The following is a 72,089-nucleotide window of genomic DNA, read 5'->3' on the forward strand; positions in this document are numbered from 1 at the left end:
CACTGAGTTCCACAAGAATAATATTAATTCTGCAGGAAAGACTCTAGTGCTAAAAAGGACCAGAAAGAAGTATAGTAACAGGGCACTTGGGTAAAAGGGAAGTGGGGAGAGAGAGAGAGAGTGAATGAGTGAATAAATGAATAAATGAGCTGAAAGACTGCAACAGACTGTATGGGGAGGGAAAAACAACATTTGCCAATAAAATAAACTACTGTGAGTCAATTCAGAAGCAAAGTTTGGGGCTTTAGAATAAAAGCAGGGCTTGAGACTGAAAGCAAGACGTGACTCTTCCAACATAGAATAAAATGATATGGAATCCCTAAAGATTATTTAAAGCAGACCAGATCATTCTCTTAGTCACACTGAGGAAGACTCCTTGTCACTTCCTTAGCAAAGAAGAACTGGAGGCTGAAATCAAGTTGGGGTGATGGCTTAATCCTTGCGACCTCTGGAAGTGTCCACCTGCCTAGCAGCACTACTGTGCTGCATGAGCTACTCTTGTGGCCCAGCTGATTGGACCAGTGGGAGTCCATTGGATTCAGTCCAGTCTGGGTTGAGCCAATCAGATTTGTTTTTTCAAGACTCTAAAGTAAAATACATAGAGAAAGTATATAGGTCACTTCATCTGCAATTTATATAGAGTTCATTCGTTTATTCAACTAATTCTTACTGAAAGCCCACTGGGAGGCACAGGGCCTCCAGATCTCAACTTCACAGTTTCCACTCCCATTTGGCCTGACTGTCCTTGAGTCTCTATCTCTGGTTGTTCATGAGATTGACAGGACTATGCCTCACCCAGTTTGACGGCTCTCATTCCATAGTCACACTCTATTATTCATTATCTTGCCATTTTAGTAAAATTAAAAATTTTAAATTAAAAAATGTCTCCAGGTTGGTACCACTCTATAAAGACATCTGACTTGAGAGGCTGGCTTCTAATTATTTCAGTGGAGGGAGTCAGAGGCGGGAAAATCAGGACATCCTGCTCATTCCCCCAACTTCTCTCCAGAACTCTGCCTTCATTGTTTATACCCAGAAGTTCTGTATTCTGTGCACACGAAGGGGTTCCTGGGTTCACATCCACCTGCCCCGTCTATCACAAAGCACATGCAAACACAACTGCTGGCAGATGCCGTGGACATGTGAGAAATGCACAGAGACAGACGCTAAAATCACTTGTGCAAAATACACGAGAGTGAACCCCTAAGGCAACTGTCATAAGGTTACACCCCAGATTTTCTGGGGGAGTTCAACGTAAAATAGACTGTCTTACCGTCCCCACAGGCCCTTGTTTTTCACAGACTGTGTGTCCCAGTTTTTGGTTTAGGAAACACTGTCACTTTATGTGTACCATACATTGAATCGTACTCTGGGGAGGGTCTCAGGCCAGCTGGATTAAGTCACTTTTACAGTGACAGAACTTCTGTCTCCTGAAATGATGGGAGAATAGGTTAAATAACTGAAAGAAAGAAAGAAAGACTAAAGGAAGGAGGAGAAGGATTAGGCTACAGCACCCCTCCAATTTAATGATCTCCAAATTTCAAGTTCCTGCTGTGTAGGATGATTTCCTAAAGATCTTGAAATTGCCACCTGTTAAAAACCTTATGGATCATACTAAGTGAAGTAAGCCAGAGGGAGAAAGCCAAATATCATGTGATATCACTTATATGTGGAATCTAAAATATGATACGTATTTGTAAGTAAGTGAACTTATTTACAAAACAAAAACAGACTCACAGACAGAAAGCAATCTTATGGTTACCAAAGGAGAAGTTAGGGGAGGGATAAATTAGGAGTTTGGGATTAACAGAGATACATACACACTACTGAATATAAAATAGATAAGTAATAAGGACCTATTGTATAGCACAAGGAACTATATTCAATATCTTGTAATAACCTATAATGGAAGAGAATCTGAAAAAGAATATATATGTGCATATATGTATGTGTGTGTGTGTGTGTGTGTATATATATATATATAACTGAATCACTTTGCTGTACACCTGAATCATTGTACATCAACTATACTTCAATTTAAAAAATTAAAAAAAAACCTTATGTTTCTGGCCAGGGCCATCAGTCAAAAGACCTGCAGTTAATGGTGTTCACAGAGCTGGAATCACAAGGTAATACTGCATGATGTGCCTTTAGATCTCAGTGCCTGGCACACAATAGATGCTCACTGAAGAATGGATGAGCCGATGTCAAAGCGTTAAACTGAATCTTTGAGTTGAAGAGGCAAACCCCACATACAGACTATGCTCCATCTTTCCTGTACATTTCTCTGAGTGTTGTCACTCTTGATTCCTGCTCCTTCCTATCCTAGGATCTTGACTAAGTTCCTTGTTAGGTCTCTGTGAGCTTCTTGGTCAATGAACTGCATTTTGATAGTCATGGCTCTTCAGAGTCCTGGGAGCAATAAAAAGAACAACCATTGTGGCTGGAAAGGGAAATATCATTCCATGCACAAGAGAACCCACCATCTGGAGCCTCTGACCTCCACTGCTCTGTTTAAGATGAACATTTAAAGATCAGAAGAAGGCCTGGCATAGCATGTCTCCTCTCCTGGGAGCAGCCCTTCTCAAAATTGAAGCCCTCCCCCCACCCACATGTCATCACAGGAAAGTGAGTGGGGACAACATGATTGAAGTGGTTGAATAGAGTCAGCAATTTTTAACTTCTAAGCTCCATTTCCATTGTTACGTGGCGATCACTTATGCTCTCTGGTTGGTTCATCAGCCCCGAAGGACCCAGATGTTAGAAGACTTCATAGCACAAACATCCAGATATACTAAAATTATTTCAATTTTAAATTTAAAATCACTCCGAACTGTGGGGCTATATGACTTCTCTCCAGGCAACTTGATTATAGTGTTGCCCAAATCTCGGTCACCCTCATGCGAGCACCAGTCATTTTTATCTGCATTCCACGGTGATTAGAAATTCATCATTTAACCAAAAGTTTGTGGGTTCATTTCTGGGCTCTCTATTCTGTTCCATTGGTCTATATGTCTGTTTTGGTACCAATACCATGCTGTCTTGATGACTGTAGCTCTATAGTATTGTCTGAAGTCTGGGAGGGTTATTCCTCCAGCCTCTTTCTTTCTCTTCAGTAATGCTTTGGCAATTCTAGGTCTTTGATGGTTCCATATAAATTTTATTATGATTTGTTCTAGTTCTGTGAAATAAGTCCTGGGTAATTGGATAGGGATTGCATTAAATCTGTAGATTGCCTTGGGCAGTGTGATCATTTTAACAATATTGATTCTTCCAATCCAGGAGCATGGAATATCTTTCCATTTTTTAAAGTCTTCTTTAATTTCCTTCATCAGTGGTTTATAGTTCTCTGTGTATAATTCTTTCACCTCCTTGGTTAGATTTATTCCCAGATATTTTATTACTTTGGGTGCTATTTTAAAGGGGATTGTTTCTTTACTTTCTCTTTCCGTTGATTTATCGTTAGTGTAAAGAAATGCAACTGATTTTTGAACGTTAATTTTGTAACCTGCTACCTTGCTGAATTCTTCAATCAGCTCTAGTAGCTTTTGTGTGGACCTTTTAGGGTTTTCTATATATAGTAACATGTCATCAGCATATAATGACAATTTTACCTCTTCTTTTCCAATTTGGATCCCTTTTATTTCTTTCTCTTGCCTGACTGCTGTGGCTAGGACTTCCAGGACTATGTTGAATAGGAGGGGTGATAGTGGGCATCCTTGTCTTGTCCCAGATTTTAGTGGAATACTACTCAGCCATAAAAACTGACAACATAATGCCATTTGCAGCAACATGGATGCTCCTGGAGAATGTCATTCTAAGTGAAGTAAGCCAGAAAGAGAAAGAAAAATACCATATGAGATCGCTCATATGTGGAATCTAAAAAACAAAAACAAAAACAAACAAACAGACAAAAACAAAGCGTAAATACAGGACAGAAATAGACTCACAGACAGAGAATACAGACTTGTGGTTACCAGGGGGGTAGAGGGTGGGAAGGGATAGACTGGGATTTCAAAATTGTAGAATAGATAAACAAGATTACACTGTATAGCACAGGGAAATATACACAAAATGTTATGATAACTCACAGAGGAAAAAATGTGACAATGAGTGTGTATATGTCCATGAATGACTGAAAAATTGTGCTGAACACTGGAATTTGACACAACATTGTAAAATGATTATAAATCAATAAAAAATGTTTTAAAAAAAGAAATTCATCATTTAAAAAAATTGGCTTACTTGATTGTTTTAAGCACATCTATTTTAAAAGGAAGTTTTGTATTGCTTCCTTGTTTTTACTTCAATAAAAATGTACTTTTTTAAAAAGGGAACTTTATTTCAAGACTCCAAATATCAAATCAGTATCACTTGTCATTAATAAAAGTAAAGAGTAAAAATAAATATAATGTTATTTTTACTTATGCTTGTCCTAATTGGACAGGATAATTCTTTCAAGAAAACTTTTCTTTCCCTGCCTCTTTAGGCCTGAGGGTCTTTTCCACCCTCTGCCTCCATCTGCATGAATTATAAGATCATATATTTAGCAAACATCTGCAGAGCACTCGCTGTGTGTCAAGTACAATTTAAACAGCTTTACAAATGTGAACAGTGTTAATTCTTTTAGTAATCTTACAAGGTAAGATATACAGCTATTATCTCCATTCTACGGATGAGAAAACTGGGACACAGAACCACTCAGTGACTTGCCAGAGGCCACACAGCTAGTAGGTGGCAGAGCTAGGATTTATGCCCAGGCTGTCTGGTGGCAGAATCTTTGCCCCTCACACCTGAAGCCCAGATCATGGTTTAAAAATTCGACTCCCAACTGAGAGGAGCCATGTTCCTGGAAGAGGTAGCCAATTCCAGGTCTGGGGCCATGAAGTACGAGGTGAGCCTGGGTCATCTACTTGCTCCTGGGAGCAAGGAGGTGTCCAAAACCTTGGAGATACGTCAAAAGAGCCCTGAATCCAGCTTTATGGGACTTGTCATGGCCAAATTTGAAACAATTTAGCATGACACATGACAGGTTGATAGTCATACATTGAAAGGCTAAAATTTTGTGAGTTCATAAGGACTCATGAAGAGGAGACAGAGAAGGAGAAAAGGAGGGAGAGGGGAAAAGAGAGAGAAAGGAACAAAAAGAAAGAGAGAATATTAGCTTCTTTAAGGAGAATACCTGATGATCGAGAAGGAGTAATGGAATGACTTCGACAAAGTTTCATTTTTAAACTTGCCATTTAATAATCATTTCAGGCAGGGATTAGCAATGGATATTATCACCTCCAGGAGGAAGGTTGTTGGGGAACAGAAATTTTGCCATGCTAACACCTCACATGGATGCCTTCACAACATGCAATCTGATGTCACCACCTTACCCAAGTGACAAGCTTCTCTTCATTGACCATAGGGCACCCTAATGTTACTATGTACCCCCTGACTTGGTAAACTGTGAAGGACGAAGCATCATCTGTAAACCATCCTTGCTGAAAAGGTAAAACTTGAATCTAATTTGAATTAACTGGAATCTAATATAACCTGAATCTAATTTAGACCCAAATTCCAGTTGACAGAAAATACAGGGGACAGAGATGCAAGTCAAATGACACTATGGGAAAACAGGCAAATCCAGGATGTGGGACACTCTACAAGACAACTCGCCCAGACTCTACGGAAAGCCAACATCATACAAATATGTGTGTGTATGTTTCAGGGAGGATGCCATGTCTCAGTTAAAAGACAATAGATGAGTACAGGGCGTGGATCTTGATTGGACAGTGGTTTAAGACGGCTTTAAAATGCACTCTTGAAACAAATCAGGGAATTTGAATTTAGATATTATATGTTAGGGAATCTTTGTTCATTTTCTTAGGTGTAATAATGATGTTGTGGTTGTGTAAGTTCAGTCTTAGAGACTGAACTGTTTCAGTGGCAAAGAGTCATGATGTCTGCAACTTTAAATAGTTCCGAAGAAATACAGATGCATACAGATCGATCACAGATAGCTGGGCAGGTCGATAGAACAATCACAACAAAATATAAAGTATTGAATCTAGGCAGTCTTTATTACATTCCTTTTACAGCTTTTCTGAATATTTGAAAATTTTCATAGCATTAAGTTGAGGAAAATAAAATAGACTTTGTGGTTGTCACAACCCTGCCCTGCTGCCTGAAGTTGGACGGAAAGGCTGAAGTGCTCTGAGTCTGTCCCCTAACATTGCCTCACGCTCCACCACAGGGCCCTCAGGCTGCAGGTCGTGGCCCGCAGTGGTCCCACAGAGGAGGACATGCGTGCAGCCTGGGGGTTGTGGCATCACCCTGGAGCAGTGACAACCCCCAGCTCTCTCTGCTTACACAGGGAGCCCAGAATGCTTCCTTGCGTTGTTGGAACGCCCTCGCTCACTTCACAAGTCCCCACCACTGCAGGTGTTAGCATCCTCTGCAGACAAGGCTTCAGGGTCATCCTTGCCCCGGCCCCGCCCTGTATCTCCAGCCTGCAGGGCAGGTTAGAAAGGGGCTCAGAACCGCCCAGACCCTGCAGCCTCCTTTTCTGAACTGCCCTCTTTCCCTCTGAAACACAAAGATCTGCTGTGACATTCATTTGCAGATAATACGCTGTAAATCTGCCCCATCTAAGACCCAGTGCAATGCCATTCGGCAGGTAAGCGGCAGGTGCCGCAGGACTCTCGGAATTGGAAGTTAGGGCCTTGTGTCTGCAGCCCGGATGGCTATCATGAATCTTCCCATCAGAACACGTTCTCTGAGATTAGGCCGCGTGCCACCAAGCATATGCCTTCCTCTCAGCTGCTCAGTCAGAATCAGGCTGAACATCCCCCATAAACCTCTGATGTCTGGAATTTGGAAACGTGCTGCTGGCTCTGTCTAGGATGATGGTCACAGGCGAGTAGAGACAGAGCTGAATCCATCACAGGGAGTGACTAGCAGCCGACACAGACATTTCTTCCAGAGAGACAGGCTCTTACCTTTCTCCTGGCTCCCTCTGGGCACTGAGCTTCCTCCTGGGTTGCTAAAGGGCATGCCCAACCTTGCCTTTAGTTCAGCAAATGGAAAGTCCTGCGTGAGATCTAACCACAGTTGGTTGTGCAGTAGCTTGGATCTGTTTCTTTTTGACTTGAATTTTTTTTTTTAAGAATTAAATTATACTCCTTTAGACCTTCCTTTAGGGTGAATAACTCATCCCAAGTTGCCTGAGACTTTCCTGGTTTTACCACTGAAAGTCACATATATTAGGAAACCCCTTTGGGGAAAGCAGGATATTTGGTCATTTTCCCCTTCCTTCCTCCCTCCCTCCTCCCCTCCTTCCCTCCTTCTTCATCCCAAGAGGATTAGTTTCTACCTATTCTAGTTCTTCTCTGCACCTCCACCACCCAGGAGGTGACTGGCAGCGTCAACAACAAGAGCAAGTCTGTAATTTCATGGAGGCAGGGAGGGTGCCTGATACTTTTCAAGCTTATTTCAGCCAGTCCTCGCTGGCCCTCTGAGGAGGTTCCGTTACCTCCATTTACACCTGAGAAAACCCAAGGCAGACTCAGACTGGAAACTTGCCCAAGGTCCTGCAGCTAGAGAGTGGGGAGGTGGGCTTCTAACCCAGATCAGAGGGGTTTGAGCCCAAATTCCTCTCACCCAACCAACTCCAGACGCAAGATCACAACGGCCTGTGGTTTCAAAAAGTGGGACTGTATATTTGAATAATAGGAATTTCCAAAGAATTATTTTTCAGAATGTTTTTAGCAGCATCACATGATTTTAATATTTTTATGGTTAGAGAACTCCCCCCTTGCCCACTTGAGTATCTCCCAACCTTCTTATAATATACTTACCAGAGCATCAGTACAGCGCTGGGTACTCGGTCACTCTGGAGAAAGATGGGTGAGAGGTAAGGCTACTTTGGGCACATTTTAAAGAGCTTTAGTCATTGAAGGACCTGTTTAAAGATCTGCAGCATAGGCATCAGGACCCAAGGACTGGATGTCAGAGGACCTGCATTCTAGTTGTTCCCCACCTCCACGTGGACAGAGAATAAAATTCTAAACAAAGCCTCAGCCTTTCACATTCTCTCCAGAGCCCTGGATCCTGGCCCTGCTTACCCTTCCTCCTCACCTCTCCCCACTCCCCCTCGTGTCGCCCACCCTGAACCTCCTACCCTTCCCAGAAGCCCCACCTCCTTCCTCTCCCTGCTCCCTCTGCCCGGAACGCCCTCTTCTTGGCTGACATCTACTCGAGCTACCGCACAGCATTAAACAGACCTGCTGCCTAGCTCCTGCCAGCCTTCTGCACCGACAGCCTAACCTCACTAGCTCCAGAGCGCCAAGTTAAACAGTCCCAGATAAGCCTAGTCCCTTGGATAAGTCTCTTACTCTCTCTGTGCCTCATCCTCACCCTCTGTAAAATGGGGATCATAGCCAGGTCTGTAATGGAGCTTAAACTCAAAGGGGAGATAAACAAAACCAAGGAAGTAACAGTAGTGAATAGAGTGAATCCAGCACTCACTCTGCGCCAACCTCTCCCAGGCACACTACGTTTATGAACTCATTTAGCCCTTGCCAGAATTCTTGGGAGTAAGTGTTATCATTCCCATTTTACAGAAGAAGAAATGGAGGCACAGAGGTCTCCTAGCTATTGAGGGGAGGCTCAGAGATCTGAAACCACATGCCCCAGCTTTAGAGTCTAAGCTCTTAAGTACTATGTTAGATGGTGACAGTGCTTCGTAGAAAGCAAATGGGGTATTGTGATAGAGAGTTGTTGAGGGGGAGGTTATCAGGGAAGACTTCTCAGAGGTGGTGTCCCTAAATGCTGACAAGATAGGCAAGATACCATCTAGCTGAGGAGTTCTCAGTCCTGGCCACTCATTAGAATCCCCACAGAAGGACAGTTTTAGGGAATGGAAAGCCTGAGCCCTACCCCAGGGCAAGTCAAGCAGCACCTCTGTGGGTGAGCCTGGGCCTCTGCATTTTTTAAAACCTCCCAGGAGAGTCCTGCATGCAGCCAAGGTGGAGAACCACTGGTCTACGGAGGGGAAAGGCATGGCAGGGAGCAGGAACACACCTACGGCCTTCCTAGGATGACGCTTGTCCCCGCTCCCCGATCCTCGCCCGTTGCCTCCCATTCTCCCTGCAGCCCTGCCCTAGTGTATAAACAAAGAGAAAGAGAGAGGAATTAAAGCTCCATTTAGGGAAAAGGTTAAGAGCAGCTTTGCCTCCTAAGTGAACAGGAGGCCAGGAGGGGGCTGAATCAATGCGGCTGCCCATCAGGCTCCCGATGACAAATGACATTCTGAACCAGTATCTCCTCAGATGCTTCTAAGCTGACCCTTGGAGATAGCTAATAAAAGACCAACCTGTCCTCCAAGATTAACGACTCGGGAGAAAGACGGAGGGAGGGAGAGCCGGTGAGCAGGGGTTCTGGAAACCTTTGCTGCCCCAGAGCCTCCTGTTGACAGTGAGGAGGCCAGGACAAAGGAGCCGCTGGACAGAAAACATCACCGGCGCGGGGAGTTGGTTTGCAACCTGCCCTTCGGCTGGGAGGCCCATCTGGGCTTCTTTCCTGGCCCCGTGCCCCTGCCCGGGGGGCCACCCCATCTCACCCCCATCCCTGGCACTCCAGCATAATCCAGGCTCCCCTTTTCTTGGTTTTCCCGTTTGAACTGTGTATGCCTCCTTCATCCACTCTGCTCGGGGCTGGGGTCCCTGGGAGGCTTCTACGCCTGCCTGCCGGTGCCTCTCCTGGCCCTCCCTCTCCCACTTTCTCTCCCCTCGCTCTTCATTTCTCTCTGTGTTTTGCTTCATCTCCATCAGCCTATCTTCCCACCTCTCCCCTAGGGATCGTGGTTACCTGTGTTTTTCTCTGTCTCTCACTCTCTCTCTGCCTCTCTCTCTCTCAGCCTATTCTTTTTGCCTCTGTCTCTGAGTCTCTGTCCGTCTGTCTCTCTCTGTGCCTCTCTGGCTCTCTAGCATCTGTCTGTGTGTATGTTTTCCTTTCTGTCTCCCTGCCTCTTTGATGTCCCTGCATCTATTTCCATCTGGCACCCCGTCTCTGTCCCCCTCGGGGTCTCTCCTCTTGTTTGTGTTCCTCTCGTATCCTCCCTCCTCTCCCTTCTGCGTCTCTCTGTGTCTCAGCAAGTGTCTCCTCAGCCGTGCCCTGTCCAGGGGTGGATTGTCTCCAGGAGGGGGCCCTCTTCTCCCCGCGGATGCTGCCAGTGGTGGACAGAGCTGGGGTAGAGAAAGGCACCCCTCCCCACTCCAACGCGCCCACCAGCACCCTGGGCCCACTTGCTGCCATATGGAGGGGGGGGTCCCTGAATCTGAACTTGTCCTGCGGGATCCTGATCACGTCTGCTCTCTAATGCCTTTTCCACAGAAAAATACAGACAAGACCCCTCACTCCTCAACTGCAGTTTGTCCCATCAGTGTCAGTGAGAGCCTGTGTTCACGACGGAAATTTCAAGCCAGTCGTGAGTTGTGCTTGTTGCTTGATAACCACAGCCCTGATTTATTAAATACAAGTGGTCTGCCGTGAAGTGTGTATATGTGACTCATTTCCACCACAGTCCTGCAGCGTAGATGTCGTCATCATCCCCATTTTTCAGAGGAGGAGACGGGAGTCAGAGAGGTTCAGACAGCTGTCCAAAGTCACACAGCTAATCAATGGTAGAGGCATAATTCAAGTCCATTCTGGGTGGGCCTGAGGGTCATGCTCTTTCCACTGAATCTTTCAGTGCTGTGCTGTCCAGCGAGGTGACCACTAACCACGTGTGGCTATTTAAATCCATTTAAATGAAGTGAAAGTTAAAACTGAGCTTCTCTGTCACACGCGCCATGTCTCAAGTGCTCAGTGGCCGTGTGTGGCTAGTGGGCACCATATTGGGCAGCACAGATGTAGAACATTTCCATCTCCGCAGAAAGTTCTGCTGGCAAGTGCTGTTTCAGATAAACATGGACAAGTTTTCTGTATCACTTTTCTGGGAGAACAAAAGAAAACAGGATATTGAAATAACCCCAGGTCACTGCTTGGTCCTGGTCTGGCCACGTGAGAGATGGCATGGAAGGACTTGGGCTGAAACAGCAATCCTGTCTCCAAATACCTGCAGGCAGCATCACCTCTGCCGCACAGACCTGCCTTTACAACCCTGTAGATGTCAGATCACTGCTGAGGAACACTCGGCTCTCATTAAGGGGAGGAGGGGAGGTGGAGGTATATATTCTTCTGGAAGACAGAAAAAGCACAATCTTATGCCAGAAATTGAATTCTCTTATTTCAGCTGGTGTCCAGGGCTTTGAACCCTGACATGAACAGCCTATCTTGTTCCACTTGATCAAAAACATTTCATAATGCCGGCTCCTTCCTCAAAGTCACCTTGAAATCCCTTCCCTGCCCAAAGCATCCTGACTCTTCCTCTCCCTAATAGAAGCATTCTTGAAATCCGAGTAAAATGGACTTGCCCAGCCCTGTTCCCTGTATATCTCGACTCTCTGTAACAAGTCACTAAAGAGAAGGCAATATTTACAGTTTCTTGCAAGCTCACCAGTCTGGCGATCTGAAGACCCCAGCATCCTCTGGCCCCACCTGCTTACTTTGGGAGTCCTGGCCTTTTGCAGATTTCCCCCCAGGAGGCTCTGACCCCACAGTGGTCTCTCACGATTGCTCCGGAATGCATGCCCTCCTGCAGCTTCCACGCACCCGTGTGCTGCTCTGCGGGCACTCGTCACTCCTGCCGTATGGTTCTCCTCCCCTGATGGCTCTGCCTCCCATTTGAGCTCCACAGGGCCCCTCTGATGGTTGCTATCCTCAGCCTTTAGATGCTAAAGCTAGTTTGTGGTCTAGGATTAAACCAAGGCTTGTGAGCTATGAGAGAATTATTCTCTCCTCTTGGCCTTTTTTTAAAATTGAAGTATAGTTGATTTACAATGTTGTGTTAGATTCTGGTGTACAGCATAGTGATTCTGTTATATATATATATATATATATCCTTTTTCCATTTAGGTTATTACAAGATATTGAATATAGTTCCCTGACCTATACTGCAAGACCTTGTTGTTTTTCTGTTTTATATCCAGTAGTTACTATCTGCAAATCCTGAACTCCCAAATTATCCCTTCCCACCCCCTTTCCTCTTTGGTAGCCATGTTCGTTTTCTGTGTCTATGAGCCTGTCTCTTTTTGTAAATAATTTATTTGTGTCCTTTTATTTTTAGATTCCACATAGAATTGATATCATATAGTACTTTTCTTCTTTTTTCTGGCTTATTTCACTTAGTATGACAATCTCCAGGTCCATCCATGTTGCTGCAAATGGCATTATTTCATTCTTTTTTGTGGCCAAGTAGTATTCCATTGTCTGTGTGTGTGTGTGTGTGTGTGTGTGTGTGTGTGTGTGTGTGTGTGTGTGTGTGTGTGTGTGTGTGTATACCAAAACTTCTTTATCTGTCAATGGGCATTTAGGTTGTTTCCATGTCTTGGCTATTGTAAATAGTGCTGCTATGAACATTGGGGTGCATGTATCTTTTTGAATTAGTGTTTTCTCTGGATATATGCCAGGAGCGGGATTGCAGGATCATACGGTAGCTCTATTTTTTGTTTCTTAAGGAATCTCCATACTGTTTTCCACAATGGCTGCACCAAACTGCATTCCCACCAGCAGTGTAGGAGGGTTTCCTTTTTTCCACACCCTCTCCAGCATTTATTCTTTGTGGACTTTTTAATGATGGCCATTCTGACAGGTGTGAGATGATACCTCATTACAGGTTTGATTTTCAGCCTTATTTTGACGCTCAGAAGTGGCCCAAGGCAATGTTGTGTGGCCCCAGGTGTTAGTGTTTCCTTAGAGCCCTTCTTACAGATGGGTTTCATTTCTGTCTAACAGTAGAACCATATGTGTAGTGGTTAAGAGCGTCTGCAAAGGAGCTGGGTGACCTTGGTTTGAATCCCAGCTCTGCCACTTACTGGTTGGGATACCTGACATAAGTTATTTAACCTCCCTGTGTCTCAGTTTCCTCATCTGTAAAATGGGGCTCATAATACCAACCTCCCACATGTGAAGACTAAATTAGCTGTTGTTGTCATTTTGATATGACCTCAAGTCTGCTCTTTGGACTCAGGAATGCCTCCTGTGTGGTTTCAGCCACACCCATCACACTGCTCAGATCTCTGTCCCCCACCACCAAGGGCTCTGTCCCTGGACTGTTGGCTGTAGCTGTCCCCTTTTGCCTTGTCTTCTGGCAGGCTTTTTTACAGCATTCCTGCCCTTGAGTAATCAATCTTCCATCCAACCCTCCCCACCAGTTCACCAGTCATGCCTACACATGTCTGGAGTCCACTGAAGGTGACAGCTCAGCTCAAGTGGACACACCATCTCCTCCTGGCCACATATCCGCTCCTCTCTTTAGAGATGAAGGGACTGCGGCTCAGAGTGGCAAGGCAGGTGACTCAAGGTAACACAGGTATTTGATGGAAAGGATGCAGCCCAGAGCTGTGCGTTTGGCACCAGAGACTTCTTCCCCTCAGGCCTCAGGTTATCTCTATGAGAGATTTCAAGCATTGCGAGTCTTGGGATGAAGCATGGACACATGCCCTGCTGCGTCAGTAGGTTTCCCTCTGCCTGTCATCTGCCTTATTTAGCCGAGTCCATCTGATATTAACTTTTTAAGATGTGTCCAATTCACCCTGACAGTCTGCAATTCATACCTGCTTCACCTTCCATCCCAGACTCTCCAGCCGCCGTGAGACTCCTTGCTTTAAGATTCCAAAACTTGTCTTCTCCCCAACCCCACCTTCTGTCTTGCTAGATTGTGCCCAGGAACACACTCCTGTCATTCAAATGCAAGATCTTGCTTTGGACACAGTATCAGCACTTGCCCCCAGCTCAGAAAGGGCCCTCTTGCTCCTGACCTGGCCCCAACAGGATGGAGGGACCAGACCCACCCATTCCTAACTTCCATCCATGGGGGAGGAGAGCACAGGGTTGGACTTGGGGACCCCTGGTTCCCAAGTTTACTCCAGCAGCACAGATGCTGGCAACTTCGAGATTTTTTTTTTTTTACAGTAACCTCTAAATCCCTTTCCAAGAGGGACTCATGACTTTTTATTTAATATGTGCTCTCCTTCTCTTTCGGTTCATTGGCTCCAAACTTATTATCTCCCATTTGTCTGCATTACGCTGCCTTTTCCTCTGACCGTCTGAGTCACCCGCAGTAACCCCAGCCAGCCCGTCCCCGTCCATCTCTGGGTGTGTGCAGGCTCGTGCACTTGCTTCCACTGTTCCCGTCAGAGCAGGTCCTGGGACAGATAGGGTGAAGCACGTTGCCCTGAGTCCCAGGCTGGGTTCAGGATGTAGAGGGAGGAGGCTTGGTGGTGCAGGGACTGGATTTCTGCCTCAGTTTTCTGATGTGTAAAATGGGAATAATAATCATGTCACAGTGTTCATGAGGACCAAGTAAGATGAGAATCAAAACAGTGCCCGCACTGTTATAGTATATGGTATATATAATGCATATATATAATGCATATATATATATATATATATAACTGCATATAGTAATCAATACTATATAAATATGTGCTGTCATTATTGCTGTTGTCATGATAGTTGCTCAAGAAGCTGTGGTAAATGACGATCCAAGATTCCATGATGATAAAATAATGGCCGCCATCTCCTACTGTGTACTAAGTACTTCGTTTTTAGCAAAGAAAAAGCTCCCTATTTCCCTGCCCTGATTACAACAGTAACGCTAATTGTAGGGAAAGATAACATATCAAGCAGATCACTAGATAAAACTGGAAAGTGTGAGTGCCTAGCTGATTATTAAGCTGAGAGTTTAATAAACATTAGTGAAATAGTAGCAAGGCTGAGCGGCGATTAAATGAAGGTCTTTATACACCACCCAGAACAATCACTCAATATTTTAATATGTGCACTTCCAGATGTTTTTCTATGTACATGGTTATAGACTTTTTAAAAATCATTTTACAAGCGTGTGATGATATTGTACATAATGATTTGTGAATCACTTTTTATTCCCACTTAGCAATTTATTGTGGTCGCGTTTCCATGCTGGTAACTACGATAGGAAGAATATTCTGGGGTTTCTCCGGTGCTGCCCATGTCAGAGGAGACCAGTGGGAAGGAGGTTTCCTTAAACTCAGAGTTATCAACTGTTTCGTTAAACTGAGAACGTAGAATTTAAGTTTAAAAAACCCCTAATGAACACATACAGGTGATTATTGCATGTTATTTGAATTATGTTATTGAGAGCCTGTGATCTCTCTCTCTCTCTCTCTCTCTCTCTCTCTCTCACACACACACACACACACACACACACACACACTCAGTGGGTAGAAAGACTTTTGAATAGCTTCATGCCATTCCATTAAATGGATGTACCAAATTGTGTCTAATTTTTATTTGTTAGATACTTAGGTTATTTCAAAAGTGTGTCCCATTTCATTCACAAGCCCTAAGCCATTGATGGGAAAACATGGAAGAATTTTATTTTTCCAGTAACTGCTACTGACTCTCCCCTTCAGTTTCCCCTTTCCTATGACCTAGCGGACCTTCTCCAGGAGATCTCTGACTAGATCAGACAGACACATTCTGGTATGAAAAGTCTCGCCTAGTTTTTAAAGACTCAGTCTTGGTCATTTCACAGTTTCCATCTCATACGCTCTTGCAAGCCCCCTCCCTCACCCCTTCCATCTTGGGATGCTGGGACTTGAGGTGGTTCTTTTCTCCCCCACCCGCTGGTCAGTCTGCACCTTTATTGCATCCCAGTGCCTCCGCGTTCAGCTCAGGATGCGCTAGCTTCTGTCCACAAGGGAGGGACCTTCTTTACATAGCTCCAAACTTCATGAGTGTTTAGCCCTGTACCTGCTTCACTCACTTCCAGGGAGTAGAACCTCTGGGGAAGAGGAACTAGGTGGGAAGACTCTCTTCTCACCAACACTGCACCTTTCCAAAAGGTGATCTGGCTCTCCCTCCCTGTCCTTTGCTATTTTCTGTGGGGCATGGGTGCTGGTCTGCTGAAGCAGTCCCTCCAGCCTAGGGTGTGCTGAGCCCCCTCATCTTGGCCTGTGAGCACCCACACTTAGTATCTCCTCCCAACTCCATGTCAGGGAGGACTCACTGGCAGCTAGAAATCAGCCCTGTTGGGGATATTTGCACCACAGAAGTTGGCATTATCTAACAAACTGCCCCCCAGTCCCCTGGCCCAGAGCTGGTTGTTAAACATTTACCAGCAATCCATTGCCTCTAACCCACCCAGCAGTTGGTGGTCACTGTACTTAAAATACGAGATGCTTACTACTGTTATGTCCTCAGCCTTTAGAGGCCAATTATAGAAACTCGGGAAAGATCACACCATCACAGCAAGCATCTCATATTGTAAGCGATGCTTTGATGAGCAGTTTTTGTACGTTTAACCTGCCCATTTGAGTGATTATTTTCTTTGGCTAAGTTCCTGGAAATGGAAATGCTGAATCTAAAGGTATGTATGACTATAACTCAATACAATTAAAACAAAACAAAACAAAAAGTATCAGATATGGATAGTTCAATTGCCCTTCAGGAAGACAGACCGATTTGACTTCCATCACCAACATGCCATGCATACTATACCCTTGCCGTAACTAAGTATGATTTCAAAAATACACATTTTAGTCTTTTACACAGAAAAGTATTTTGTTCTCATCTGTGTTTCTTTGACTACCAATATGTTTGAAGGGTTTTATGGAACATTCATTTACTGATTCCTAGTATTTCCTACATATCTTCTTTTTTCATGAATTTCCAAAAAGGCAGGTGAGATGGATCTCAAACAGGGGAGGACAGGGAACGGGGGGACTGCTCTGTCCAGTGGTTCTGGTTTGTCCCCCACCTGCCCTGAGCTCTGCCTGAGCAGAGCACTAGGTCTGCAAGTGTTAGAGACACCTTTTTAGAGGCCATGCTTTAATTAAAACCTTTCTTACATGATACATTATCTATAAAAGCAATTCGCTTGGGATATTGATTTTGCTCTGTGGTTACAGAGTTCCCATAGGAAGTCTCATTCCCCTATCTGTGGCTTTCTGGCCATGGTCTCTGCAAGCTTCTTTGTAAGGATTGCATCCTCACCCACACTCACATACCTGGACACACATGCACACACACTCATTCACACTTATACGCCCGGTCACATATATACAGACTCATACACAGACACGGACATGCATGCATACGCACATACACACAGTCAGTCAGACACACCCACCCACACTCATATGCCTGGACATATACAGATGCGTACAAGGACACATGCACACTCATACACGTGGCCTTCTCTCCCCTTCACACCCAGTGCTAACGCCAGATTCAGTTCCCTCCACCTCTTTGAACATACCCGCTCTTTCCTTGAGAGCTCTGGACACACTATTTCTTCTGCCTGGACCCTCTCCCTTCCACTTATCACCTTCTTGTCCTGGTCTCAGGGTCACCGGCTTCAGAGAGCTTCCCTAGCTCCCTGGGCCACCTTGGGACTTCTTGCCATCACTCCTGTTGTACACGTGTCCTCCCCTTTTAAAGTGACACTCCCTGGGCTTTATTACAGTTATTCCACAAGGGCAGGGCTTTCTCTCTGCTCTGCTTCCTGCCCTGTCCCCGGGTCCTAGGAAGTGCTCATGGTGGGTGTGCAAAAAATACGTCTTCGGTGAATGAATAGTCTGGAGAAACTGATGCTCTGGTCGACTAGGGACATGAGGCTAGTAAGCAATAGAACCCGAGTGCCCAGATTCTGACCCCAGAGCCCATGTTCTTTGTCTTCTATCCTGGGACTCTTCCCCTCCCTGATGTTGACTTTCCAGTCCTTTCTTTTGACTATTTATAAGTGTGCACAGACACACATACACCTCAACCAAAGGAAAGGGTAGTTATATGACCTTCCAGTTGGGAGCTTCTTCACCCATCAGCCCATTCATCTCCCCGATTCTAGCTCCCGGAAGAAAGGAATTCTCCACCCTGTTTATTGTGGAAATAGCCTCCGCACATGACACGGAGCCTGGCCCACAGCAGGCACTCACAAGTACTTGTTAAATGAACAAATGAAACTGCTCAATAAGCAGTCACTGAGCTTCGGCCAGGACCCAGACTACGTGCTAGTGGGATTGCGGAGGTGAATGGAAACAGCTTATGACCTCAAGCATCTTGCTGTCTGGTTTCTAGATAAATCTTTGCCCCTAGGGATATGTAGACAGTCTGGTCCTTTCCTGACTCTCCCTCGTGCCTGCGCACAGACAAAAACGAAAGCCAACACACAATTGCGTGTGTGTGGTTACAGCTTCAAACGCCCTTCATGCTTACGCTTGCACTTCAGGCCCCTGGTCCACGCTAGGAGTAAACAGCCTGCAATATTTGCAGCCCGACCTTGTTTATTTCCTCTGAGTTCGTAGGAGTTTATTAATTTCAGGCCCTTCATGTGGAACTTGCAAAAGAGATACCATAGCAACTGTGGTAACCATCTGAAAAGGAAGATGTTAACCTTTCGGAGCCTGCTGCCCACTTTGTATGTCCTCCTTAGCATATTTGTTATGTTTCTCGGAATCTCTGAAATAATCAGGCTCTCTGACCCAGACAAGCAGCTGCGCCGGGTGTGGTGAAGTCTGGGGCAAGAGGATGGTGCTTCCTTCCTGAGCCCAGGACCTGTGCCCCGTGCAGGCTGGTGTTGATGAAGTAAATCTGGTGCCAGCCAGTGTTTCAAGCTGGAGGCGGAGAGAGGAGCTAGGGTGATGTGGGCATTAGCCTCGGCTTTGCCCCCAAGCTGCAGGCTGAACTTTCTGAAATTGCCAGAAGGTCTCACTCCGGGTCCTGCTGCCTCCAGTCTGACCTTTTCAGTACGAGTGAAAAATGCTTGGTGCCTCATCTTTGGGTCCAGAATGGATTGTTCCTTCAAGCAGGTCAGCCATTTCTACTCACCTCCTGACCTTTGACACACCACCCCAATCTTCTGATCTCATCTGTGGGCAAGAAGTTCATTTGAGAATAGAAAGAATGACCTTCCTTCTGGTTCAGAGGATGGGGGGGGGTTGCTAGGGTACAGCACGGCATGGGAAGAAGGCGCCTCGTTTCCTGTTCTTGGGGGAATGCTTGGTGAAGAAAGGGAGAAGTTTGGGGGCCATTCAGACCTGGGTTCCAACCCCAAGTCCATTCACATACTTGCTGTGTATCTTTAAATGAATTCCTTGTCTCTAAGCCCCAGTTTCTTCATTGGCAAAATGGACACAATGATACATACTTTACAAACCTATCGAGAGCATGGAAGGAAATCACACGTGCAGGCAGTTTAGATTTGTGCTTGGTATACAGTAGGTGCTCAATAAATAGAAGTTTACTTTCTTCCCTATCCTGCCCTGGCTGGTACCCTCCACTCTGTGCCAACTACAGATACAGATACAAATGAAGCCAGCCCTTAAGGGGCTTGCAGCCTAGCAGACCAGACAGTGAGCAAACAATTGTGAGACAATGAAGGAGGTGGCTACTCTGACTGAGGAAGCCTGGGGATCTTCCCAGAGGAGGTGACATCAACTCAGGGTGGAGTGATCAAGCAGACGAGGGGGGAATCCGTTTCCTGCAGAACAGTAGTTCTCAACTGGGGGCAGCTCCGTCCCGAGGGGACACATGGCAATGCCTGGAGACATTTTTGGTTGTAACAACTGGTGATGGGTGCTACCAGCATCTAATTAGACAGAGATGCAGCTGACATCCTACAAAGCACAGGGCAGCCCTCCGCAGCAAAGATTTATCCAGCCCCAAATGTCAGCAGTGCCGAGGTTGAGGAACCCTGCGGTAGAGTACCATCGCATTCGTCACAAAAATTATAATCACTGCTGACTTTTGAGTGCCTGCTGTGTGCCAAACATGGCACTAGGGGCCTTCTGCCTGCATTATTGCCTTTAATTCTCAAAACCAGTCTATGAGATAATTCTCATAACTCTATTTTAAAGCTAAGGAATCCGAGGCTCACAGGGATTGAGAAACTTTCCTGCAACCTCCTAGAATGAGAAGTCAAGTTTAGAATTCAGGTCTGCCTGACGCCAGACTCCACTTTTTTCAAACCTCACCATGCTGTCTGAGATGTCTATTGTGGAAAGACCCCGGGCTTGACAACCCGCTGGCTGTGTGGTATGGAGGGGGTCAGACAAGCTGACAGATGCCAGGGTGAGGGACTACTGCTGCCTTCGAAGATACCACACGGGGTCTTCCTTCAGGCAAGGAGGGGCACGTGGGCCCAGCCCAGGAACGTGGCATTTCCATGGGGGGAGAGTAAGTAGCAAGGGAGCCATACCAGCCGCGCCCCCCACCCCATCCCTCAGGTCTTGATGTAGGTGCTGCCACTGCTGCTGTGGCCACTACTCTGATTACTACTCCTGCTTCAGCCGGTAATTAATGAACACTCATGCAGCTATGCCTTCTATCCCCTTGATGCTGTGTAGTCTCCTAGCAACCCAGGGAAATAGGTACAATTGCTTCCCTTGCACATACACAAAACTGAGGCCCAGAGAAAGGGCAAACATAAGAGGGAGGGCTGGTAATTGAACTCATATTGTTCATCAGTGGTTCCCAAATGGGGGGAAATTCCCCGCCCCCACCCCGGAGGTGGGGAATATTATCTGAATATCCAAATATTATCTGGAGACAGTTTTGATTGTTGCAAATGGGAGAGTGTTCGTGTATGTGGGGGTGCTTTAGACCAAGGATGCTTCTAAACATCCTGCAATGACAGGACAGCTGCCCACAGCACCGAATTTTCTGACCCCAGATGTCAGTTGCCCCATGGTTGGGAACGTTGGACGGTACCTCAAAAGCCCCTACTGTGCTCTGAGTGCCTTGTTACCTCTTCATCAGGCAGTGGGATTGAAGGTTTCTGGTTTGTGTTCAGTTAAGTGTTCATTTAAAGTTTCCTAAGGACTGAAAACTCCTTGCATCATGCCTGGAAGCATAAAAGAGCAGCAGAAAAGTTACAAATTCTTTTTTGATTTATTTCTGACAATGGGATGACTTTTGTGACAAAACTATGAGAAAGACTGGGAACATGAACATTGCAAATCCACCTGCTTATGGCTATGTGAAGGTTTTTTTTTTTCCTTTTCAAGATGGAAACTGGGAAGGCTAGCAGTGAACCCTAGTGAAATATTCATGACCCCCATCTAATTTCTAATTCAATTAAATGGTGCTAATGTAGTTAACTGTGACAACAATTATTTTTGTTAATGAATATATTTAAATGCTTATCAGCAAAGGTGATAAGGAGTGCCCACAAGACCCGGCTACAAACTTGAATTTCAAATTGGTTTCAAAGTTTAAAGGTTGTTTTCAGAAAGCTGTGAACCAAATTCTGAATTTACAAAATGGATAATTTTAGAACTAGCTATTCAGTTCTAGAGGCAGCCTTGCATGTTCTTGAGGATTCAAGACAGAATTCTTTTAAAATGCAAGTTCCTCAGCTGCATGTGAAATGGGATTTGATATATAAAAATTCAAATTATAGTGGCTTTGTAAGAACCCAAGGACAAGAAACTGGGCAAATCCCAGTGTTTGTTGCTGAGCAGAAAACAGAGATTCTCTGCCTCGGATGTCACAAGATTGTTCCAAGAATGGGAGGTTATGTTCTGGGAGCCCCTTTCAAGTGGAATTGAACAGCAACTCCTCCTAAAAATTCAGCTCATCCTGTGGGGTAGAGGGGTGAACCACAGGCGGATATACTGGAGCCGGTATACCAGATGTCTAGACATAGCTTCTCGTCATTTAAACCATGGCATTTAAACCATGTACTTGAAATTGCCTAGTTTTAAACACAGTCATCAAAATGTGAAATTGCCTATTTTAAATTTTACAGTGTTTGCGTGACTTTTAAAAGATGAGTTTCTAGCTTCTGGGTGAAAAATGTCTCTTTTCATGTCCTTGATTCTTGCTTTTCACCATCCTGTTAGTCACAATAGCCCCAGTGATGGGTGTGATGCCATCTTTGTGACCAACAAAGCTGATTTTGACACTCACGTCCACCATTCACAAGCAGTGAGTGATCTGGGGGCAAATCAGTAAGCCTGTCTAAACTAGTTCTTTTCATCTACGAAGTGGAAATTATAGTATCTTCCATACCTTGCCAGGTTGTTGGAGGGATCAGAGAGACAGCCCTTTGAGTGCCCAACAACGTCTTGACACATAAGCGCTCAGTAAGTGGTGGTGATGGTGGCCATGGTAGCAGTAGGTGTTGTGGTTGCTGTTTATCCCAACATGCTTTCATCTCAAAACATCCCGGGAAGTCAATCACTTCATTTCTCTTTCATTGATAAGGAGACTGAGACTCAGAGAAGCTTAGTTGCTTGTCCAATGTCACACAGTTGGTAAGGAGTGAGATTAAGATTTAAATCAGATTGGCTCAATTCTGAAGAACATGTTCACTTGTAATGTCCCTTCCACTCACCACACATATTCTACCTCCCCGAAACTAGACTGAAATCCCTGCACATCTTAGAATGCCTGGCACTCCCAATTCGCTTGTAGGTCCTTATAGACACCATTTGAGAATGACCGGTTCTCACCATTGCTTTGAACAAAAATCACTCATTTCCTAGATTTTTAAATTGATTTATTCTCTTCAAGATAATGCAGAAAGTAGGACAAAATGCTGTCAAGATATATCAAGCAGTAGTGTCTTCGATGCTGTTTGGAACAAGATCCAGGGCACTAGTTTCTACACGTAGACTTCACTCTAACCACAGAGACCTCTTGTGTAGTGTCTGAGGTAATTGTTTATAAATCCAACCCTCCTCCCAAATCTAGCCAGGCGCTGGAAACACCAAGTTCTTGCAGAGGTGGGAGTGAGAGAAGAGGGCAAAGACTGGAGTATTTGACTGGTGCTGTTGGTTCTGTAAAAATGAATCAGCAGAGGACTTTCGGCTCATGCTCCTGGAAATCCCAGGAGCAGCCCAGCCCAGAGCTTTCTGTGCAGATCCCAGGGAAAGGCAAGCGTATAACCTCCAACTGTGTCTGGTAAGGACTCCAGACGGGAGTGCTGCTGGTGTGGCTCACAATGCCGAAAGAAGGCTCCAAGACTTGATTTGAAGAAGAAATCTGCCAGAGTAACCCACTGAGGGAGAGGAGGGAGTTTTAAAAGCCATTCAAATCTCAACAACCCACGAACCTTGAAAACATGATGCTAAAATGAAAGAAGCCACGCACAACAGACCACATATTATAGAATTCCACTCATAGGAAAGTTCAGAATAGGGAACTTTATATAGGCAGAAAGCAGATTCGTGGTTGCCCGGGGCTGGGAGAGGACGGGGGACTAGGAGGCTGAAAGCTGGAGAGCATAGGGCTGCTTTTTGAGGTGATGAACATGTTCTAAAAGTGACCGTGATGCTGGTTGCACATGTCTGTGGAAAATACTAAAACCCCCTGAATTGTATACCTTAAATCTGTGAATTGTTTGGGATGTGAAATATATGTCAATAAAGCTGTTATTAAACATCTCGACAACCGACACAGGCAGTCCATTGCCTGTGGCCTTGCTCTCAGTGCCCACCCATTGCTTTCGCAGGGCCTGTGGCCCTGCCTGCCTTATCCTACCCATCTTAACAAACTGATATTATCCCTGTGGTCTCAGAGCACCCATAGTGATACACGTCTTAGAAGATACACAGTTGTTCCTTTCTGTTTTTGGAGCATGCTAATTTCTCTGATCACCGGAATTTGTTTTTGTGTATTTCAGATATACATTTGAAGGCTTTGAGGAAATTGATATACCGCCACCCAACAGCCATCTGTTCGCATACTTTTAGGCCTACTCTGGGAATCACTGGAAATTGAGAGGGGAAATCTCTTCAGCATTGTGTTGAACTTCCTAATCAGTATCCTTAATGGAGGCAAAGAGCAGCACATAGACCTTGGGAACGGATTTTCTAACCAAATTTGGATGTTACCACCAGTGAGATCCAGGGAAAATTCCTTAACCTCTCTAAGTCTGCTTTCTCATCCATAGAAAGGGAATTTTTATAGTACCTATTGGGTTTGCTGGGTAAAGAAGATGGTGTCTTTAAATCACTTATCCTGATACGTAGTAGGCATTCTGTGCTGTGGTTACATTATAATTGACTGGCGTGTGTTTACTTCTGAAATTCAATCTTTTTGACTCGCTTAGAATCTGTACCCTAGGGAATACCCTAGGCATCCTCGCCTTCTTGTAGACTCCTGCTTTCTTGAAATAACTACCATTCAGAATTCAGGTAAACGGAGTCGGCATGTTACAAAGGAAACCCCAATGGCCATGATGGGGGGCACAGGAGGGCTGGAACTTCAGACTGGCAGCATGCGTTTGGATTCTGCAGGCCCACTGACCATTTGGTAGCCAGAGATGGTTGTTTCTTTAGTCTTTTCATATTGACATTTTGGTCGTGATTTCCAGACCAAACCAGACAGCTCCAACCAGGGGTCCATGGGGCAGATCGCCCACAGGTGTGTGTGGTTTGCACCCAGAAGTGGCCCTGTTCTTTAACTGGTTACCGGCACCAAGTAAAAGTCTGACTTCATTTACTGTCTGGATTTCTGACTCCTCTGGAACGACTGTGCACACATTTCTGCATGGCAACTCCCAGCTGGAACTGCCCCCTTTAGAAAGGATATGCCTCCTCCAGGTCCCCCCGTCTCTAACTTTATTCCTGACTTATGTATGTTACCTGTCTGGTGTCTAGATGCACTTGAGTTTATGATCCCCGGACTAAGCCCCTGTGAGCCACAGGAATGAATTGCTCAGAGCAGAAGAGATATTGGTAGGTTTTGTTGGTGTCCGTAGAAAAATCACAGTCTATGAGGCCAAGTACAGGGATTAAGGTGTTTTGTCTAGAAATACACAGGAACAGGAGCCAGCTAGGACTGAGAACTCTGGCTCAAAACCCTGTTGTAAGATGTATGAGGGGAGGAGGTAAAGCGTCTAAGACAGAGAAAGTGTACTGTTTCTCTCCAAGTTTAACATTACATCACCAATCAATCAAACCCTCTGAAGGACGGTGTCAGGGAATCTGCATGGCTATCCCTTCACTGTGTCAGAAGACGAATAACTCCACAGCTGTGGCCACCACTAAGGGTCTCACGGGAGTTCTCTGGAGCCCCCTCCTCCTCTCTAGTCCAGAAGCAGATCAGCTCACATTTTAAATTCTCTAATAGAAGCGCAAATGAGGTTTATGAACCATTAACCTTAGGTCAGTTTTCCAAAGTCTCGAAAAGCATTTTAAAACAATTAATTACTTTGCTTCACTGGAAACAGATTGTAGCTCAGTGCAATTAGATAGATGCTTGAGGTGAAACATTTCACTAACATGGACAATAAGCTCCCACCCCAGAACTTTTTTTCGGAGGGGGAGAAGTTTATTTCTCACATGTGCCCCCCTCCCATCCTGGCAATATCATGATCATTTCTAAACAAGATCTGTTTGCATTTTCCAAGCTCGTTTCTTTGTACAGTTTTGAAATATAACCTTGATTTTTCACTGTGCTTGGGGAAAAGACAGTTCTGATTAAATGAACTTGCGGTGAAGAGAAGCTCCTCTTAAGTTCATTCAGTTATGTTGAAAATGTCTTTTAGAAATACGAGTTCTCCGTTATTTCATATTAGGAGGAGCTTAGGAAAGAGCTGATTAACAAGGTAAATGCTGGGCTGATCCTGAGGTATAAGTGGGTAGAGATGCTGAACTTATCTTATAATTTCTCAGGGTTCTTGGAGGAAGACAATGGCCAGAGGCCAGTGTAGGGGATGAGTGACTTCCTTCTTCATCCCAGGTCTGCTGCCACCAAACTGTAGAGACTCGGGCAAGTGCATTCCCTTATGTTAGTCTCACTCTGTTCATCTATAAAATGAATGGGTTGGACTGGATCTCAGATTTCCTCTCTAGTCCTGACATCCTACGATTACTTATAAAACTTATGCTGTGGACACAAAAGGCGTAAGAAATCAGGCTACTACTTTCAGTTTAAGATGGCTGATTGAGCACACCTTGACAGAAGAAATATAAGAGCAAGAATAGGTCAATGGCAGTGCTGGGAAATGGGGAATGTTGGCATCAGCAAGCCAAAAATGTTGAGAAATGTGTGGAAGAGATAAAATAGATGGCATCAGATTAATGGTGATTCCTTAACAGCCTTCAGGAAACTATAACCCCAAGTAGATAAAAGAGGAGACAATTATAAAACTGAGTTCTCCCAACAGAACTCTGGAGAAAAATCAAGATCAGAGCTAGCAGTCTGGGAGAAACAGTGGTCCACGGGTAATAAATTGGAGAACAACAGAACAGTTACACAGATTCCTCATTTGAAAGAGGGGCTGGCTGCTGCCCTTACTCCCAGGTTTACTGCGAAGTCAGTTTTCTATGGAAAGTTGGGACTGGAGTTTAGGTGGCTGGAGAGAGAAATGGGTCCCTGACCCACGTAATCTCTGCTGAATGCAACTGAGATGGAGGGCCTATAGCTAGAAAGCAAGTTCCCCCCCGCCCCTCACATCATGAAGAGAAGCCCTTTGATGTACCTCTTCTCCATATGTTTGGAGGAGAGCCATCTGAGCTACCAAAAAGAATCAGGCTAGACCAGTTCCGTACAGTGGAACAGTCTGACGTAATAGAAATGTTTTATAAATCTGTGCTGCCCTGAAATGTGACTAGTGCCACTGAGGAGCTGCATTTTAATTTCATTTAATTGTAATTCATTTAAATTGAAATTTAAATAGCCACATGTTGTTAGTGGCTACCACATATGGGTATTTAAATCATTGCCATATTGGAAGGCACATTTCTCCTTTATAACTCTAAACAGCCACATCACCCAATATTTGAGTGTGGGCTAAATAACATAAAAGAGAGACATAAACCTGAGCATACTGAGGTCCTAAATCCTGACCAAAGTTAGTATAGGAAACAGAAGCAACTTCAAAAATGCGAATTAGTACCTTCAGATTTGAGAGGATACATCATCCATCCAATAGCCTGGCGTTAATCATAAGAACACTTTAATAATAAAAACTCAGTCCTGGAAATTAAAATATGATTGTTAACATTAGAAGCTAAATAGAAGGGCTGAATGGCAGAATTAAAAATTAAATAAAAGGATTAACTTAGTGATCTGGAATATCTAGCCAAAGTAATCTCCCAATCCCCAGAGTAATGACATAAAATTACACTGGAAAAGTTCACACATGAAGAGCCCTAATAGTCATCAAAGAATGATTCTAGAAAGAGAGATAAAGATACAGTGGAGCTAAGGAATGAGCTGGAGAAATAACGAGGAAAAAAAATCCAAGTAACTGTTGATAATGCAGGTGTAAAATTTCAATGCAACTGTGAAATAGGAGTTAGTCAAATAAAAGAGGCATGCCATACGGCTAAATATATAAAACCCATGCGTATCTACAATAAAATATTAATCTTAGACCAAAACTCTACATAAAAAGACCTGGGGGGTGGAGAGTGGAGGGTGGAAGAAACAAAGGTGGGCTGCAGGGATTGTCTTTTCAGAGAGGAGGCTTTAGGTTACTGATTACTTTTTGACATTTCTGAAGAAAATAGAATTTGAAATATATTTGTTTTTATAAAAAAATATAAATTAAAGTATTAAAAAAAAAAGACAGACCTCTCTTTCACCAAATAAAAGCAAAAAAGACTATTTGCTCAATTAGCTAGAATCTGAAAAGAGGAAAAGTAGACAACATAAATTAAGATGACAGAAATGAAACCAAACATACAGTGGATGCAATAAATATAAATAACAATTTATCCTATTAAAAGACAAACACTACTAGTATTTTTTAAAAGGGAAATTAACTATACGTCACTTAGGAAAACTTAAATAAATCATAAAAAATGTTAGCAATAATGTATTGGAGAAAGCTCTAAATATTAGGTTCAACTATCTTTTCTAAGGAAAGATTTTCTTTGTTTAAAGATTATATATGTCCCACTATTTGTTATTCTTGTTCTATTAAACTATTCTTATGAGATATCAACCTTAGGTTAGCTGCTAAATTATTTTGAAAAATTCACTCTTGTAAAAAAAAAAATCTCAAAGTCTGGCCTAATTTGAGTCAGAATGATAAGGAATCAAGATCATGTCAGGAATTTAAAAATAATAATAAAACATACTGGTTTTATTATGTTCCAGGGCCACAATTACTCTTAACCCTACTTCTCATATTATTATTTTTTATATTACAAAAGTCAGACTTGGTAGTTGGAAGAAATTCAAATGGTTGAAAGGTATGTAAAATACAGTAACTTCTAACACATATACCCTGCCCCATACACACACAGCTACCAATTAACTCTTTAATTATTGAAATAATGTGGAGAACCAGTTCCTTCTGAACACTTCAGACACTCAGTTCCCTTTCTTCAAAGCATTCTTGAAACATCTGCTCTAATCCATCTCCTCTAAGGGTCCTAATTTGGAGGGTTCTGCCTGTCTCCTACAAAAATCCACATTTAAAACAATCATTCAGTAAAATACCCTAGGACACAAAGCAAGAATCTCTGCTTCAGCTAATGACCTCATTTCATAGCTGAGAAAACCTAGATTCAGAGGGATAAAGAGACTTGCCCAAGGCCACACTACTAGTTTGTGGCAGAGCTGGGACTAGAACATAAATGCAGAACTCTTCCTTTTGTTTGTTCAAGGGAATAGAAAACCCAACCCAAACTGGCTTTGATTCCCATAAACGACAAGCTGAGGATCAGAACTAGGATCGGGTGAGACCTGACCCAGGTGTTCAAATCATGTCATCATAATGAGGTCTTTGTCAGAATGCTGCCTTTCATACTGGCTTCATTGTCAGACTCCATGTGGTGGCTAAATGGCTACCAGCATACCAAGTTTAACTCCAAATTCAAGACTAGCTATGAAGAGCCTGGACCTCTATAATCTTTACCATCAAAAATATCTTTATGTCTCATTGGCTTCACTTGAATCATGGGACCCCCACTGAACCAATTACAATAATCACAGTAACGTGTGCTCTGATGAGTCTGGTCTGAGCCACATGTCCATCCCTAGAACAAGAAGTAGATTCAACTACACCCAAAGCACAACAGCTGAGAGTCAGAGAGGACTGTTCCCTGGAGGAAAATCTGGTAACTCTAAATAGAAAAACGATGAATGTGTACTGAGCGGCCAAGTCAAGTCTCCTTCCTCCTGGACCGTCAGTGACACTTGTTCACTCCTCTACTAAAGGAAACAATTGTTACTAAACCCAGTCATCCTACTTCAGGGGCAGGAACAACCAGACAGGAGAACTCAGACTTTTGTTTTTGAAGCGCTATTCGAAGAACGTTCGTGAAGAATGACAATAGCAAAGTCATTGTTCATTATTCTGTCATCGTACATTGCAGATTCCAAATCAGCAAAAGCAGCAGCTGTCTGGAGTGACAAGTCCTTTGATAAATTGAAGCTTTCCTGGTGGCCAAGCATTAACCCTGTTCCAATCATTGATTGTGAAAAAAATCAATGGGAGAATATGGAACCTGAGATAATAATATTTTCAGTTCTATATACTTTCAAAACTGACTAGCCAGAGTAGCAAATTGAGACACCCACCAGTCCCACAGGTGCTGCTTTTAGGATACACTCAGTCTTGGTGGTGCATTTTATGAAGATACACAGGAAGGGTGGTGCCAGGTATCCCAGCCGTCCTTGGACTTGGGATTGTATTGGAGGACTTCCATAGTTTGTGACTGCTCAAACCCCATGATTTCCTTGTGGCAAAAAGCACCGTCCCTAATCACATTCCTTAGAGAATGTCTTCTTCCTTCACTACAACCCTGTATTTTATATGAGTTTGAAAAGCATAGCATCTTGCCTGGACGTATGATGACACAAGATTGGACAATTGATATTTCTGTTCCTCCTAATTACACTGATTGGACCCAAGTCAGACCAATCAGAAACCTAATTTAAAATTTTCATATGGAAAACTGGTAGGAAAAGTTACCTTTTTTCTTTAGATTTGAGGTTCTAAATATCTGGCCCCATAGCTGTTGGTGATTATGGGAACTGGGGTTTAGAAACGATGCGTGCAGGAAGGGACGGGAGGAGGGACTTCTTATAGAAAGGAGGAATGTCCTACAAAACTTCTAGTGAGACATTTGCATATACATTTTCAGTTTTTATCCATAAGCCTTATTAGTGGAAGTCCGATTCTGACAATAGGTTTATGCTATGTCCTTGTGGAGTGGAATAGCCAAACCAGATTTTTTCCTTCTTTAGCTAAAGAAGCTGCCAGCTGCTCTTCGTTCTGGTGGGGATAGAAGGTCAATTTAGAGCAAATGTGTGTGCTCTCTCTTTAATATGCAGATATATTCCAGACGGACTCAGATTTGAGCACTATTATGATGAGGCCTTTGGTTTAACTTAGAGAAGCTACCAATACACTCCTCTTTGCAAAGAGAAGAAGGCTACTTTGCATATGGAAACCAAGGGCTTTCTGGGAGGGAAGAGGCTAGCATTCTCACAACACTTGCCACTGATTATTTTACTTACAAAGCCTTACTGGAGAGGACTGGAGTGGGCCTGGACAAGATTCAGTGAAAGAGAAGAGCAATGAGGCCATTAATTAAAGTAATCATAAGCAGAGAGGCATACAAGACCAATGATCTCTTTCTGGCACTGATCCAGGAAAAAACAGCAAAAGGTGGTTCCAGGGAACCAAGATTAATAAATCTTAGAAGAGATTCTGATCTAGCATTTCTAGTGTTAGCTTGTGTTAGGAAGCAGCTGTGTGTTAGCTGGTGCTAAGGACCAGAGCATTTATTGATACTTTTCCCATTGATGAGGAGGTTTTAGAGATGTGGATAGGGCCATCTCCCCACATCCTGTTCTTCACCCATTCTTCAGCCAGTAAGCAGCTGTGTACTCTGAACCAAGCAGCTTGTGGATGCCCAGTGATGTTCTCTGCATTTCTAACTTCTGGGGCCAATAGACCAAGAGGCTATCCAAGTGAACCTAGTCCCAACCCAAGGAAACATATCCCTGTATCAAATGCGAACTTGCAGGATGATTATCACTCCTCTCTGTTCCACTTTCTAAGATAAGGGAAGTAAGGAAAGTTATACGTGTGCATATGTTTGTGTGTTTTCCTTATTGAATCAAATGCTACCTATTCAGTTGCGTTCTACTATCAAGACTTAGGAGTGCTTGATCAATTTTTGTAATCCATAGAGCCTGCTCCACACTGGTTACTGGGTTTCTGTTTGAATACAGACAGTAGTATCAGTTTGGCATTAGGGATGTTCATTGCTACTGAGTTGGTTGTTCTTAGGAGTTTTCAGAAAATAAATCATAAGATACCTCATGAATTGATATTAATGAGCCCAGTTTTAAATCAAGTCTTTTATTTAACCTGTCCTCGTTACATCAATGTGTATGCCCTTCCATTCCAAGAATACTGGTTTTCAAGGGCACAGGGGGGTGACAGAATTAGAGTACACCATCATTTTTCATCTGCTTTTATCCAATTTTAAACACAAAACAGTATTGGAATAATAATACTAATACCACCATTATGATAGTTGAAAATGTTAAAAATTTTGCTATACGTTTTTCTCATCCCCCTCCTTCATTCCCAGTTTATTGAGATAAAACCTACGTATAGCAAAAGTTGCCTGTTGTAGGTGCACAGGTCTATACATTTTGACAGACTTACAAAGAGCACCCCCATTCTTAATAATTGTGCTGTCTATGCATTGCTAGAGCACACGGCTACTTCATAATTCTCTTCCTCCTATGTTCTCATCTGTCTTAGTTCTCTCTGTCTCAGTTGTTGTTTGTTTAATGCTCATTAGCCATCATGATGTCACCGGTCTTCCGTTATTTTTGGTTGTCTGAAACTCAGTCCATGGTAGATTACTCAGAAGGGGCTTGTGGGAACAATATTTCTCGAGTTCTTGTGTTTTAATAAGTTTGTCTAAGCCCTTTGTACTTAAAAAATCAATTTTGCTGCACATAAAATCTCTGGTGCTCTCTTTTTTGAGTATCTTAAATATATTACTCAATTTTCTTCTGACATAAAGCATGGCTTTCAATGCCTAATAATAATCTAATTTTCTTTCCCTTAAAAGTCACATGCTCTTTTTGTGAGATGCCAAGAGGATTTTTTTTTTTAAATCCCAGACCAGAATAGAATATGTCGTGACTGTGGTCATTTTGGGTCAATGATCTCATGTGTGCATTGTGCTCTTTCAAAATGTAACTTCAAATGAATATTTTTTTAATTTCAAGAATGTTTTCTTAGTATTTCTTTGGTTTTTAGGCTTTCTTTGGTTCCCTTGCTTTGGGTTTCATCTGCAAAACTTCCTATGGTCCATGTGTTCTTTGCCTATTTTCAGTGCTTGTCACTCTCTTCATTTCTTCTTTGGAAATCTATTTTTATTTATTTATTTTTGACTGTGGTAAAATATAGAGAACATAAATTTTACCATATTTACCATTTTAAGTGTATAGTTCAGTGTCATTAAGTCATTGTTATCCCATCATCACCACCCTCCACCTCTAGAACATTTTCCATCTTGCAAAAGTGAAATTCTGTATTTATTCAGGAATAACTCCTACTTCCTACTTCCCCCAGCCCCCGGCAACCACCATTCTACTTTCCGTCCCTATGAATTTAACAACTCTCAGTACCTCCTATGAGTGGAAACATGCATTTGTCCATTTTTCACTGGCTTATTTCTCTGAGCATAATGCCTTCAGGTTTTTCACATTATAGCATGTGTCAGAATGCTCCCCTTTTAAGGCTGAATAATGTTCCGTTGTATGGATAGACCACATATTGTTAATCCATTCCTTTGTAGATGGACTTTGAGATGGTTGACACCTTTTGGCTATTGTGCATAAAGCTGCTATAAACATGGGTGAACAAATATTGGTTTGTGTTCTTCTTATTGACTTTTGAATTTTTCCCCCTCTCTCCTCCTTCTGTTTCTTTTAGGCATCATGCTTTGCTCTTTCTAGTTGCCTACCAAGGGGTTCTCTTTTTCTCAAGCCCATCAGAGTATCGGATTCTGCCTCCATTGCTTCCTTCCTCATCCTCGCCCACAGACAGCACCATGCGAGTCTGGTATCTGTTAGTGGTCTGTCCCCATCCTCCGGTCTTTTGGGGTTTGTGGCGGTATCTTGTTCCCTAGATTTGTTTTGAAATGTTGTCCATGTGTTTCCAGCTTTTCTATCTACTTGCTTTGTTTTTGTGGGGGGAATGAAAGAGACTGAAAAACTAAGCTGGCACTGCTGCTATCTTCTGAGAATCTTACACAGTTGTCTTTCTTTCTCTTACTTTCTCCTCATTGTGTCTTTCTTCCCATGTACTTAGACATTTATTACTACGTGCTGCTCATTTTTCTCGGAAATTTACCTGTGGCCGTCCCTGAGGACTGGGGAAAAGTGGCATTCCTGCAGAGAGCATCTTCAGTTGCCTCTACTGGACACCTGGGGGCGCAGTATGTGAAAGTGTTAAACTACTTCATGGCTTGAAGGTTTGGGGACCTGTGGGTGGTTCAGTCTGGGCTGTGACTGTGATGATGGCTTTTTTGAGAAGTTATTTTTTTTTCCTGCTCTACTCAGTCCTGAAGAATTCTTCCTGCAGACTTCAGCAGCTGGGGCCCTATGGGTGCAGTGATTTTACCTCTGGTGTCGTAGCTCTTTGGGTCCCGTATTTTGTGGAGTCTTGCATTTAACTTCTCCCTTTGGGAAGGTCCTAGGCTTGGTATTTAGTCCCTCGCGTCCCATGAGGTTGTGAAAACCGAAGCCTAATTTCTTCTGATTTGGGAAATACTTTCAGCACAAAAATGGCTCCATACTGTGCCTACCATTCTAGAGTTCTGCTTTCCCTTCGATTTTGACTTTATAATTCTTGACCATCAGCATTTTAAATTGTTTTCAGTGGGAAGATTGGCCTTCCATTTGATCAGAAATGGTGGTTCAAAATGATTGTTTTCTATGTAGATTTTCGTAGAAATATTGTCACTCTATGTCTTAAGAATTACTCTTCTTTCTTTCGGCTAGATATCACGAACCGTGCCCGGTGAGACTGGGCTGTCCAGACCACGTGCTGGTGCCCAAGAGCACCTCACAAGGTTCAAAGAAGCCAGATCCAATCCTTGAACCTAGATCAGATCCACACACATGGCAAGTCATGTTGGAACAGCCCTGCCTTGCCTGTTTCCCCTACAGTGCAGGCCCTGGTTTCAGAAGGCTCAACTCAGTTTCTGAGCTGGCCTAAACACGTTTTTGTTCATTGATCTGTCCTGGACAGGAGATGGGTTCTGGAATAAGACTGCCTGGGTTTGAATCCTGGCTCCCCTACTGTCAGCACTAGACCTGGAGTATGTCACTTAATCTCTCAAATCTATTTTCCCTCGCTTTCAAAGGGGACGAAAAAAGATGACTTATTGGGATGTTCTGAGAATTACATGTGATAAAGGGTTCAACACAGTGCCTGGCACATGCATGAGCCCTCAGTAATTTTCTTATCCCCATAGTGAAAAGTTGGGTGGCACTTCTTTCCCTTTGTTGTTTTTTTTCTTCCTTCTTGTTGAGCCATGCTCCATCATCTCCCCATAATTTCATCCAGAGAGATCTCTTTCATTTACCAGTTTCTCTTCGTCACAATAGAAATGCTAAACTGAAGTTTTAGGGGCTGAGGTGGGAAAACAATTTGGAAACACAAGGACAAAGAATTTTCTGAGTGAACAAAGACAGCGTCTGATGGAGGAAAAGAAGCCCCACTACAGAGCCCGGGTCCTGCTGCATCCACGAGAATGATGGTACTCAAGACAGGGGAGCAAGGTGTGGCTGACATGAGGGGTGGGGGAGCAAGACGGATATGGACAAACCCTGTGCATTCGAGAGACTGAGTCACTAATTGATTAGCAGTGGAGTGTTTGGGTAATGAAGTCTCATATTTACTGCACTATCGATTGCAAGAATTCTGCGAAACAGTAGCCTTGAGTGGACTACAGGGAACTGATCCCTGAGTTTGTATCTGGGTTTTCAGAGTTGCTGAAGTTTGCTTTTGGCTGCTGTCTGGTCTTTTTTATCTCACACCTTAGTTCTTCCCTTCAAGAGACACAGAGCTCTTTCGATAATTCTGCTGTGACAGTCATGGACAACCACACGAGCTTTTCTGAACTCCTTCCCCTACATCCCTATCAAAACTCATCTCTCCTGTGATGGGTCCTTTCTGAACTTTCCCTGCCTGGCTAACCTGGCAAACATATCCATTCTAAAATGTGATGTGCCGATGGACTAGTTTCTTCTTTATTCTCAAAACATTCTAATGTATGTTTTCTGGAAAGCTGGTTACTTCAGCCCAAGCATGGCATATTGATTCTGTCCTGTATGCCAACTCCAATCTAGTGCTAGGGAGAATGTCAAGAAAGAGGAACACCCATCCCTGCTGGTGGGACTCTAAAATGCTACAGCCATTCTGCAAAACAGTTTGGCATTTTCCTACAAAACTAAACATGCCACTACATTAGGACCCAACAAGTGCACTTCTGGGCACTGATCCCAGAGAAACGAAAACTTATGTTTACACATAAGTACATAAATGTTTATAGCACTTTTGTTCATAATAGCCTCCAACTGGAAACAACCCAGATGTCCTTCAGGGACAAATGGCTAACCAGCAGTACATCGATTCCGTGGAATACTACTCAGCGATGAAAGGAACAAACGATTGATTCATGCAACAACCAGAATGAATTTCCAGAGAAGTATGCTGAGTGAAAAAAATTCAATCTTAAAAGGTTACATTCTGTATGATTCTCTTTATATAACATTCTTGAAATGGCAAAATTATAGAAATGGGAAACAGATTATTGATGTCCAGGGGCTAAAGTGGGGGTGGAGGCAGGAGGGAAGTGGGCATGACTATAAAGTGTCAACAGAAAGGATCCTTTTGGTGATGGAAATCTTCTGTGTCTTGATTGTATTAATGTCAATTTCTGGGTTGTGATATGGTATGATAGTTACCAATGTGTTGCCACTGGGGGGAACTGGGTAAAGGGCACATGGGATTTCTCTGTTATTTCGTACAACTGCATGTAAATCTACAATAACCTAAAAATAAAAAGTTTTAATTTTGTAAAAATGCCGATATATATGTTAAGCATGCAGAACATGATTGGCACAAAGCCAGAGCTTTTTAAGCATCTACTATTATTAGTAGTGATAGTATGTTAATTTTTCAGCTCTGTTGGGTTCCAATCCCATGGATGATAGGAGGGGAAATAATCTCTACCCATGTGGGATGGAGATGAGGAAGTACTTGAGGGGGCAGCTCCTGTGGAGGTACCTAGGAAAAGCATCTCTAATATCCTCCACTTCCCTTCCATGGCGTCAGGAGAGGTCATCCTCTTATCTCCTTTCTGGTCTCCAGAGGGCTTTGCATGTCACTACAGACCAACACTGGCCTTCGCAGAAAGTCACAGATGTCTACGACTCCCAGGATCTGCTGTTTAAGTCCTGCAGCTACAGGGCTCACCTGGACGTTGGAGAAGAAATCTCCTCCCAGTTCTCTCCAGAAGGATTTAAGCAGAGCCCAAGGCTGCATTCGCCTCTGCCTCCCCTAGATGCTGTCGATAGCTTAGGCCTGTGGGTGGAGGAGAAAGAAGTCCCATTCCGGTTGCCATGCTCCCAGAATTCAGCACAATCCTCTCTCTCTTAGGAATGTCATGTTATCAGAACCTCCCTCAACTTCCTCTCTCTGGAATGCCATTGTGACCCATGTTCCCCATGTCTCCTTGGCCCACTCTCTGGAGCGTTGCTAGGATGTCCCCAGATTCTCTTTGGCTCTCTCTCTGAAGACCCCCAGGCCTCAGTCATGCTTGTATTTGGACCAGTTGTCTTCAGGGAGGAGTGATACTGAGACAGGAGGAAAGGAGGCAGGGCACAAGAATTAAAAGAATGACACAGCAAAGATGGTGGAAGATTCAACTCTCCGTAGACCTTGAGGCCCAAGATGGTGCAGGATTTGACTTCCGGTAGATCTTGAGCTTCGTTACACACTCATTGTAATATATTGACATGCTAAATGGCCCTCCCATAGGCACCGTGACAGTTCTGAGGCTGGTCATAAAAGGTCAAAAAGTGGGCGTGGCCCAGTTCTTGGGAATTCCTGCCCCTTCCCAAAGTAGTTGGAATAATCTCCCGCTTGTTAGCATGTGAAGTTACCCAACCCGTAAAATCTAACACCCCACACCTCATGGCCAGTCTCATTTTGCAAGATGACCCCATGCTCTGAGGCAGCTGCCTGTCACCTCTGGAGATGGCCTGCATTCTGCCTATGGAATGTGTGTCTCCTAGGCCTCCCTCGCTCTCTCTTGCCTTTGGAGACAGCCCACGCTCTGTCTATGGAGTATGTATCTCTCTGAAAAAATCTACCTTCACTCTGCTATGGCTCACTCTTGAAATCTTTCCTTCGAGAAGCCAAGGACCCTCACTTGGCGGGGCGCATCCCAGGGACTTGCCGGAGACCTGGGACAGGACTATCCTCTTGTGCCCCTGTTTCCTGTATCAGTGCCATCTTCTGGAGAGGAGGCTATTTGAAAATAACGCCATACCGTTGGTTGTCCAAATGAAAAGACAGCTCCTCTACCACAGGGGGTGGGCACACAGAAAATAGTATTTCCCTTCTCCCTTTACTTGGCCTTACTGCATTGCACGTTTCCCTCTAGCTTTTATCTTAGTCATAACCACACTGCAACATGATTGAAAAGCCATGAACTCTCAGCACACATGGGTGGAACGTCATGTTGACATTAAGTAGAACTTCTAACCAAGGTGACCTGACACCTATCTAATGATAAGCATTATTGTCGCCATGCTGCAGGGCAGTTAGGCACACACCACATCTTTGTCTCATAAATGAAAGTGATTCCTTTTTTCAAAACACCAGATCATGTGCTCCTAGAGTTAAAGGAATGCCGGGGCTGGGAAGAACTTGTGACTCAGCAAAGCCTCCCTTCTCATCAGAGGAAAGCATTTCCCTTCTCTGTCTTCCCCTGGGTCTGATTCTTATAAGCCTTAACTCTAAAATGTGGACCTAAATACTTAACTTGGCTAAGTTTGTTTTGAAGTTTGAGATCATGTATATTCAGCTCCTGGTACGTATTAGACACTCAGTAGCTATGAATTCTAATTATTCATCATAATGCAGAGAGAAAGAGAGGGGAGACAGAGCACCAGAGCTCTGTGACCATCACTGACACATGAGGCCTCGATGTCCCCTGGGGTTACTTTGTCCTTTGAGATTCAAATGAAACTGGCTTTGCCTTCACCCTCCATGTGATGGGAGGGCTGATGCCCCTTCCTGACTCTTTAGGGTTCTCTGAGGCCTGATGCAGATCAGCTCTCTGCTTCTCTGGTCACCGTCTTTGTGTTTCTCCTTTCCTGGTGTTACATTAGTTTGGGGGCCACCTCTCTGACTTGGAAGCACTGTCCACAGAGGATAAAACTTCAGTGTTTTCATTTCTTCCAGTTCCCTAAGACAAGGTTATGTTCATCAGATTGTCAGTGAAGCTTTAAGGCAACAGAGGGGGTTCATGTGGCAATTCCTCCAAATCTAAGCTGGATTATTTGATATCCCTGCTCCTAAAACATGCCCTCTGACCATCTCGCCATTGGGAACTTGGTACTGATTACATTTCTCAACAGGCACTTTCGTCTTCCCATCCTTTTACTCAGTCCCCTTCGCCTTTCTCACCTCCCTCTTCTTATCTGTCTCCTTCCACATGGAAGATCTTTCCACACAAGAGTAGCCCATCAAGTATCTTCCTAATCAGACATGGTTCTCACCCTAGGAGGGTCTCTGGTGCCAGCTGTTAAAATAATATCTTTTTATTCCACAACATGGGGAAACTCAAAGGTACAAATGTCTTCCAGACTCTGGGTCAAGGCCACCACATAAGGTTTCACAAGTTGTGCACTGCACAAACATCTCTGGCCAAGAAAGTAAGTAGGGGCCAAAATGTAGCCAGTTCTCCACTCTCCAAGCTGTGTGCCCCCTGATGTTGGATGCTCTCAGAGAGGTATTTTTTCCTAGGTCAACCACTGAGGTGGAAATAGCTTTTTCTAATTTTCTCTTGGGGTTGGGGGGTGGGGGTTGGGGGGTGGAGGGAGTGATGCTGGTGGTGCAGTTTTTTAATTCGTCTGTCCAGAGGGGGTGCCGTTTTCTCATTCGTACAGTGGCCTTGCTTGACGTCAGGGCGTTTGCAATCAAGTTGGGTAAATCAGAGCCCCGGACTGAAGTAACACAATGTCAGTAACTGAGTGGGAACAACAGTGGGGCTGTGTCGTTTTGAGGGAAAGACATCTGCAGTTCTCCCCACGCTGTCACTGCGAGGTATCATTTGCATATTAAACAAATATTTAAAATTAGCCATGCAGCTAACAGTCAGAAGCTGGCATTCCAGACATCACTCCTTCAAAGCAGCAGCAGGGACTGAAAGATACCTCTAGGTGTGCTCATCTGGATGGGGGTGGTGTGACTTGAGCCTGGATCAGTTGCTCTGACAGGTGAAATTTTCAGGTAAGAAAGGGGAAAAGAACATGAAATAAAAATAATAAAATAAGACACCAACTTCTTTACACTCTAATCTCAGAGGGCTGTTTTGCAGGTTAAAGGTGGTCATGCATTTAGAATAGCGCCTGGCCATGGTAAGTGCTCAGTAGTGGGAGCTACACCTGTCATTATTCTGAGGTGGCTGCCCCAAAATATTTACAAATGGACCAATCAGCATGGACAATACCTGTAGACAATGAGCAGAGCCATTATCTGACCTGATTTTCCTCACTTGATCAGAATGTATTATCCAAATAATAGCGTGGTGTTGTTTGGGTAGGCTGAGAGTGTTCCGTGTTTCATTTTGTTTTATCCCTGTGAGCACCTCTTGTAGCGGGGAATGGCATTATCCCCACCTCACAGAGGCCAGGAAAAGTTAGCAAGTTGGCCAGAGTCACACTGCACGCTTTGGAACTCATGCCACCGCTCGTGTCCTTGACCCCTACGATAGACTTTCTGTCCTTTAATTCTTCCCCGAGTCACTGTGTGAGGACACACAGTGATTTAGCAGGTAACTCCTTTAGGCGATGTAATCAGTGTACCCAGATAAGTCGATTTTTAAACTACTTTATGCTCTCCTCTATTTTCCAGTTTTTCCGCAGTTGTCCTGGTATTTTTATAATTGGGAAAAGAGTGATAACAAAAATAAAATGCTTGTTAAATTTAAAGGAGAAAATAAATTGATGCCTCCCTCTCAACCAAAGGGGCTATTGATTTGTGTCATTAACTGAAATGCTTTCTTAGGCACATATCCTGTGTATCCATTAGCTCGTTCGTCTTCATGGTGTGCTGCAGGGGAAGCTCGTATTCATACTGGAGGGAGATCAAACATCCCAGAGGGAAGTGGATGCAGGGGGTGCAGTGACAGGCAGCCCGGATGCCGGAGCCCCAGTCCTCCAGGGTCTAAGTCATTCGTGCTGGCCGTATTCCGACCGCCTTCCTGTGCAGGCAGAGCAGGTAGCAAGCTGCTCTTTGTGATCTGAAACTGCTGTTTATTCTTTCTCCAACTAGAGCAATGTTGGTTTTTAATTTAGAGAACATAGGAATGATATGGGGGTACTTGTTAAAAATGTAGATCCTCATACTAAGATATATTGCCTTCTTCAAGCAAGGGCAGTTCCAGGAGGCTTCATCCCCACAAAACACCTTGGAAAGTTCAGCTGAGAGCTCTCCTGCCACTTGGCTTTGGTTGGAAAGTGGGCAAGGCCACGAGGAAGAACAGATTCGGCGCTTTCTCTGGGCGAGGTCTGCTGGGCTAAGCATTTAAATAGAAACATTTTCTCACTTAATCCTCATGGCCGTCATTAGCACCATTTTACAGATGAGTAAACTGAGACTCAGAGAATTTAACCCAGACCCACCAGACCCCAGTGGGTGTGTCTGCTGACTGAAGAAGCGGGATGACCTGTGTAGCTTCCTCTTTGCCGTTCTACTGTCCTGTGTGTGTCAGTGGATACCCTTCTGTAGCTGACGCCCCAGCTAATGTTAACACTGGGAGAGAGTTTCACTTCCTGTGATCAGGAGCCCTTCCTCTAGCGCATCTGAAAGTAAGACAACTTCCTGCTGGTTCTGTAGCATGAAGGGAAAGTGAGGAGGTCAGATGTAGTACCTGGATGGCCCTGAGTCCTCTGCTGTCTCTGGTCCAGTGTCCAGCCTAGAGGGTAGCAGTGTGTGGTGGTCCCAGCGCCACATCTCTGCTCTTTGGGCTTCAAGTGCATGTGGGGCCACATCTCTCCCAGCAGTAGTGGCTTCTCTGTCATCTGTTCATCTGTAGATGTGACTTAAAACCTAAGTCATGGATATGCTTTATTTATTAAAACAAAATGTGTAAAAGGAAAAAAAAAAAGAGCCCAGCTAAGCAGCTTACTTGTGGTCTTCAGGGGTCAGCTCCCGTGCTGAAGCTGCCGTCCGTTCTGATCTGTGGGTGCTCATACGTCCCTGTTATTGAGGAGTTTGATGACCACCCTGCATATGAGTACCTCTCGCCTTTGAGATCACCCACTCCGGAAGTCAGGGAGGATGACTGACACATCTGTGCATTGCAAATGGGGCCCTAGAAGTAGTCAAATATTCATTAAATTGAGTTTTAAAAAATCCTAATTGTATGATTTTTGTTGTCATACGTGTTGTAAGAGGGAGCCTGCACAGAAGGCGAGACAGTGTAGTTCCCAAGTCAGACAGGCGATTCCTGGAGGCTGTCCAGCGGGGTGGATCTGAGCATCCCAGGACAAACTTCGAGGGACTTGGGAAGATGAGAAAGCAGTGCTGTTGCTGAAAAAGAAAATGGGGGGCTCAACAGACAACAGGTCCTCAAAGAGACATTTGTTCCATGTTAGGTGAGTGAACATAACAAGAGAATTGCAATTGGGCTCATTTTTCACATAATCTAGAGAGAAGAAAGGACCCACGGGTAGAAGTATGTCAGTTTCAATTCCATTGTAGCCGCGGCTTGTGGAAAAGACATTAAATTCTCAGGAAGGAACCCATTAAGCCAAATAAACGTCACAGTAGCCAAACATTATTGGCTCCCTGACTTCCACAGATAACTTGAGAGATGGTTATTTCCTTAGTTGAGAAATCATGGCCAGGTATTTTCGATGGAAATGAGTTTTCACAACCTCTAACATGTTTGAGAAAAAGAAATATTTTTGACACTCCATTCCAATAACAGATAATGCAGAATAATCTCCCGGGTAAATCAGCAATGTGGAACAATTTGCTTCATCAAGGAAAGGCTGGTTCTCCCCCTACCCCCACCTTTCCTTTCTGGAATGTGTGTTATCATCTTCCATGCTGCTCTCATGCTTTGGAAAAGTCACAAGAAATTTGGGATGATATACTAAATGTGTTTGTAACAGAGAGCCGTATTTCTGCACCACTGGCATGCCCACCAACTTCCTCAGTACCTGGTCAGGTTCACTGACCAGGGTGTAGCAGGGGAATCTAAGGATGTGTAACTAATTAACCCCTGATTATGGCAAAATGAGGTTTATAATAGAGGAGCGTGTGCCAAGGCTGCATTTGGGAGACGTAGAGGGAAAATAAAAAGTCACACTGTAACCAAGCCAGCTCAGAGCATAAGAAAAAAATCAGAGCAGACTGCAGACGACCATACTATTCCTCAGTTGTCTCAGCTGTAAAATGGGTGTGACCATTTCTGACTAAGGATGCTCTAGCGGGCTCAGTTCACAGGAAAGGAGAATGGTCTTTCCCCAGCCTACTCTTATACTTTGTTTCCCCAGCCTACTCTTATACTTTGTCATCTGCCCCTAAAATAACTCTGAAAATGCTCAGAGCCCACACAGCCTAAAGACAAGGCAGTTTGTAAGCGTCAAACATACAAGAAAAGGGCGGTCCCAGAGGCCAGGAGAAGGTAAATCTCATGCAGGCCCTTCCATGATTGTCCTCTTTCTCCCTTTTTCCCCCCTCCTTCTCTCTTTCTGACCTAACAAAATACCGGCCCCCAGTTCTTCCCTGATTATAAAACGAAAGCCTCCATATATATCAATAGATACACAGAAATTCCTGAGGAGAAAAGAAAGAAAAACTTACAACATTCTGTGTCTGAGCATGGTTGACCAAGATGTCCTGACACTTTATAGAACACTGTCTCCAACACTGTAATTCCTGAATAGTAATGTTATGGTTAAAAAGACATGCTCCACCTTGCTTTTTTGCCTGAAGACTGGGGCAGAACTTTCGGAACAAAGGAAAATAACATTCTGATCTTCAGGAAAAGTTATATTTTTCAAAACTGAACACACAATGCATAGGAACATATTTTATATTTTCACAGTGAATTTTATAACAGGAATTGCCAGGCCAATACAGCAGTGTGCTGATTAAACTGGAGACTCTAAAAGTAGTGACTTTCACATCTGGCTACACATTGGAAACATTTGGAGAGCTTAAAAACAAACAAAGAAACCAAACCCCCAGTGTCCAGGCACTCTCCCTACCCTGAGATCCTGGCTTAATTGGTTTGGGAAGAACCCAGGCAGCTGTGTTACCACAGCTCCAAGGGTGATTTTAACATGCAGTTAGGATTGAGAACTAGCAACTGAAAGTTGTTTCTCTTGAGGCTGTTTGAGGCTGCCAGTGCAAAATAAAGACCAGATGTTGATGTTAACGGAGCCACAGACACTTCACCCTTTCTGACTCTGATATGCAATAAATCTAGCTGAGGTGCCGTGTCCCCCAAAGAATATTGGGTGTGGTTCTCAGATTCAAAGAGCCAAATAAAAGCAGTAAAGCTCATTTAGCTCAGGAGGTCACGGATGCAGACTCAGTGGGCGGTGGTTTCTAACAGGAAGCCTGTCCGCGTTTGGCCACGGCCGCGTTCTCTGGTGGAAAGAGAAGATGGAAGAGGCTCGTTCAAGAAGGAAGAGGTGAAATTGGCAAGGAAGCACAATCACTCTGAATCAGTGCGTGCTTCCTCGAAGAAACGGACCTAACATAGCCCATGCCACAGAGAGAAGCCTTCTGGGCACAAACTTAGCCATCTGCTATGCTGGCTATTCTTAGTCCCTAGTAAGATGACCTGGGAATCCTCAGAAACGAAAGACATCTAACCATCCATCCATCGCCACTAACTGTGCACTCTTGCTAGTTTATAACTGGCCTGAGCACAGTTTTGAGAGATAAGTCTTGAGTGGAACAGCCGTGGCTCATCTGCCTGTGTTCATTAAGGTCTGGGGAAAGCAACTGCTTCCTGGCCATTTGCCTCCTCTAGTCTCTCACATACCTGCTTACTCTGTGGGCCCTTCCCCACTTTCCTTCTCCAGTGCCAAGGACACTGTCTCACATATTGCTTCTCTCTTTTAGTCCCCATTTTTTATGTTGAAGTATAGTTGATTTAAAATGTTGTATTCGTTTCTGGTGTACAGAATAGTGATTCAGTTACACATACACATATTATGTACATATTATTTTTCATACTCTTTTTCATTATGGGTTACTACAAGCCACTGAATATAGTTCCCTGTACTATAGAGTTGGACCTTGTTGTTTATCTCTTTTGTATGTAGTGGTTTGTATCTGCCAATTCCAAACTCCCAATTTATCTCTCTCTCCCCGCTTCCTCCCCTGGTCGCCGTAAGTTTGTTTTCTATGTCTGTTAACTCTCTTTCTGTTTTGTAAGTAAGTTTGTTTGTGTCATTTTTTTTTTTAGATTCTACATATAAGTGATATCATATGATATTTGTCTTTCTTTGACTTACTTCACTTAGTATAATAATCTCTAGGTCCATCCATGTTACTGCCGGTGACATTGGTCTATTCCTTTTTATGGCTGAGTAGTATTCCATTGTGTATATATACCACATCTTCCTTATCCATTCATCTGTTGATGGACATTTAGGTGGCTTCCATGTCTTGGTTATTGTAAAAAGTGCTGATATGAACATTAGGGTGAACGTATCTTTTCGAATTAGAGTTTTCTCTGGATATATGCCCAGGAGTGGGATTGCTGGATCATAGAGTAACTCCATTTGTAGTTTTTTAAGGAACCTCCATACTGATCTCCATAGTGGCTGCACTAATTTTCATTCTCACCTACACTGTAGGAAGGTTCCTTTTTCTCCAAACCCTCTCCATCATTTATTATTTGTAGACTTTTGGATGATAGCCATTTTGACCAGTGTGAGATGATACCTCATTGTAGTTTTGGTTTGCATTTCTTGAGTAAGTAGCATCTTATCATGTGCCTGTTGGCCATTTGTGTGTCTTCTTTGGAAAAATGTCTATTTAGATCTTCTGCCCATATTTTTGATTGGGTTGTTTGGGGTTTTCTTTTTTTTTTGATATTGAGCTGTGTGAGCTGCTTCTATATTTTGGAAATTAATCCCTTGTCAGTCACATCATTTGCAAATATTTTCTCCCATTCCATAGGTTGTCTTTTCATTTTGTTTATGGTTTCCTTTGCTGTGCAAAAGCTTTTAAGTTTAATTAGGTCTCATTTGTTTATTTTTGTTTTATTTTCATTACTCTAGGAGCTGTTTTGAAAAAAATATTAGTGCAATTTATGTCAAAGAGTGTTCTGCCCATGGTTCTGCTAGGAGTTTTAGGGTATCTGGTCTTAAGTTTAGGTCTTCAATCCATTTTGAGTTTATTTTTGTAGATGGTATTAGAGAATCTTCTAATTTCATTCTTTTTCAGGTAGCTGTCCAGTTTTCTCAGCACTACTTATTAAAGAGACTGTCTTTTCTCCATCATATACTCTTGCCTCCTTTGTTGTAGAGTAATTGACCAGAGTATGTGGGTTTATTTCTGGACTTTCTATTCTGTTCCATTGACCTATATGTGTGTTTTTGTGCTGGTACCATACTGTTTTGATTGCTGTAGCTTTGTAGTATGATCTGAAGTCAGGGAGCATGATAAATCCAGCTCCGTTCTTCTTCCTCAGGATTGTTTTGGCTGTTCAGGCTCTCTTGTGTTTACATACAAATTAAAAAAAATTGTTCTAGTTCTATGAAAAGTGCCATTGATAATTTGATAGAGATTGCATTGAATCTATACTTGAGTAGTATGGCCATTTTAACAGTATTGATTCTTCCAGTCCAACATCTTGCTTCTCTCTTGGGGGCAGATCCTTATATCACTATAAGGTAAAGTTTATCTTTGGGGCTTGTAGTACAGTTAGTTATTGGTCTTAATTATGCCCTCCCTTGGAATAGTATTAGACACTCACTCCTTTGCCATGGCTTCATGGTGAGCAGTGCTACCCTGCCTTCTGCCTTTGGCCTTGGTCATATGAGTTGCCTTGGCCAATGGAATGATACCAGACAAAATGCCAGCAGGGACTTGAAATGTGCTTGTATGACTGGACTTGCTGTCTTGAACTTTTGTCATTGCTATGACATAAACCTGCCTTGGCTCACCTACTGGTCCAAAGAGAATGAGAGATGTAGAGTTGACCTGAACCCAGGTGAGTGTAGCCTAAATCAACTGAACCCCAGTAGGCCCAAAACTCTGTGAACCAGAAATAAATAATTGTTGTTGTATGCAACTGGCTTTTGGCTTGGCTCGTGACATAGCATTATTGTGGCATTACGTATCTACTACAGGACCCTCTAAGTGCATGGCCTTTAACCTTTGGACCTTTCCTACTTTGATACAGAAAAATCATCCTTTGGTGCCCTCTCATTGTTTATTGTCTCCTTCTGAACCAGAGTCTTCAATCTGCTCACCCTCCTTACTGACATGTTCTGCATCTTTCTGACCTCCGTTCCCTCACTGTTGATGGCCTTGTCTGCTCCATGGAAACTGTGCTCTTGGCTGCCTCTCTGATTTGTCTCCTGCACTTCAAGCATGAATTGCATTTGGTTGCTGTGCTCACATTGTTTAAGCATCTTTCATGGCTGCTGAGACTCTGCAACCACTCTCAGAGCCTCTAAGGGAGATTCCCCACCTATTCCTGCAAGTCAGATCCAGATACACTTCCGTTTTCTCCCAAGCACACAGGGGAGAAGCAATACAGCCTGGTGGTTAGAGTACAGACTCAGGAGCAAAGGCATGTGAACCTGGGCCACCATTTTCACGTCTTTACCTGTAAACTGGGGAGGACAGTGCCTGCCTCGTAGGATGGCAGTTGGGATTAATTCACGGAAAGCACAGAGCCCAGCACATAGCAAGCACCATGTAAGTTTTTGCTATTACCGGACCACCACCACCACCACCATCATCATCATCCCTTGTCCTTCGTCTCCCTCAAATTACTGCATTTTACATCCAGCTCTCTCAACATCCTATGCTGTGACTGGCATAAAACACACAAATAGTCAACCAAGAGTTGACTATCTGAGATGCAAGTGGTGTCTTAATGCTTTAGTGCCAGTCTCCTCAAATTAAGTATTCACTTCCCTATAATATACAGTTCTGCTAGCAAGTACTCAGAGGCCATGGACTATATATGGCACAACTTTCTAGAATGTTCATTTTGCTTGGCAGTAAGTTATCAGAGACACTACTTTTAGGTAGTGAAGTTTTTTATTTTTTAAATCTTATTAGCGTGAATAGAATTTCTCTAGGGGCAGGAAATTCGTGTAACCACACTCAAAGGCTTTGTTAGCCTTGGGGTAGAAAGTGAGGCCCCTGAGGAAAGGAGTCAAAACAAATATAAAAGTTAAGGACATTTTTGGTTAAGTGACAGCAAACTCAACTCAAATTGGTCTTAAAAACAAGGGAGATTTAATGCTTCTTGTACCTAAATATCGGGAAGACCTGCATTCAGTTAAAGCTTTATCTAGTAGCGCAAATGAGAGACCCAGATTTTGTCTCTCCTCTTTGCTCTCCATGGTGCTTGGCTTCCTGCTTAAGTTTTGATAGTTTCTTTCCCCAGCTCTGGCTTCTCTCCTTGGGATAATAAAATGCCTGAAGTAGTTCCTATCTTAGAATACATTGTCCAAAGAAAGGGAACATATCTCTTCTGATATCTCCTCCTCAAGTCCTGGGTTTCCTTCTCTCTCATTGGCCCACACTGGGTCATGTGTTCAATTCTTAACCAATCTCTGTAGCCTGCAAGCTGGGACATGCTGATTGGCTTAAGCTTGTCGGTCAATCCCTGTAGCTGGGGAAGGGTTCATTCTACTCAAGACAGTAAAACTGAGACTGGAAGAGGGGTGCATTCCACAATGAAAGTATAATATGCTGTTGATGAGGGAAAGGGACTTGGATGTTTGGATGGTAACCCGCAAAATGTCCAATATCCCAATGAAAGAGATGAAGTTTTTACAGAAGATGAAGAAAGCAATTAAGTTTTTGCACCTGACAGAGAGGAAAGGAGAAGAAAAATTACCCAAATTTGAGGTGAGAAAGTAGATAGATAGATAGATAGATAGATAGATAGATAGATAGATAGATAGAGTTATATAGATATATAAATGTTTACTGTTCAATGTGTTTATATTAGTATGATAGAAACCCTTCTGAGTAGTGGGCTGGTAAATGGTTAACAACTAGCCCTCTGGGGAGATATATGTAAGTTTATTTTTTTTTTAATTTACTGACATAAATGATGTGTAGCACACAATTTACAAATAAGAACAAAATATAGGCTGTTCTTTACCATACAGCCTCTTGGTTCTCACAGAATGCTTTCTTGAATTTTGCAGAATTCTTGCATCTATTGCTGATCAATGGTTGCGATTCGACCATGATTTGACCAAATCAGGCTAAAAATAAATAGCTGATTACAAGTGTAGTTCTGACATGATGTTGGTTGATACTTTCATTTATGTTGATGAATAAGATGGAGGTGAAACAAGGGAGACAGACCTGTCAGAACTTCACTCATTTGTCAATGACATGAGTGATTGCTTTGCTGAAATGGGTAATAGTTTTCAGATATTGACAAAAAAATTTCCTCAACTTTTTTATACTAGTCATAGATATGACACACTTAAGCTTATTGGCATTATTAATATATTCCCGATTAATTTTTAACTCTAGCAGTCAACAAAACAATAAATCAAGCTTTGATTTATAGCATTTGCCAATTTATGTGGTATAAAAACTCTCACTGTGGCCAATTTCATTCTCCCAATGTGAAATCACTAAACATGGAATTGGGAAGAGATGCAGTGGTAGCAACTCATTGTATAATATTTCTGCCACCCAAATATAGTAGACAAATAATGTCAATGGTCTAGATAATAATGAAGTGTGGTGAAGTAATTAGTAAGTAATGAGTTTTGAATATTTATTAGCTTTATTCATAATCTAGTTTATTTAATTATATGTTTATATAATTTAATTTTTAATAATGGCCATGCTTAATAACCAGATTGCCCAAATCCTGAACATTTAATAGCTGGCTCTTGTGAACCAGGTGCAGCACGTCACTGCCCCTCATCCAATGCATTTCTCCCTCGTTCTTCTCCAATGAATCGTTCTTTGAGTGTACTGTACAGACCAGTATCTTGTGAGAATGGATGTGAGTGGAAATCAGGTATGGGTCCCTTGACATGCATCAAAAATTAGAGACGATGTCCATGGAATGGTGAGAGGGTCCAAAAACAAACTGAAGTGGAAGCAGGAATTTAGAGCCCAGAGGTGAACCTGAGGCTATAAGCACCCACCTGACCCCACCAAGGATTTTCAGAAACCTTGGGAAAGGCTCTGTATGTTCATTGGCCAGAGCATGGGCTGTTCTAGGAAATGGAACAGGTATTCTGGAGCCAGATAACATCTGGGGTGTAAATACACATGCACACACACATATGCATATAATGGTTATTATTAAAGTGAAATCCAGAATTATATCATTTTCAGGATAAATGAGAAGATTTCAAAGAAACTCTCCTGTGGGAACCATCTAGGCTAGAAGCTCTTGGGAGTGTGTTTCAGTCTTCTCTGCTATTTGGGACACATGGTGTGTTTCTCTTCCTTGAAAACTTGTGTTTTTCATCTGGTCTTGACATTTTAATCAGGTGACTCCCATGCCTGACAATTCGTCAGAATCTGCCTGGAGGTATTTGAAACAAATATGGAGTACGAGGTTCCACTCTTAGATGTTCTGATGCAGTAGATGGAGGCTTGGGATTGAGGATTGGATTCTGAAGACCCTACCCCAGTCACCCAGCCACAGAGAAACCATGGGATGGGTCCAGAGCTAGGTTTGAGGCACAGCCGCCCTTCGCTGTGTGACTTGGTGGGTCACATCTACTTCTGGGACAGTTTATCTTTCAAGCTCTGACATTCAGGATAGGACGAGACAGCACTGCAGGGCAAGGAGGTTTCTCCCACCCCTCCTCGTGGGAAGGTCCTTGCCACCTTCACATCAGCCCAGTCCTGACTGCATGACCAGCTTCCATTTGATAAGGAGAAAGAGTTGAGTTCCCTTTTTGCAGTGGAATGTCCTGATTAAAATACACTTCAAAAGTTTCTCTCTCACAAGAAAAATGTTTACTCCCGTCTAATTTGCCTGGACCAGAGGGGCTCCACAAGTCAGACTTCCTTCCAGATGGAAAAAACTTGGTGTGAACTTTTAAATCAGGTTTCAAAATTTGTTATTAATCTGCCTCGTGGGCTGCACCATGCTCTGACTGAATGCGGGAGGAGTCGGGGAGCCCCCAGGTAACTAATTTAACACCTGAAAATTCCCAAGGATGATTATATCATAGAAGGAAGACATATTGAGGACTGTAAGAAAAGGTTTAATAAAAAAATGTAAATGGAAAGGCCATAAAATTCAAATGAGGCTCATTCCCTGGGTTATTACCAGCTCTGTGCTCAGACCTTGTTAATAGCTTTTTTAAAAAAAAAATAATTTTATCGTAGCTTCTATTTTTTCTGTCGATGTAATTAGAGCTTAATTAATTCCCCCCTAAAGGGGAAAAAAGGGGCAAAATAGTATTTGATCTGAGACATGTACAGCGGGCAAAGCAATTAAGATCAGCAAGTTACTTTCTGTTACCTTTTTTCCTAGTTAGGTCTTCTGGAAGGCAGAAGGCATTGGACAGAGACTCCCAGGGTCTCTCCCTGGACCAGACAGTCAGCAGTGCCAGGACATGCAGTAGGGCCAAGGGATTTTATTTAGACAGAGATCATGAAATTTAAAATTTATATATACAATTGTAGAAGCCTGCTGCATCAATTCTCTGGTAATAAAAGGGTTAGTTAAATTTTGCATGTAAAATACAGTTCAAAGTACCAAAAGCATAGGTCATGGAGGGTACTAGAAAGAACATGATCTTGGTGATAACTTAGATATGGGATGGAATCCCAGCTCCAGCACTGAAGCTGTGTGACTTTGCAGACCTCTCTGGACCTTAGCTTCTTAGAATCCATAAAATAAGAAGAGCAATAAGTTTTATTGTACCTGATTGATGAGGACTAAATGAAGTCATGTAACAAAAAGCATCAGGTGTAGGAAGTTGCTAAGCTGCAGTATGATTTTTTTTCTTTTGCCCTGGTTTCACAATACAGTTAAGTGGAATTAGTCTTCAGCAGTTCCCAGTGTTAGAATTAATTACTTTGAGTTTTCATGGCAATGACTTATTATACCAAGCCTGTTAATGCGACCCCTGGTGGCCTCATAGGCTCAGGAGAAGCTACTGGCAGTCCAGGTGTGCTAGCTAATTAGAGAAGAAAAAGCACACTCAAGAAGCCAGTCAGTTCACACTCTGGGGTCCAGGGAATTGCATGTTGGAAGCTAGGTGCTTGTGGGACCTGCTGAGTGGCAGAAAGTGATCTAGGGTAGGGGGAGGGGTCACAAGAGGATAGGGAGAGAGACATTTGTCTTCCAAAAGCAAGCAAGCCGGCCTCTAGCTCGATTCCAGCATCCTGCCGGGGCCTCCAAGGTGATGGTGAGAAATGAGGTCAGAGAATAGCTCTCGCTCTGGTCTCCCAACACGCTCTGAGATGACAGCCTGGAGGCAGAGCGGAAGTCTGCTTTTTGCTTTCTGACCTTTCCATGTTAGTTTCCCCTACCTGAAGCGTTCACCTCACCAGCTTCATCAAATTAGCCCTTCCTCTTTCTTCCATATTTCTTCTGGACAACTTATTCTGATGTCAACTCCTTCCTCCTGATAGATTAAATCCAAGTCAGTTGTTATAAACTCTTACCTCCCTCTGTAAGCATTTTTTAAATACATGAGTTTATTTGATTAAGGTCTCTAAGCTCCACTAGAGTTGGGATTGTTTTGTTGTTGTTTGTCTGTTTATTTTTGCTCACCTCCAGATCCTCCATATCCAGCCTGATTTAAGATTTTTCAGGCAGCTTCCAGTGGCTGCCCACATACCTTGGCTTGTGGTCACATTACTCCAACAACAACCTCTCTTTTGTCACATTTCCTCCTCTGACCCTGACCCTCCTTCCTGCCTCTTATAAAGGACATTGGGTCTACCAGGATAATCCAGAATCACTTTCTTAAGATCCTTAATCTAATCACATCCACAATATCCCTTTTGCCATGTAAGGTAACATATACACAGGTTAAGGAGATTAGAACATGGATATCTTCTTAGAAGTCATTACTATACCTACCACCTTCTCTAAACTGATCTACAGATTTAATTATTATTTATCCCTATCAAAGCTGGACATTTTTCCAGAAATTGGCAAACTGATCTGAAAATTCCTATGACTTAGAGTAGCCAAAACAATCTTAAAAAGAAGAACAAAATTGTACTTATAGTTCTTGATTTCAAAACTTATCTCAAAGCTACAGAATCCAGACAATGTGGTACTGGTATAACGCTAGACATATAGATCAAGGAAATAGAACTGACAGTCCAGAAGTCTATCTTCACATTTATGGCCCATTGATTTTTGATGAAAGTACCAAGACAATTCATTGAGGGAAAGAATAGTCTTTTCAACAAATGATATTTAACAACTGGATATTCACAAGTAAAAGAATGAAACTAAATCCCTACCTCACACCAAAAATTTACTCAAAATGTGTCATCAAACAATGTAAGAATTGAAACTATAAAACTCCTAGAAATGCTCTTTAAATATAAATGCACAGATAGATTAAACAAAAATAGATAGGAAAACATATACCACGCTAACACTGTTTTTATAAAACGCTGGAGCAGTTATATTTCCATCAGAGAAAGTAGATTTCAGAGCAAAGAATAAAGAAAGTTACTTCGTACTAATACAGGGGTCAGTTATTCCAGAGGACACATGTGTTTATGCACCCAATAACAGACCTTGACAAGACAGAAAGCAAAAACAGGGAACCACAAAGAGAAATCAAGAATTCTACAATTGTAGTTAGAAAAATCAAACTCTTCTCTCAATAACTGATAGAGCAAGTAAATGGAAAATCAGCAGGGAAACAGAAGACTTGAACAGCACCGAACCAGCATCACCACATTCACATTTATAGGACACTCCACTCAACAGCAGTGGAGTACACGTTCTTTTCATTGTATTTTGAATGTCCACATAGAACATTTAGCAACAATGGCAATATCCTGCACCAAAATACAAGTCCCAATGTAGTCAAAAGGATTCAAGTCATTCAAAGCATGTTTTCTAACTATAATGGAATTAAACTAGAGAGTAAAAATAGAAAGATCTCTGGAAAACTCCAAACATTTGGAAATTTACTAGCATACTTCTAAATAACCCTTGGGTCGAAGAAGAAATCATAGAGGGGAATTGGAAAGTGTTTGGAACTGAATGAAAATGAAAACATAGTAGATGGTAAGGAAGGTGTGGAATGTTGTTAAGACAGGAAGTGGTTAGGCAGAAATTTGTAGTATTTAAATGCCTTCATTTAAATGAAAGTTATGAGGGGGCGGGGAAGAGCTCAGTGGTAGAGCACATGCTTAGAGTGCAGGAGGTCCTGGGTTCAGTCCTTGCTAAGTCCATCAAATTAATCAATCAATCAATCTTAAAAAAAGAAAAGTTATGAAGGTCCCAAATCAGTGACCTCACTCTCCATCTTAAAATAGAAAACGAAGAGGATTGGGGTGAAAATTAAATAACACGTTCCCAGAGTCCTTAAGCAGTGCCTGGGTACATAACAGGCTGTTCAATAACTATTACCTATAACAAGATAATATTCTTGTTAAAATAAAGGAGGCTTATTCCTAGTGTGGTATGAATAAATGTTTGCAGCCAGTAGTTACTTTTTGATCAATGAAGCCATTTCAAAATTATTGTTTTTTTCTTTGCATTTAAAGGAAGAATTAAACTCCTCTATAACCACATAGCTTATATAACAACATAACTTATCTCTTAAGCAAGAAGCAGTGGCCTATTTTTTTTTTTTTATTTTCTTCTTGTCACCAGGAGAAGGAAGATTTTGCTGCTCCAATCCAATGTAAAATTTCCTCCTGGCCATCTGTATTCCTGCTGACCGAGAGGATCTGACTCCCCCAGTAGCATTTCAAGCCAAGATAGAGTGCAAAGAATTCTACCTCGCTGAAATCTGGTTTCCGCAAGGCCGTGTGGCTTACAGCCTTACTTGAGAAAAAGCCTGTTTGGAGGAAGGCTTTACCTGGCTCTGCTCAGAGTCCTGCCCTCCACACAGCCTAGGGAATTGAAAAAAAAAAAAAGAAAAAATAGCCCTGAGTCCTTATCTTTGTTTATGCCTCACCCCCAAGTCACTAAGGCACTCAAATGCAAAGGATTCAAAATCTAAAATGCATTCCCTTCCCCTTCCTGGTTAGTGGAGATTTCCACAGAGCTGGGGCTCTGAGCTTTCTATGTAGTATAGCTTCCATGAGCGTTGTCTGTGGTTTGTCCTCACCCACCCCCATCACCACCGGAACCCCAGCAGCCAGGAAAATTGTCTTATGGAAAATGGCTGAGATCAGGAGTGCACAGCCCCCTGCCCCGAATCTAAACCCCTGAAAAGGACCCACCTTTGGTGTCTGAAACCCCGGCGCAGCATTCAGAACAGGCTGGAGTCCACACTCACAGACATCAGGGAGAGGCAGTCTCCTTCCTCATCCTCTGTCCTCCCTGCTTGTTTCTGCTGCAGGGTCAGCCACAGGACAGGAGAAAGAAGACTTACGGGGTCGGGCGGGGGGGCAGATGAAACCCGAGGAAGTAGGCAACCTGGTCTTGTTTTTGAAGCTTTGGAGCCCAGAGACTCTGCCTGCTTATTAATGTGCCCATATTCTGACAATTATTTTTACTCATTCCCCCTCCCATAGAGAAAGAAACTGAAATGATCAGATATATAATTTTCCTCCTTGTGGTTTCTGAAGTGCAGCATTCCTGGCATCTTGGACCAGCTAATTCTTTGTTGCAAGGGCTGTTCTGCACCCTGTCGGATTGGCCAGGGGCAGCCCCCTTCCCAAGTTATTCAACCACAATGCCTCCAAACATTGTTCCCTGGGTAGGGAGGGGGCACAAAAACCCCTGGGGGCCGAAAACTGCTGACCTCTGCAGAACCGTGGGAGTGAAGATGTTTCTCATCAGAGCCACTGTAACTCTCTCTTAGAAAAATGGGAGAAAGGAGCAAATTCCTGAAGTTCACATTCAGTAAAGAGTAAATCAGAGGGTGATGAGAGAGGAAAATGGGTTTGCTGACGCTGCTTGGGCAGTTAGCCATCTCTTCTGCATGGCCAAACTTTGTCCAAGTAAGAAACACATCACCAATTTAGCCAGAAAACTACAAAGATGGTTTGCAGGACTCTAGGAAGGGCTGAACTGGAGGGTGCAGAGTGACTGGACAGTATTTCCCAACATCCTGTCCCACCTGCAGTGTGGGGTGTCCAGGCATGGAACACAGACCGGCAGGCACAGAGCAGGTAGGAGTGAGAGGAAGAACACATTAGCCTTTAAGGAAGTTCTCTCTCCTTGAGTAAATATGCCCCAGAGGGGTCCTCATCCCTTAACAAAACCAGGAAGGAACCAGCCAGAGCAGCAGGCTTGGAGAAAGGAGACATGGTTCCTTCCTCCGCAGCAGCAGTCACCATGCATCTGTGATGCAGCAGAAATGGGCCGAGGCTAAAAAACCCGTGCCTGTGATGGTGAAAGGATGGAACTGTGGTTGGCTGAATATTGGCCTGCCAAAGATGTCTGTGTCTTCATCCCCAGAACCTGTGACAAATGGGACTTTGCAGATGTGTCCAAGTTAAAGATTTTGAGGGGGGGAGATGATCTCAATGATCCTGGTGGGCCTGACATAATCACAAGGTCTTTAGAAGAGGGACGCATGAGGGTCAGAGTTAGAAGTCTGTGTGATGATGGAAGCAGAGGGAGAGAGAGAATTTGAAGATGCTGCACTGCACGCTTTGAAGACAAAGGGGGTCATGAACAAAATGATGTACAGGGCCTTGGAAGGCAGAAAAGCAAGGAAACAGATTCTCCCCAGAGCTTCTAGAAGGAATACAGCCCTGCAGATCCATTTTAGACTTCCAACCTCCAGATCTGTATGATAATCAATGTGTGCTGGTTAAAGCCACTATGTTTGTGATAATTGGTTACAGCCACCATAAGAAACAAGTGCGGAACCCTCCGGAGAATCTCAGGGAATTCTTGGGTTAGAGCCCGAGCTTTTAGACCAGCTTAGCCACCAAGTGGCCAAGGTCCTCAGCATCTCTGAGTCTCGTCTCACTCCTCTATAAGATATCCGATGGCTGCGTCTCCCCTGCTCTGACTAGGTTCACACTCTGAAAACACCCAACAAGTTCTCAAGAGGTGCCCTGGGGTGACAGAGAAAGCAGGAGTGCTGGTGTCAACCTCTGCCCTTGAGGTTCTTACAAAAAAGAAAAATCTGGTCTTTGTCCCTCATTCCTGGCAGAGAGCTTCAAAAATTTTGGGGGTTTCCTGAGTGGCAGGAGAATCTCATTACTCATCAGGAACCCCTTCTGAGCACGCCTCGGTTTATGTAAAGAGGTGACCCACAGTGGACCCTTAGATCATTTCAAGGGAAGGTCTGGCCACCCCAGAAACAGCAAGCATGTGATTAGAGCATTGGGACTTCCAGCCCCACTTTTGGCCTGCCCTCGTGGGAGGGGAGAGCAGCTGGAGGCTGAGTTCAGTCATATGGCCAGTGATTTAATCAATCGTACCTAGCTCATGGAACCTCGACCAAAACCCTGGACAAGGAGACTCAGAGATCCAACTGGCTGGTGAGCCTACGGAGGTGCAGGTAGGGTGGAGCACCCCAGACCCTGCAGACACAGATGCTCCTGCACCTGGGGCCCTTCCAGATCTTGTCAACTTACGAATCTCCTCATCTGACCATTAGTAATGAAACGATGATCACAAATACAGCGTTGCCTGAGTTCTGTGAGTCCTCCCAGCTAATTGTCAAATCTGCAAGAGGATTGTGGGAACCACCAAGTTTATTGCCAATTTGGTGAAGGAGAACAGTGGGTGGCCCTTGGGACCTAGGTCTGGCCCCTGCAGGGAGCAGCCTGGTGGGACTGAGCCCCTTCCTGTGTGCAGTTTGATACTGATTCCAGGTAGTTAGCATCAGAATTGAATTGATTTATTGGACACCCAGTTCGTGTCAGATACTTGGTGTTGGTGAGTAGCCTTTGACTGGTTGTGTGGCTTTGGGGTCTAGCTTTCCTCATCTAAGTGATTGGACTAATAGGCTTCATAACTTTTAGCAATAAAATATTTGAATATCTCTCTCCTAAACCCAACATATATACAATTGATCCTTGATCAAAGCAGGGGTTAGGGGCACCGACTCCCATGAAGTTGAAAATCCACGTGCAACTTCTAGCAGCCCTCCATATCCATGGACTCAACCAGCTACTGATCACGCACTTTAGTATGTATCTACCCCCAAAAACTCGTGTTCAAGTGCACCTGCACAGATTCAACCTATGCTGTTCAAGGGTCAGCTGTCTATATAATAAATTAAAGTGAATTTCAGGCCCCAAATCTCTTTCAAATCTTCCTTCTCCTCACCGGTATATAGCTTTGTGAACACCTGGGGCCCTGCTGAAATAATTGGAGACCCACTGGCCTGGGTGATCCAAGAACCCCTTTCCTCTCAGAATATCCTCCTCTCCAAGTCTAATAAACAGAGACGTGACCTCCCCGAGGCCCTGGACGCCCCTCCCACACTCAGACAGCTCCTAGGGAAGCTGATGACAGAGGATGCCTGCCTCTCGACTGAGCTGGAAGCCAGCCCTCACTCCCGCTGAAGTTCTCCGCCGGGGACCAAGGTCAAACCTGTGTGGTCTCAGAGCCCGGCTCTTTTATTATCAGAAATAAAGTAAATTCCGCTCTTCCCCTCCCCCCCACGCAAGGCAGCAGCCTGCTCTGGCCCTATCTCTGGTAATATCAGGTTTATAAGAACAGTTTCTCACTTTTATTCATTGGAGAATTGAATTAGCTTTCACATTTGCCTCCACAGCTTCAAAGAACATCTCCCAGCCATCATTTACCACACTATTAAATCGAGGAGCATCTTGTCGGCACATCTGATAATTTGATTCTGAGTGATGTTTGTGTTGTTGCTAAGCATTTCAGCCAGCAACAATATCGTGACGGATGTGTGGCTGGGCCTTTTAACTACCAACTCAAAAGAGATTTCGACAACCGGCTGTTGTCCTGGTAATGAAGAGACTAGATTACTTTTACAAGTTATTATGTTTCAATAGGAGGAACTGGATTCAATTTAAAGATACTCCCAGGTCCGGCCAAAGTAACATCTTCAGTTTCTCACATGAATCTAGGTAAACATCTGCTGTTGGAGCGATGGGAAATTTTCACGTCCCTGCATATTAAGTAGGTTTGGGATTGTCACTGTGAAGTTCCCTGTTTAGTTCATCTTTGTAGGTAAGACCTGCCAAGAGTTATAGGTTACATGGTAAACATAGGGTTATCCCTTCCCACTCCCTTTCCCCCCTGGTAGCCATAAGTTTGTTTTCTGTGTCTGTGAGTCTGTTTCTGTTTTGTAAATAAGTTCATTTATATCTTTTTTCCCCCTTAGCTTCCACATATAAGTGATATCATATGGTATTTTTCTTTCTCTTTTTGTCTTACTTCACTTAGAATGACAGTCTGGCAGGTGCAGCCATGTTGCTGCCAGTAGCATTATTTTATCCTTTTTTATGGCTGAGTAGTATTCCACTATATAAATATACCACAACTGTTTTATCCAGTCATCTGTGGATGGACATTTAGGTTGCTTCCATGTCTTAGCTATTGTATCTAGTGCTGCTATGAACGTTGGGGTGCATGTGTCTTCTCAATTTAGAATTCCCTCCAGATATATGCCCAGGAGTAGGATTACAAATTACATGTTCTTTGGATTTTCTCTCCAGTAAAACCAGGAAAATAATAAAAAAGTTTGTAGAGGAAATTCATTTAGATCAGAATTTCTCAACCTTGGCACTATTGACACTGGGGCTGGACTACTGTTTGTTGTGGGGGCTTGTCCTGTGTGTTGTGGGATGGTTATCAGAGTTCCTGGCCTCTACCCACTAAATTCCAGCAGTAAACCACTTCCAGTGACAATCCGTGTTGTGTCCGGACTCTGCCCAATGTGCCCAGGAGTGAAAATCACCCCGATTGAGAACCACTGGTTTAGATAGTGTTGTCAGAGCTCTTCGATGGTCCAGACACACAGTAAGGGCTCAGTAACTGTTACTAAGATTTGTTTTTTAAAGGTATCTGAGCAGCCTGGACTACTCTCATTAGTACTGGGTTGAGTGTCCCGGCCTTGGGTCTCTGCTATACCCGTTAGGCCAGGATTGTCTGTGAATCCAGCTCAGGAGAGCGTCTGAGGAGATGTGAATTCTGGTCACTTTTGTGTAACCTGACAGCCTAAGTTCTCTAATCCGCAGACTCATAATGTAAAACCAGTGCGGTCACACATCTTGCTCAGAGCCGGGTAAGATACCTTTGTGGACAAGTAAAGTTGGCCAACACAATGTGTCTTTTATCCATCCCTCCATTTGTTTAATAAACATTTACTGAGTGTCTATTATAAGCCAAGTTTTGTGCTAGGCATTTGGGACATAATGAGTAAGTACTGGTCTCTGTCTTCTGGAAGTTACATTGTGGCAGGAAACCCAGAGAAGTAAAAGATTAATACGGTGCAATAAGGGGAGGAAGGAAGGAAGGAAGGAAGGAAGGAAGGAAGGAAGGAAGGAAGGATGGAAGGAAGGAAGGGAGGAAGGGAGGGAAGGAAGAATTTTGCCACAGCCTGAAATATTAGGAAAGGATTCCTTCATGAGACCTGAGTGTTGAAAATTTAGAACTTCTTTTTGCTGTCCCAAAACTAGTTGTAAGAATTTATTTCATATTTAAGCTCTTCACTTTTCAGATGAGAAAACTCAAGGACGCAGAGGGGATAACTTTTGCACAAGGAAACCCAGTGAGTTTGTACCAGAGTTGAGTTTGGTTTCTTTATACTATAGGCCTCCTTATAGGAGGTAAGTCCATGCAATAGGGTGATCTTGGCCAGCAGTATGTTCTGTTCCCTAGAGGGAAATCGAGTGATTTCTCAACATCTAGCAGTGCATCCTGGCGTGTGTGTGTGTGTGTGCGTGTGTGTGTGTGTTGAGAGACTGGGAAGATCTGTGTGATAGTTGTCGTCCATTGCTGGATGTTGCAAAGGGAGCAGACTTCTCACCAGGTACAATCATCAGCATGAAGTGGCCCAGACGCTCCCGCACACTGCGCCGCGGGGCTAGGAGCCTCTCCAGCAGAGGCATCGAGTGCCGAGCGTGAGCGAAACATACCAGCAGCAGGAGAGGGGAGTCTTCACACTACACCCAGAAAATGACCACGACCTGACAAACGGTGCTTTAATAAGTGTTTGGTGTTTGAATGAATTAATGCATAAGCAGAGATGAGTAAGTAAGTGAGTGAAACTTGAAACAAGAGTGTCCTGTCCATGTTTACTCACGGGGGACAAGGGTACAGTTCACCTGTGGTTTTGTCTGTCCAGCCTGGCTCTTTTTCTGGAAACTGCCCCTCCACCTGCAACACGTGTTTGGCTTCCTTCAGAGGGTCCGTGTTCTCAAAGGACCCTGCATCTCCAGCCACTGGGAACTGGTCCAGGAGGAGGCATCTGACCCAGAAGGGGCCCATCACAGTCTGCTTCTCTGTGCTGGACACAGCCAGTTGGCCCAAGAATGGGTACCTGACCCAAGCTAAGCCAACGAGTCCATTCATGAGGACGTTTTACACGTGTTACTAGTATCTCTAGGAGGGCTGACGTCATACGTAGCAAACTCAGAAGTTATCAGAGCCATGGTTTCGCTCTGTAGCCAAAACCCATTTGTAGTGAGAGAGAAGAGGAAGGAAGCCGACCAATGCAGCAGGATATGGAGGGAAAATCACCGTGTGTCTGAACCCTTGGTTTTCCAGTTTCTGAGGCCCACGTGCATTCCTGCCTTCCTCGGCCTGATTGTTCCCTTCTTCGCAAGATTCCTTAGGGTCATTATAATTCCATTTCTCCTTAAGCTGTTTTGAGCTGCGTGTCTGTCACTTGCTCTCTGAAGAGCCCTGGCTGAACACACAGGCCAGCCATCAGGATAAGTTCGTTCCCTTCGCCTGATTTGTCACCTCTGTGGACGGGATCAGGCAGGCACAGGCCGCCATACTGTAAATCATAAACACAAAGCCCTTTGTCTGTAATAAAGCAGCATTCTCCTTCAAATGCATTCAAGACGCCTCTGTAAGAGTAATAGATCAGAAGCTGCTTCATAACAAAGATGCCAATATCACAGAAGCTCAAGATGGAGAATTTACTGGAGAGAGAAGAGTGGTCTATTGACCTGCTACAAATGTTTTAGCTCTGCTGTTATTCAAATATTTCTATTGCATGGACTTCTGAATTTTTTTTCTCCCTCCAGTGAATATTCATCTGTAGCTCCCAAGCAAATGGGAGAGTCTTTCAGCTAAGCCTCCTCTACGTGTATGGTTTTGAATTAATGCTCCATTGTAGAAATGGCTATTTGTGGTGTAACAGTTTGTGGCAGCAAATAACTTAAGCTGATGATGAATTCACATAGTCTGGATGCCTCCATTCAGAGAGGAAGGGAAATCAGCCTTTATCCACCGCTGACCACTTTCCTAAGCACTGTCCAAGTGGGATCTGTTGGCTGATGCTCACAGCCCGACAGAGAAGTTTTGGTCTTCTGTTGTACAGATGAGGAAACTGAGGCTCAGATTAGTTCAGGAAATTGTCCAGCTGGTCAGCTGTGGGGCAGGGGTTGGAAGTCGGGTTTGTCTGGTTTCTCTGCCTCCATAGCCCCTGTTCTTTCCTCCTTGAGATCCTTCAGGGGCACAGAGAGACGGCCTGGGAGAAATTCTTGCTGGCCGGAGTGGAAGGAACCTGGCTGATTGAAACCAGGCTCTCCTGACTGAAATATGAGCACCTGCAGGAAAGGAGGGCTCCAGACACCATCCGCAGACCCATAACATCACTGAGCTCCTCTTTACTTTTCCTAACTTGGGTGCCCCATGTCAGGAACCTCAAGTTTTTATAAAATACCGGAAGAAAATGTTTAAATACCTTTCGTCCCATAATTCTGGTCGCTGCCTTCTTCTCCCCACTGTTGCTAACATGGTCACTCTCCTTCCCACTCAGGTGGGTCCAAAGCCTTGGAAACATTTTGCTGACTTCTTGCTTCATCTAATTTCTATTTTGCACCCCAGAGGGGGAAAAAAAAAAGCTCTGAAAAAAATGCAAATCTGCCTGGGGTTGCTACTTTGCTTAAAACCCTTCTCTCTCTGATTTATTCTGACTCGTACAATAAAGTCTAAAATCCTGAGCAGGGGTTTACAGGGCCCTCGGGGGTCTTCCAAGGTTTCTCTGGCCTCTCCTGTCGCTGTTCAGCTTTGCTCCTGCCCAACCCTAGTCCACTTAGATTTTCCTAGTTCCCTTCCTTCTTACTCTCACGCTTCCACCGTGACCCCCTTCACCCTGGAGGTCCCCGCATAAAGGTCTTTCTCTCTGAGAAGCACCTGCTCTACATTCCAGTGACACCCCGTGCTTCCCTCTGGAACGCTACGTTAGGACCTGTTCTTCCACGTCTGTCTTCCTTACTAAACTGCAGACGGTGGGCACACGGCTGTCACGTTCCCAAAGACAGCCCCTGCTCTTATCACCTATAATCTCCTAGCCCTTCCTCCTGGAAAGATCCTTGGTATTCGCTGCCTCCGTTCCATTTATCATCATCCCAAATGTGTTTCTAGACTGTAGCTGGTTCCTGGGTCTGCCCACTCCAGTTCCTTCTGTGCTGGATGACCCATTCAACTTCTTAAAACACTGCTTTGAACCTGAAGCATCCTTACTCCGAAATGTTCATTGGTTTCCTATTGTCTACCCCACACAGCAAAATCATATTCACAGCTCTTCACATATAGTCCCAAATTAGATTTCCCTCCTCAATAGCCAGATTTCTCTTGTGAGTCCGAGGCTAGCAAGTCTTTTTTCTTTCCTTCTTTTCTCCCCTTCTTTTGCTTCTTCTCCTTGTATTTCCTTATCTCTCCCTCCCTCTTCCCCTCTCCCTTCTCTATCTGTCTCTCTCACTGTCTCCATCCCTCCTTTACACTCAACCAACAAAGATTTCAACAGCGGTTGCACACTTCTGCGATTATTGACCCCAGCGGCACAAGAGATTCACTTACAAAGGTTTCTATTTTTTTTTTAATGGATGCCTGGACTTCAATCCCCCTACCCACCCCCTCCTAGGTTCCTGTTTGCTTAGTCTGGGGTCAGATCATGCATCATGATTTTCAAAAGCTCCCTAAGTGATTCTAAAGTGCAGCTGATAGTGAGACCCGAATAGCTATTTTACCAGGCACTGGAGTGGCTTTTTCCCTCATGGAGTCTACGGTATTGGACTGCAGAGCAGTGATTTGCAGTGGGGCAATTTTATTCCCTACCCACCCACTCAGGAACCTTTGGGTGATGTCAGGAGACATTTTTGGTTTTCACACCTCGGGGACGGGGTGCTCCTCTTACCTAGAGGGTAGAGGCCAGGGATGCTGCTAAAATTCCTACAACATACAAGGCAGCCCCCTCCCCCAAACAACAAAGAATTATCTGGTCCAAAATGTCAATAGAGCCAAGAGTGAGAAACCTTTCTGTGGAGAGTCCCGGATGAGATAATCACTCAAATAAAGGTGTATTTACTCACTGAAGGAAGGGCAGTGAAGGCAAATATTGGGTGACACTGGGTGTGCATCACAGGGGGATCTGAACTAGCCTCACTAGCGTGCTCTTCCTTAGCAGCGATCTGAACGAAAGGTGTGAATCAATCACCGTGTGAAGGGTTGGGACGGGAGAAGCATTTCAGGTGGCCCTTGCAGCATGTCTGAAGCTTTGGAGGATTCATATCACCCAGAGGACATGGGCGGGCTGGAGTGCAAAGAGAGGAGGCTGGAGAAGAACTTTAAACTTGACAATCAGAGCAATGGGAAACTTACTGAGAAGAAAGGAGGGTCTTGCCATCACCAGCTTTGTATTTGAGAAAGGTCATTCCAGCGGACAAGCGGAGAATGGCTTGGAATGGAGCAAAAAGGGATGTCCCAGAAATGTGGGTGAGATATTACACTGGGGTGGTGGTGGAAGAGCTGGGGAGAAATAGGTGTAAGAGATATTTAGGGAATAAACTTGATTGTCTCTGTCTAAACCTTGTACTTTTCAGCCTCTAGGTGTTTGATTGATGCCATTTTCTTTAACTAGAAATAGACTATTTGAAACCTTACCATTCTCTGCCTAAGCCCCAAGCCAAGTAAATACCATAAAGAACTTCCTGCTTACCTCAGCCGGTATCACTGCCTTTGAAACTCCGGGGTTCACTGTACCTTTGGAACAAGCGTTTACTTGTGATGTACAACTTGCATACACTGAGTTTATCTTCCTTATAAAAAGATAAGGTCCTTGACAGCTGAAACCCATCCTATTCATTTTTATTTCCCACGTATCTTTTAGATATTTAGTCAAGGAGTGTTTGGTGACAAGAAACAGAAACCTGTTGGGCTAATTTAAAACAAGGGTTTCTTCGAAGGGAGGCTGGGGTACAGCAGATGTTCCCACTTACGACCTGCCCAGCATCCGTGTTCTGGGAGCAGCGCCCTGATGTTCCTTCAGATGGATCCTTTTGCTTTCTTTCCTTTAGTCATGGCTTGGGTGGGGCCGATTCCATTTCACAGTGCGTTCCATGGCTGGACGATGAGTCAGCATGTAACACGTGTCAGCGTCTTGGTTCCTTGGTGGTTATGTGACCAAAACCATCCAGTGAGTGTCAGCCCTCCAGGTTTTCTAAACCTACTGGGAACGTAGGGTATTTTCTCCATTGTGGTTGAGAAGCCAGAACTTCTGGGAGCTTTTAGTGAGCCCACCTGAGCGTGAAATCAGTCCAGAGGAAAGCTGGAGAAGAAGAACCCTGATGACCTTGTCTGAGTACCTGCAGCCACTGTGAGACAGGAAGGAAGGGGGCAGGGCACAGCCATTCAAGAAATAACAGAGCAATTAACACCAAGGTGGCAGAAGATTCAACTCCCAACAGGCCTTGAGGCTCAGGATGCCAGGAGATTTGACTTCTAATAAACCTTGAGCTTCATTATGCACTCGTTGTAATGTATTAACATGGTAAATGGCACTCCCACGGGCACTGTGACAATCCCAAGGCTGACCATAAAAGGTCAAAAAGTGGAAGGTGGCCCAGTTCCTGAGAATCCCAGCCCCTTCCCCAAAAGTAGTTGGAATAATGCTCCCGCTTGTTAGCATATGAAGCTACCGAGCCCATATAACTGACACCCCCCACACCTTGTGGCCGCTCTCCCTTCTGAGTGAGGTGGACCACACACTGTCTATGGAGTGTCTGCTTTTACTTAAAACTGAGCACCCAACCCCCACACCTCGTGGCCTTTCTCTTGCCTTCTGAAGTAGCGTGTACTTTGTCTATGGAGTACGTGTCTCTCTGAATAGATCTACCTTTACTCAACTGTGGCTCGCTCTTGAATTTTTTCCGGTGCGAAGCCAAGGACCCGCACTTGGCCAGGTGCATCCCAGGGACTCAACCGAGACCTGGGACACGGCCATCCTCTCGCCCCTCGTTTATTTTCCTGTATCAGCTGTGCCTGGACTTTGCAGCTCTGTAAGTCAATAACACTCCTTGGTGCTTGAGTGAGTCTGAGTCGTGTTTCTGGTACTTGCAACCAAGGGAAACTCGACTAAAACCTTGGGACTCTGCTCAGGACGGGAATTTCAGCCACGCCTCCCAGGCGCCTGCAGCTGGGAGTCCAAGAGGCCAGGTGCGTCTCTCCATCTCAGTGGGTGGGGTCACAGCGCCTCCCCTCTGTGTCCTTCTGCCAGCGCAGGCCTGTCTGCAACATACGTCTCCTTCTCTCCCTGCATATCAGCTGTGTCTCTCTAAGCCGGGCAAGCTCCAGAATTGTGTGGCTCTTCATTCAAGTGCCTGATAGCAACTGCATAGAGCGACTAAGCCACATTCTTTTTTTAAATTGAAATATAGTTGATTTACGCTATTATAATCGTTTCAGGTGTACAGCATAGTGATTCAATATTTTTACAGATCATACTCCATTTCAAGTTATTGCAAAGTAATGGCAATGTTGCCCTGTGTTGTACAATATCTCTTGGTTGCTTATCTTTTTATACATAGTAGTTTGTGTCTCTGAATCCCCTACCCCTATCTTGCCCCTTCCCCATCCCCATTGGTAGCCATTAGTTTGTTTTCTGTACCTGTGAGTGTTTCTGTTTGTTATATATATTATTTTTTAGACTGATTCTCAATCCCCAAGTGATGCCGTCATAATCCCAATTTCGATTTAGATTTCACGTCTATCCTTGGCCCAACCGACAGTCAAGCGGCTCATTATTCACTCAGCAGGCTCTGTGGAAGCCCACTGAGAGATGTGGGGGAGGTTACCCCCCACCCTGACTACCTGAATGACTCCAGTTCACCATTAATAAGTACAGATGGAAAGAAAATCATACACAGTTTCAACTCCAAAACCTGCTGGTTGGAATATCATTTGACCATTCCAGCAAAAATGTATTCTAACATTTTTGCTATTTTCTGCGGCCAAAATGATTGTGTCCATGGTAAAATCCAATGATCTTTCCTTTACCTTATCCAAGCTCCCCAGTTCTTTCCCCGTCTGTCCATAGAGATGTGTGTACCAAACAAAGCAAGCAAGCAAGCAGGATTCCAAAAGCAGTGCTTTGACCAGGGTCTACATCTGTGTCACTCATCTGTCCCCAGTGGAGATGTGCAGGCTTCTGCTCAGCAGGGGTGCAGACAATCTTGTCATATCTCCACTTAAGAACATCTCCCACAGTCTAACGGTCTCATCTATTCCCTTGAAAAGGAAAAAGTAATTATGGGGCTGTGACAGAACCCTTTACAGCAGGTTTTCCCCAAGTCCCCCATAATAGTCCCCTGGAGCTCAGAGTGGGGCTCTGGGGACCCCACTGAAGTCTGGGAAGGTTGAAGGCACAAAGTTCCAAGACGCTGCCTCCAATTTCAATTAGCAGCTCTCCTTTCTTTTATTGTGTAGATTGGGGTTCCACTGCAGAGACACAAAGCAGACTAATGGACCCAGGGGTGGGGTGGTGGAGGATGGTCATGGGCTTTCATTTGGGAGTGATGAAAATGCCTTATTCCAAATAGAAGCTATGGTTGCACAACGCTGTGCATGTCCTAAACGCTGCTCAATGCACCCTTTAAATAGTTAATGGTTAATTCTACATCATGCCAGTTTTTCCTCAATAACGAAAGCTCGAAAACTGCTGGGGTAAGTGATCTTGTTTAGAAATCACTTGTTAGCCTGTGTGAGTCACTTTACCTCCCTCAGCCTCAGTTTCCTCACCTGATAAATGGGCTCATAATCGTACCTATATCATGGGTTTGATGGAAGGTTTAGATGAGGAAATGATACAGTAGGTCCTTACTAAATTTAAGCACCTTTCCTCTGCATCCATTTTTGTCCTCTAATATTTCACAGTTCTCTACCTTGGTCTGTAGATCATTGGAAGCGTTGTTGGGGTTTTAGCAGGGACAAGATACGATTCTCCCTTTGCACTGAGCTGGAGAACTTGGCCTGTCCTTGCTTTCCCCCACCCCCAGAGTTTCTCTGGAGATCCAGCATGTATGGGCCAACTTTTTCTCCCCCAACTTGCTTCAGAGACTGTCAAAAGACTCATGATGGAGGAGTGCAGAACCGGGGATGAATTGCCAGCCTCTAAAGTCGATACCTGTTCACAGGCTACCCTGAAAGTGAGTGATTACTGGCGGGGATGGCTTGCCAAAATGGGCTGATGAATGGGGACCCATACAGTCACAATAAAGATTATGATGCTGTTAGGAGACCAGATTAGATTTTTCTGGGCTACAGTAGGCTGTAATCATCTTGTTATGTCAGTTTGTTAATTGTTTTGGGTCCTGACTTACTTCCTGAGTGCAAGGTGCATACAAAATAACTCTGGTGTAAACACTAAAATAATCTGGGTAGCAGACATTTAATCCCACCAGTGTCCCCCATTCATGAGAATGGGTCGCCCTGGGGGGATGGTTACCCTGTATTGTTCAGGAATGCTTTATCAGGGTAGAAATTTCACACTCAGTAAATTGCTAATGAACATGTCGTTTTGCCACTGAGTTTACCTGACATACTATTTATCTTGCCACTGCCATTAGAAATAGAATTACTGTCAGATCGACTACAAAAAACAGAATTGATTTTTAATTAGGGTTTCTAGAACTAAAGGTTAAAGATGGTTTAAAGAAATGGAGCTGAGGTTTTCAACGTAAGTATCCCCAAGATTGCTTCCTTAGTATGGTTAGAGACCAGAGCCATCATAGGCAGAGAGAGTGCTTCATAGTTAACCCTTCACACTTTCACAGGGCGCAGGAATGTGAACGAATTCCCCTCCATCCCTGCCTCCAACCCTTTTGCAAGCCAGGGGTGTCAGAGTGTCAAAGCAGAACAGATTGCTTTGGTTTGTGTAACAAGGGTTGCTAAAATTGCAATCTTACCTTCGCAGACGATTCGGGGAATACTTCGATAACCTCATGCCAGCATTTCATATACAAGCAATTATAGGGAGATAGATTAGAGTGTCCGGAAGAATCATAACTTCCCTTTGCCTGATTTATAAGCCATACCCTTATTTTTTATAATGCCATTTATAATATCAACACCATCTAGACGGCTGTCTGTGGGAGCTGGTTTCTCCAAAGCATATGCTGGTGCCCGACTGGCACGGGAGACAAGATCCTGGAGGAAAGCTCCTTGGGAGAGCTGATCTGATGGAGAGGTTCTGAGCTGAGGTTCTGGGGTTGGGCCTCGATGTGAGCTCACACACTTAGGAGCTGTGTGACAGGGAACAAGTGGCTTAACCTCTCTGAGCTTTGGTTTCCTCTCCTGTAAATATAGGGTAGCAATAGTTCCTACACTATAGGATTATCACCTGCAGTAAATGAGCTGAATCTTGTAAGTGGATTAGCAGTGCACCTATACATAGTTAGCATTCAATAAATATTAACGATTATTAGGAGGGCAGAATACAGTTATGGCAATAAGACCTAAAACTAAGAGGGTCCTGTGTTTATTATTCATTCTTCCAAATATCTGTTAGTCTGTATGATGTCGCTGGACACCCACCCTCATGCCACCTTCCGAGAATCTCAACTAATCTTTGCCATTGTAGGGAAAAGCTCTCTCCACTGCCTGTTCTCTCTTACTTTTCATGTTTTCCAGTTCTTTCCCTGTGGCCAGGCTGAGTGCCCACTATCAGCCTGTCCTTTCTCACCTTGATGCTCCATCCACGTGAAGCTTTGGTCCCCAGTGATCCCTCCCTTTAGTCCCCAGTCTGTGAAGATGAGAATGAGAAACTGAAGAGGACAAAGCCCTCGGCATTGGAGTTGGAAGCGTGGATGCCCTGGGGCAGCAGAAATCCTGTAAGAGTCTCCACACTGCCCTTTGACTTGCTTCCCATAGGAAGCCATGACTTGCCCCGCCTGATAAGTTCTTTATGCTTTAAACAAAAGAGGTTATTGGAAGGAAGGACACGAGTGTCTCAAAGTGGTATTTTGGTATCAAAGGATGTCTTAAAATAGCATGCTTTTGCTTTCCACTGGGGCAGGAAGGACCCAAGGAGAGAGAACATTAAGTCTGGAAAAGCCAAAATGATTGCCAGGCAGTGTCGTCCCCTGATGGGTAAGAGGGCTCTCTGTGCGAAGCGGCTGTGCGCTCGGCTGCTGGGCTGCTGGGCTGCTGGGCTGCTGGGAGAGGAGAGGACTCCATGATTAAGTGACGGCGGGACACGCCCTCTCAAAGGACAGGGCCCACTTAGGCAGTGGGAAGAGAGGACAGGTGATGGATTTGTGTCATTCCTCCCCAGCCTGACCTGAGCGCTGCAGACAATAAACAGGGAGGCTGTAAGTGACCAGATGACGGCTGCTGTCTGGTACCCTGCTTCCGCACACTCTGTCTCTGGTTTCAGGTACATGCACTGAGTGTCCCTTACCCTTTCAGCCCCTCCAACAAAGAACCCATAAGTCATAAGTCACAAGTCTCAATGGCCCCTGCAGAAGCAACGCAGATTCCCTAGGGGAGGGAGGAAGGGGATTACACGGTACGCCTTGTAACTGTAGATTGTACAACTGTAAATTTTAAACAACTTAAACATCCATGGTAGACATATCTATTCTCCAAATTCCCTCTCTGAGGGATTTTTTTCTCTCTCCTAGATTGGGGATCAGTAAACTTTTTCTCCAGTGGCCATAGATGGTAAATGTTTGAAGCTTTGTTAAGCCAGGAGGCAAAAAATCAAAGATATTACATAAGTGCTTATATAACCATTTAAAATGTAACCACTAAAAAATGTCAAAACCATTCATAACTCATAGGTCATAAAATGTAGCACTGGATTTGGCCTGTGGACTATAGTTTGCTGACCTCTGTCCTATATAATTCTCAAATTTCGGGCTCACCATTTTGCCTTGATAGATCCGAGGCACTTCGGATGCTCAGCTCTGCCCCAGCCTGTGTCCTGAAGCCAAACCCAGTTCACTGAAATAAACAGACCCCACAAAAAAACAGTGAATGGCCTCCCAACAGTTAACAGGAACAAACTTGTTTGAAAATGATCAGGGTTACAAATAGCTTTTTTTGTTTTTTATTCCTGTCATAGGAGGAAAGATTGGGGACATTGGTGGAGAGGGACCAGCATCTCAGGATTTCTGCCCGTGAGTCAGTGAAATTAGGTCATGTTTCAAAGTGAGTGTGATACCTCTTGGTCTGCTCTGAGTGGAACTGGCCCAGTGATTTGTAGGGAAGAGCAAGACCTGCTATTGCTATATCCATGTTTATGTCCAGTGCAAACACAAGGTACATACATCCATTGGGCGAGATAAGACTCCTTAATACTGGACTTATTTTTCTTCAGAAGCCATCAAAGACAAATCACCTAGCTACCAAAGTACAGAGAAGTTTGGATTTCTCCAGACGTAGGAGTCAGCAAAACTCAGCGGTCATGTATTTATTCATTTGTTCCACAAACATGTATTAAACACACACCATCTTTAGAAATTTTTTTTAAAAGCCGCCGATGAACTTAGGGAGCCCAAATCTACGTGGGGGAGAGAGTTACAGAAATGGACAAATTATAACTGATTTAGTCCAGAATAGTTGCATGAGTGCTGGGAGAGAGATCTGCCCAGACTAAACTGGGAGGGTGTGGGAGTATGTGGGAGGGCACCTCCCCCAACTGGGAAGAATAGGAAAGTCTTTCTAAAAAGGGACAGTTAGTCCAGGAAATCCAAGGGGCAGAGGTAGGGAGAGGCATCCAGGACAAGGGCAAGCATATAAAAGCATAGGAGGACCCCGTATATAAGAGAAGTAAAAGTGGAAAAGAAATAGCAATGTCTGAAGTGTGTGTTTGTGTGTGTGTGTGTGTGTGTGTGTGCATGTGTGTATTGAGATGGGGACAATACCGGAACAGAGTGGCAGAAGACTAGGCTGACCAGTTAGGCAGGAGAAAGAAAATGAAAGGCCCTCTCGGCTTTACTTAGCGTTGGTCCTTTCTGC

General features: G+C 44.0%; 2 long non-coding RNA genes across 2 annotated transcripts; one reads left to right on the forward strand and one right to left on the reverse strand.

Moving 5' to 3' along the window:
* Positions 1–18,468: 18,468 nt before the first annotated feature.
* Positions 18,469–36,668, reverse strand: LOC140686938 (uncharacterized). The gene is made up of 3 exons (XR_012060941.1): positions 36,554–36,668; positions 20,876–20,971; positions 18,469–18,998 (listed from the first exon to the last, which is right to left on the reverse strand). It is a non-coding gene; the product is annotated as an uncharacterized lncRNA (long non-coding RNA).
* Positions 22,078–24,152, forward strand: LOC140686937 (uncharacterized). Its single transcript, XR_012060940.1, has 2 exons — positions 22,078–22,214; positions 23,756–24,152. It is a non-coding gene; the product is annotated as an uncharacterized lncRNA (long non-coding RNA).
* Positions 36,669–72,089: the final 35,421 nt, after the last annotated feature.

This window comes from Vicugna pacos, chromosome 18, assembly GCF_048564905.1.
Source record: "Vicugna pacos chromosome 18, VicPac4, whole genome shotgun sequence".
In the NCBI taxonomy this organism is placed as follows: Eukaryota; Metazoa; Chordata; class Mammalia; order Artiodactyla; family Camelidae; genus Vicugna; species Vicugna pacos.